The 60,948-nt window shown below is 45.0% G+C and overlaps 1 protein-coding gene across 1 annotated transcript; it reads right to left on the bottom strand.

Moving 5' to 3' along the window:
- Positions 1-227: 227 nt before the first annotated feature.
- Positions 228-42,545, bottom strand: LOC119394404 (cytochrome P450 4V2). The gene is made up of 11 exons (XM_037661704.2): positions 42,020-42,545; positions 40,196-40,308; positions 38,373-38,461; positions 36,788-36,978; positions 29,409-29,484; positions 11,684-11,810; positions 10,447-10,695; positions 5,599-5,772; positions 3,930-3,996; positions 3,462-3,641; positions 228-430 (listed from the first exon to the last, which is right to left on the bottom strand). The coding sequence occupies exons 1-11, from the start codon at positions 42,264-42,266 to the stop codon at positions 255-257; spliced, it is 1,689 nt and encodes a 562-aa protein (XP_037517632.1). The 5' UTR covers positions 42,267-42,545; the 3' UTR covers positions 228-254.
- Between the last annotated feature and the right edge of the window lie 18,403 nt (positions 42,546-60,948).

The raw sequence follows: 60,948 nt of genomic DNA, 5'->3' as shown, positions 1-60,948 counted from the left end.
GGCCGAACATCGGAGGCGAGCCATTATATCGATCATGCCGCAGTGTCCAGGTAGACAAGCAAGCAGGCCAGGCGGTATACGGAATGCGTTGAATAAACAGTTTGCTCCTGCTGCAAGTGCAAAATTTCTTCAGCGCCACTAAACCTCTATTCTTGGTGCTAGCGTACGACGTTGCACCAAGATGGAAAGCGTGTCAGGTTTGTACTCTGCGTAAACAACGCAATCCGTGCGTGTGATCCTTCAGATAGGAGCCTTTATTTAAAGCCAGCCTCACGCCGTGGTTGGAGACGTATCCTGATTGGTCTCTTGGTTCGGAGCAGGATGTCGGCGTCGAACAGTAGATCGTCACGATGGTTGCAGCTGAACACGCTGAAGTTCGTAAGCACCTTCGCCAACGGCACTTTCAACTCCAACATGGCGAACTTCTGGCCTGCGAATTCAGTTAATAAGAAATGAACTTGCACTGCACTTATTCTTCTAGTCTATGCAGCGATGTTATTGAATCACCTTCAACAACATAAATAACAATGAACAAGGATAACAGCTCCTGCAAAGGTTTCCTTCAAGATTAGACATTGAAAGACAGAATTTTAAAGAAACAACTCCTGTCTTCATTTAGCATTAACCAGAACACGTTGGTGACCACGAATATCTGTATTATATCACCGCGCCCTCCAGCTTGTTATACACACAGTCCTTGAGAGTGTTTTCACTTTTTAACTTGTGTGAGTAATTTCTGCATACGTACAGTTTCTGTGCTTCAGTCAATACTTTCCGGAAATATTTCTTCAATATTCTTTTCATGTTAGGTGTACAGGTCACAACAAATATATAAGCGCATTTGTTGGGTTGAACGTCCTAAAGCAGCACAGGAAATTTGAGGCGCCCTAGGATCCCTTTTGTTTAGCTCAGTTCATTGAACGTACACATAATGACCTGCACAATAGCGCTCTTCAATACTGTCCTCATCCGAATGCGGCCACCACGGCGGGTAACCAAGCTCGCGACCTCGTACTGAGCAGCAGAAGATAGCCGTTGAGCAACATATAATAACAATGTCTGGGGTTTAACGGTCCGAAACCCCGTTATGATAATGAGGCCTGCCATATTGGAGGGCTCCGCAAACTTTGACCATCTGGCGTTCTTTAACATCCAGTGACATCGTACAGTACACGGCCGTCTAGCATTTCGCCTCCATCAAAATGCGACCGCCGCGGCCGGGATCGAACCCGCGACATTCGGTTGAGCAGCTGAGCACCGCATCCATTATACGACCGCGGCGGACCGGTTGAGCAACAGCTGTTTAGACATTTCGAACAAGAAAACCAAGAAAAAGTCGCGACCATTTTACGGCCTTATTAATGCGTAATAAGGCGTGAAAAGAAGAGGGGATGATGATTCGACAAATTACAAGGCAGGAATGCATGTGTTGCCTCATACAGAACGCATGCAGCATTTGTGCTTCACTTATTGCTCGTCCTTGGGTCATACATATTCTGCATGATTTCAGCCATCGATGCTGCCCAGTCGTACACGCAGCTGTACCCAAAGGCTATAGTGTTGCGCTCTTGAGCACGAGGTAGCGGGTTCGGAACTGGACATAGAAGCGGCATTTCCATTGGGCGAAAATGTAGATATGCCCGTGCACACGGACATAAGTGTACATGATACACATCCAGGTTAGTCACAATTAATCAAGAGCTTCGAACTACATTGCATCTTATAAGACCGTCGTTTTGGTGCCTGAAATCTCAGTTCAATTTTATTTTTTTTTTTGTTCCACCGGGTTAGTGCATCACGTCGTGATCGCTTTCGAAAGGTGATATTCAAGTGATATTGCACGTTGTTTCGAATGAACTTAGAGATATACCTACTTTTGTCACGCATTCCTCGTTCTTTGGCGTTGGTTCTCGTGATTCACATTCAATTATACGTTCACTATGTGCCTTGAAATATTTTATAATTTGCTTAAGCTATATAAGCTCGCAAAACCACTTGTTTTGTTAGCCTACTGTGTGATATTTCAGCCAGACCTATTCGTGGTAATAGAGAGGGCGCGTAAGGCTACATATTGTTAATGTCTTTTTTGGGGACAGAGATTGAGAAAGCGAAGCAAAGGAGAGAGTAAAGGCAGGAATGTTAATCAAAAGGCAAAATCAGGTACAGTATCCTATACTGTGAACAGGCGAGGGCGAGGTTGAAGGATAAGAGAGTAGAAGGAGAGAGAAGGAGAGATGGAGGGAGAAAGAGAAAGATGAGGACAACAGACGTATCACTGCAGTCGGACACTATTTCGGTAGACTGTTACTGTGTAGTACACTGTTACTGTGAAGCATCAGCTGTCTTTCACAACAAACACCACTTCCGGCTAGGTCCGGCCACAAGGTCAGCAAACCTTGTGTAGGTTTGTTGTCCTTAAAAACAGTAACAGTGTAGTTGTCGCAGCTGCTGCGATGACTTCGGAGGGCGACATCATAAAACGATTTGCTGTGATATTACTCTTTAATCAAACCGGACCAATGCAATGGCAAGCGAATGACTGTATATTACAGCGAGGATAGTCAGAGACAGTCTGTTGAAGGGCCTGCACACGACCGCAGTCATCACACAAGGGGTCGAATCAATCAGCGACATTTTTGAAGGAAGCAACTGCATTTGGAATCGGCTACATTTTTTTCTGTAAGATGTACAAATCTGTGCACAGCATCGTAAAAACATCGACGTCGTGAATTGACGCCGGAGGTTGCCAGAAACACATATGCGAAACACCTGTGGCACCGCCACCAAGAAAAGCAAACAGGCTTCTGGAAACAGGAAACGCACGTGACTACTGTATGGCAGCTTTTCTGAAGGCCTTCTGCAAAACCTTGTAAGTGCGACTGTTCCCGGCATCTTTTCTTGGAAGTGCGCCATAAGTGCGTCTGGCAGTGGGTTCGACGCACGGATTTTGCTGCTCTTCACTTTCGCATTCCAATAGGAAGGTTGGATTGAAGGAGGAGGCTGTTTACACGTCCTCATACCTTGGAAAGATATAAGGATATGCATGTTGCAATTTATTTATATATATATATATATATATATATACTTTCTAGCCTGAATATGTGTTATATTGCTATAAAACACCCGAGTGTGCTTATGTGCAAATCGGGTGTGTGAAACTATGTAACTTCGTGCACGCTATATAAAAGCGTTCTGGTGCTTTAAAGAGAACATGTATAGCTCAGTATGTGTACGTTTCGGGGTAAGTTATGTGTCGATTTGGTTAAAGACATAATCAAAAATCAATAATCAAAGGCCGTACAAGAATAGTTGTAGTTATAGCGTGTCTTACAATATAGGCGTTTTGTTTTGAAGAGCGCAGGTTCTTTAGGTAATTTACCTTAGGATGCACACGTAGCGCAGCTGATGCTTTACCATTCTTCTAATATACTCCGATAAGCGGGCTCTAACTCTTGACTCACCTATGCAGTTTCGAGGGCCGGCCGAAAAAGGCACAAAGGCGAAGGGATGGTTGCGGCTGCAGTTTTCGGGTAGGAACCGGTCTGGGTCGAACACTTCCGGGTCAGTGTAGTGAGCAGGGTCGCGGTGGATGCCGTAAGCGAACACGTAACATGTGCACCCTTCAGGAATGGTATAGTTTCCTACGGACACAAAAAAAGTCATGATAAGGATGTGCAATAAAATTTTATAGACCGTAAAAATTGAGAGGGATAAACAGGGCCTAGTTGGTGTAGGACTGAATTCCGGGAAGACGCTGTGAAATCTCACAAAACACTTGTGCTCGTGTACTCCGATGTTTTACTGCGTAAATTCGTACATATAAAAAGAATTCGTCGAGGAAACACGAAATTAAGCTAGAATTGTTAACCATTACTTCATGCAAACATGAGAACTTAAGAGGGGAGGAGGAAAATGCAGTCTTGAGGTACCAATTTTTAACGCCTCAGTCAACGATCTTCCGACCCAGGGCACGATGGTGAAAATACGCATGGTTTCCTGTAAAGAAGAAAACGAAATTGTGGAAACACGCAGAAACACGCAACATGAAAATGGCAGAGAACCTTGCAAGAAAACACTGGGACAATCCTTTTGGCAGGTCTTTTCTGCCCTTGAGTTCCAGCAAGCATGCCAAAATTGAGCGCGTAAAGCTATATATATCAGGTTTTCAATGACATCTTTTTCTATAGGCAACTTATACGTTCGATTCTGAAGCACAGGAGATAAACGGTTTACAGCGAAGTCCGCTAGGCTATCAAGTTTCCGAAATTCAGAGAAATTCACAGGAAGCTGAAAGCAGGATCAGTTGTAGGTGAATGCAACTGGACCCAGCGTTTTCACTATGAACTTCTTACAGATAAAAGCACGGGAACGTGTATTTTGTTGGAGAAGCCATAGCACTGACAAAAGGGACACCTCTCGTCAAAGTGGTGGCTCCGTGGACGTTCGTCGCTCGATCATAGTTGATTTTACTTGTCTTACTAATAGACATTTATTCAAAATACAGGAAATGCCAAAACACAACGTTCTATATTGGAATATTAACTTTTCGAACGCACGTCTTCAATAAGAAGTACTGATATTAGCCTTAGTATCGGAACGGTGCAGATATTCCCAGTCTCCATGAGCAGTGATCGGGCGTCCTTCGGTCTAAACTAGGGAGAAAGTGCACCGCACACCGATGCCTGAAAACTGCGTTGGCTAAAAAGAGGCATATGATTTCGCTGGGACATTACAGACGCCTGGCAATCTTCACTTTGACTTCAGTCTCGAAACCTATCCAGTTCTATAGTACGATTCCGTTGTTTCAAGCGTGCGTAAGGTGTGGGTGCTGCGGGTGACCAACTCAACGGCGTCTGCGCATGATTATATGTAGTTTTCCCGATCATATCGGTGAACCTGAAACTGAGGCGTGGGTTCTGCCTATTGCTATCTATCAGTTCGGCACGACTTACACCCATAAGTCGGCTTTGTCTTCAACTTCCTTCACCCGCCTGATAATGTGCTCTCCTACAACAAGAATAGTATACCAAGTGCATTCTTTTGGATGATCACCCCTTTTTTTCTCTGTTTCTATATTTGGTGTGATGATTCCGGTATGATATATCACGGATAGTTGTAAGCTATATGTCCCTTAGTCTGAGCCAAAGCGCCAACAATTCTTCCTCTATCCCAGGGTCCACTGAGGACGAGGGCTTCTTTTATGGTGCCGCGGGCCAAAATGATCAAGTTCTCAGTAATGATTCAAGAGCTACGTGTTTTCCCTTCTGTGAAGCCATCTTCAACGTCCCGGAGAGTGCTTTTAGATTTAAAGACAGCTACAAGGTGTTCCTACTTTTTGACTTAAGACTTTTATGTACGAACATCACCCTTTCTTCCTGATCGATACAAACGAAATCACAAAAAGAAAGCGAACAGTACAAAAATGCATACTTTCGATCTCTTTTCTTCGAGCAGTTCCCCCGTCGCCCTTTCTGTTGAAGAAAATAAATAAATCCTTATGCCGGAAGTATAACAAGTAGTACGCGTTTTCATTTGCGCTTTGAGACCTTGCGCTTGCATGCTCTAGCTACGTCAGCAAGCGGCCATGATTCTACGTACCTTCAACACACGGTCGAGGTACGTTAGGCTGGCAACGTGACTCTTCGTGATGTTGCCCGCTGCCCGCTTCCCAAACACACTGTCCAGTTCCTCGTGCACCCTTCGCTGAACTTCAGGGTTGATGGCGAGCGCGAACAGAGTCCACGTAAGCGTTTGAGCCGAGGTGTCGTGACCCTGAAATGAAGGTTAATTATTGAGAGCGAAAGGCATTTATTTCTTGTGTAGGGTTTGCTTTGCCCCGCTCAAGAATTTTCGTCAATTTTTCGAAATATGAAAGTAAGCGAATGGTTACTGCTCGGGAACATTCTCCTGTCGTGACTTGTGGCGGGTGCGCGTTGGGAAAAGTGTATTCGTGCACGTAAGAAACTCATTTTACGAACAGGCTGGTGAATAACAAATATATAAGTCCCCTTCCCTTTTTTTTTTGGTCTTGGACGCAACGGCAAAATTATCAATAATAATAATAATAATAATAATAATAATAATAATAATAATAATAATAATAATAATAATAATAATAATAATAATAATAATAATAATAATAATAGACTTTGTACTGTACATGTAAAATTATTTTACTTACCTGAACTCGTTATTCGAATATTTATGACTCATGTGCTGCTGGATTCCGCTGTGTTTGCACATCTTGTGTTCTACTTCTTGACATATTTCGTGCACCTTTTATCTTTCTTTTTAGTATTGTATATTGCGTTTGCTAAGCGAGAAGGAGTATCCGGGGCCGCCACAAAGGCAGCAACCTCTCCTATTCATCATTTAAATTAAAAAATAATAATGCAGTATCTGAAATTATGATGTAATAGTTTTATATATCTAAATTTTATGGCAAGATATATGTCCCCGTAATTACATCAATATTTAATAAATGTTTGAATATTGTACTTTCTTTCATATGTGAAAAATTACTCGTGTTTTTATTTTAAGTCTGGGTGCAAAATGCGAATTGCGACCCGATTTCTCTTTTTTGTATACCGCGTCAGAGATTTTTAAGCTTACTCTTTACAACATATTGTTTTTAGTGGGAACAGCTCCTTGATTTCGAATCAATATGAATTTCTCTCTTGTCACTCAGCTACCGCAAATTTCGCTAGATTTCATAGAGGGCGGGTTGACACAGTGGCATAGGCAGAAATTTGTTTCGGGGGGTGGGGGGCACTTTCATGATCTGATCTGGGGACCGGGCAGGTAAGTATGAACGAGTGTCATTTTGTGCTCTGCATCCCCTGACAGAAAGAAATCTCAGGAGGGGTGGCTACACCATTCTCTGTGATTTCAGGGAGGTCATTGACTTAGACAGCCACTCATTGCTTATGGTTAAACTTATGCACACTGACGGAATCTTCAGTTATCATTCTCTTCCACGGCTATCTTCTTGATAGATCATGTTAAGTTGCCGTAAATGGCAAACGTCCTCTTTGTACAAGGCTATTAGTGGGGTCTCTCAAGGGATAGTATTTGCCTGCTCCTTTTAACAATTTTGTTAATGACGTTTCTTCCACCATTCAAGGTTATTTTATTCTGTACGCCGACGACATCAAAATATCTGAGGAAATGATCTGACTGCTGATGGCTGTCGCATCATGCGGTCAGATTTCTTATCTTTTTCTATATTAACCTCACCTTGAATACTGCTAAGGTCCTTCACTTGCAGAAACAACAAGGCTATCATTTTCTTACTGTGTTAAGTGTGTATTGTCGGCGAGATAAATGATTTTCAGTGTTCTGTCTGATACATCTGTACACTTTTCTGCTTGCACTAAGCGTGTTGCAATGCGGGGTCTTCGCTCTATCAGCTCTGCTTGACGACTATTGAGATAATTAAATTACCCGTTACCTCTCCGGAAATGGTAAACAGCAATTTCTGTTCCCCAGCTTTACTGGAATGTCATTTCTGAATTTAATAGTGACGCCATAGAATGGCTCCAGAACAAAAATCATAAGCACACATAGTCGTCGCTTTACGAAAACGACTCCGCATCCTGTTCTAGTACCATCAAATTATTGTCACTTCGATTCCTTTATTGTTCACGATATGGTGCTGAGCCTATGATATATATTTTCGAACTTCGCAGTATCATACTGGCCTTGAGCTGCTCAGATCCATTGGTTTTCGAATTCAGCGTAATATAACAAACAATTCCTTGTTTCTGCCTACCATAGCCAACACTCCCGCGTCCATAGAATACAAAGTCTTCTTGGTGCTTCTTACCTTATACTCGATATTTCCTACAGATCAGCCATCTTTTTTCCGAGCTTTGATCTGTTGTAACATAGTTTCCCAGATTGTTGAAGTCCATAATTCTACTTCTTTGTCTTTTCAGCTTACCTTGCGCTTCGCTGGCCGTAAACAGTTTTTATCATTATTGTACATTAATATTTCTTGCGTTGTCTTATGGTGTTATGCCATATGGTTATGAGTTTTTGCTTTATATTTGCCCATTTTGATATTATTTATTTTTAACTGCCAATATTATTTTCCTTAATTTTTCTGGACGCGATGCTTCCGCAAGCACTGGAACCTATAGGATTGTTCCTCGGCATATTACTTATGTAAACAATTGATTGATTGATTATTCTGTGATTTCTTTGTTTACTTTTAAGCAGCTGCGTCCAAGCAAGCTTTCGCGGATGGCTACTCCTCTTGCACTCTCCGGCCAAACCTGGCCCTTGAAGCCAGGTTTGACCTGCATATATATCATCGATATATCGACTCCATAACTCCATATATCATCGTTACTCTTATAATGTGATGTCATGAACGGGCATAAAACGCTGCGAACGAAACATGCACTAACGAAACCTACAGCGGCTTCATAGGGCGTTATTAATTATTGACAGAACCTCTCTCTAACAAAGAAAAAAACAAAAAAAAGCCACGATGCTCAGAAGGTGTTATTATTCAAGGCACTTAGTTAACAGGGGCTTAATAAATAATTTAGAATGTGTCATGTTTCGATAGCAATGGCACGGAACATATTTTGCGCATGAGCTAACCTGGTCGTGTACACTTTGACATACATTGTGGCTTTGTGTTTGTAAGGCATGTCCATGTAGAACCAACTCCGAGAAGGGCATCGGTTTCGGTGTCGAACTTGTGCGAAAAAGGTACAATTTCTCACGTACTTTTTTTAAAAAAAAAGGGCTTTACGATACGCCGAACGCACTTGTAAACATGTTCTGTCGTTATGTCCGACGTACCTAGTTCCCTTTAACGATACGGCTGGTCAGTAAGGAACAGTCGAGTTCCAGCAGGAACGTGGCTCACGGAGAAGAGCATAGACGCCTAAAGGAACACACATCCAGCGCTACTAGCAACAAGAGGCTTCATTTTCAGAACGAAGACAGAATGTATATGTAAGGCACATAACGATAGACAAAATATATATTCTGTGGCTGTACATGCGATAATCGACCCTTGGCTACTAACAACAACAGACTTTATTTCCTAAACCAGGTCAATCTTCATGACATAGCAATACAGCATACAGTATATTGTCTATCGCTATGCGCATGAAGTGCGTAATCTGTCTTGGTTTTGGCGCCGTATAACTATCTATGAAGAATAATGCGGCCCAAAAACACGTTCTTGCAGGTATAGCCTCCCGAATTGTGAACTTTAACACGCGAACATCCACCGCGCCACGTTACGACGGCGATAACCTGCAAGACCGGCAGTATTTCGGCAGACCCACACTGCAACCTCTAGTACACATAGCAACGTCACGAAACATTTGCCCTCGTATACTTTTGCTCGAAACATTTGCCTCGAAACATTTGCACCTGCGCGTATACTGTACTGTCGGTCTGGCATTTTATCGTCCTTGTAAGGCGCCGACACAACGTGCATTTGACGCTCGCGCAATGTAGTTGAAAAAGCGGTAGCCTTTACAGTTGTTGTTTCCTTCGCGCAACTTTTTGAAAACTTGAGTCGACATAAGCGCATCGAATGAAATGAATATGTGAGCGGGTGACGACTAAAGCACGACTAAACTCCCTAAAATATTTGTCTCCTTTCCTTTAATTAGCGACAACCATTGAAGCGCCGCCGAGGAATGCCGTTGGGCGACGCTCGTTTCCGGTAGCGAATAGAGTTACTGTATATGCTACCTGTAGGTAGCAGAGTTGCGCATAGGTCTGGCTAGCAACCACAGCTATGCGGCGAAGACGCGCTCCGTTTTTGCAGGCGACATGCCTACCGGGTCACCGATCGGCAAGTCTGGCGTGTCGAAGACCGGTGATTAACTTTACTGTGAATGACTAGTGTCAATCCAGTTCGCTGCAGCGGCTCGATCGAGAAATACAAGAATTGACCCGAGCGTCAGCTTCTCCCCAACGCATGGCTGCTAGCGGCGTTTGGAAGACGGATGCGCATCTCTGCAACCTAAATAAAGGTAGCATATACAGTAACTCTAGTAGCGACGTTCTTCCAAACGCTGTTCCAGCGTTTCGCCCCGCATTGTCGCAGACACGAGGCGAGAAAGCGGGGCAGGCGTGGCTCGCCCTCCGCTCACTCATGGTAGGGGGATACGCCTGCGTGGCTCTGTAAGCCTTGGAGTTTACGAAGAGCATGTCGGCAGACGCCGGCAGAGCATGAGAGGGGGTCGCGAGAGGCGGAAGGTGTCGCTGCTCAAATCAAAAGGAAAAAAATCTAGGGACTCTAGTCACGGCAGCTTCTGCGGTAGCGATGCTGCGTGCTGTATGTACGGGAAGAAATTTGGGCAGCCAATTCTCCGGTGACCCCCTTCACTTTTCTGCCGCATTGCAAACGCAATTGTTTCAGCACGTCGATCCATTTTCAACCTCTTTGTCATTAAGTGCGCATGCGCTCACCGCGAACATGAAGGTGTCAACCTCCTGCCTCATATCTTCAACGCTGAAGATGCCCTGGCGGTAATAGTGCGACAGCAGGTCCAGGAATGCCGGTCGCTCGGCACCACTTCCCGTGACTGCATCGTGGGTGCCAAGTGGTGCCAGCGAGGCCTCGCCGTCAGCGCCGCCGAAATCGAGAACGCCTTCCTTCGCATCGGCATTCACCGCTGAGCTCCTGGCTGCCTCGGCTTTTTGGCGTTCAACTATCACCTGTTTTGCGCAGAAAAAGAAAAACAAAAGGTAACGCTGCTGCCTGTCAGGACAATTTCTTTCCTGACAACGCTGGAGCTTCTCGCAATATCGTTGCTCAATCCCTTCGCGACGGTGGCTTTCATATAGTAGCGTGCCTGACAATCGTCACATATTTCTTCTTTCGGCGCAGCTTTTATTTCGAAATTTTTATTCTCGCTCCCCGACGAACTGAGACGCCGTGCCGACTCTCTTGATGGAGAACAATGAAAGCTTGTGTCCTTCCATGTTCACATGTTCTCTGTTTCGTTTTTCTGTCTTACTTTTCTTTTGTCATTGCGACATCGCATGAAAGCTCAGCCACGTCCCAATTACCTTAATTATGAGGTTTTTTTATGGTGATGTTGGCGGCTTTAAGTAAATCGAGCTGCCTTAAATCAAGGTGACATTCTTTATAAGTTGTGCGCCATTTTTTTTGTTGTTGTTGCCTTGTTTTCCTTATGATCTCCTGAAAAAGGTGACAAGCGCACTCGAAAGCCGGGTTACTTTCACTGTTCGATTTCACGATTTACTCAGCGATCAGAGCAATCGCATGAGATGCGGCGACAAAAACTCGCACGCGCAGATAGAAACGCGTTCACGTACAAGCCAGCGTCAAAAAAAAAAAGGAATACAAAAAAAGACCAACGCATGGCTCTTTTCGATATCGAACGCAATTACTACCTAGAGGGGCTTTGTTAGCCTGTACTCGCAACAGCATGGATAGGTGAGCTAGTTGGTACTGCATATTGGAATAGAACTTAGGTCGCAAAAAGAAAGACGCAGGACAAGAAAAAAAGCATACACACGCTCGCGGTGTGTGTATATACCCTTCCTTATGCTGCGTCTTTTTTTGCGCTCTGAGTTTTATTCCATACTGTACTTGCAATCAGAATACTTTCGTCATAAAGCACTAATACGCTTTGTATACGCCGGTGTGTTGCCTGTTCTACGCGCAGCCTGACGTCACCTTGGTTGTGAAGCAGTGCAGCCTCTTGACCACCTTGCCGAACATGACGCCCCTTGCTGTTGCCGCGTACACCACGTCGAGCCAAGTCCACGGCTGCAACACTCGCTTCATGAAAAGCTTGATGGCGCTGCAGCGGATGATGGCATGGATCAAAAGAAAATAAACCGAGAAAGAAACGTGGGCTCCACCCGTAGGCTGGCAAACTCACTCATGAGTCGACTCACTCAGATTCAGATCAGGCCGTGAGTCTGGGTGAGTCCGGGTGAGTAATATTTTGGTGAGTTTGAGTCAGAGTGAGTCCGGTTGAGGAAAATATTGGTCAACCTGAGTCCGTGTGAGCCCTAAGCACACGATACATTTTCCGAGTGAGTATGCGTGAGCTTTACCTTTTATTGCCAACCTATGACCACTTCTGCTACGCTTCAGCATTACTCTGAGCCTTATATCGGCGTACGTTTATTCTAAAATCTATTCACACATATCTCAATGCACTAGCGTTCAGCGCCATCACAATATTTATTGATCAGACGCGTGAGTAAGGGGGGGGGGGTGCCATGATTTCTCCCCGCAATCTCTTTCACGGGGACGGGAAGTTCTTAATAAGAATATTTCGTGAGAGTCGCGTATTTCATAAAAATGTCGTTACTGGATTGAAACTACTGATAACTTGTATTTGAAGGTACTAGATCAAAAGGCGTATCCTAGAGCACCCATTATGTGAAATATTGGCCTTAAAGAGCCTTCACACCATGACCGAAACAGCTAATCTTACTCTAACGGACTCATGAGTCGAGTCACTCACGCTCACTCAGACTCAGGTCATGTCGCGAGTCTGAGTCTGAATGAGTCCGGCTGAGTAATGTGTTCGTGAGTCTGAGTCCGAGTGAGCCCTCAGAGCAAAATATATTTCTTGAGTGAGTCCAATTTTTTTGCCGACCTATGGCCACGCCAAACGTTTTTTTTATATTGCAATAAAAAATAAATCAAGGAGTTGTTGTCACCATTTCTTGGCGACGGCTACCCCTTTCCACTTGGTTGTTAGGCTAGAAAAAACAATTTAACAAAGAAAAAGAATATATATATATATATATATATATATATATATATATATATATATATATATATTATTTTTCTTTATTAAATTGTTTATATATATATATACAGTCTTGCTTTTGTAAGTTCAAAAGTTCTCGTTTGAACAGTTGAACAGAGCGCGCATATAGTCGCAGTGTACACTTTCAATGTAGTGCGCTCAATATACATCACAAATGTTAGTGTCCTCAAAAAACGCTGCATAATCTTCATTGCTTTGCGATTTACCCGAGATGGCCATGCACCTATAGTATTTCAACTAATGAGAATGTTCGCTCTAAGTCCAGTGAGTGGAGTTCCTGTTCAAGTCACTGTCTAGTGATGTGCATCGGACGGTCGAGCAACCAATTATGCACATCCTCGTTGTCGTGGTCGCACGAACATGTTGGCGATGGCACACGCTGAATCGGGAAAAAAAAGTGCTTTGTGTAAGCAGTTCCGAGTCTTAGGCGATGAATGAGTGTGTCGATACGTCTTGGGAGCTGAGGGTCTAATTGGCACTCAAGGTTAGGGTCATCAACATATAAGATCGATTTCTTTGTGCTGTCTGAGAACCCCGTGGAGAAACATAATCACGGTTTATTCGTCGTAATATGTGGTGCACGTCCCATTATGATATAGGAAATAGACGAGTTTGTGTATAATGATGAGTGGTTTTTGCCAACTCATCAGCCATTTCATTTCCCTTGTCTCCGCAGTGACTCGGAACCCACTGAAATAGCACGTGATGTTCTGAATTTGTAGCTTCTGAAAGCTGTTTTGAGATAGCGTATACTCTATGTATATCCATTTTTCTTACAGTGGCATTTTCCATACACGTAAGAGCCGCTAGGGAATTCGCGATTACGACCCACTTTCTTGGCGTAAATGACAGCTTAATAAAGCTGATTGCTTACAAAAGGGCTAGAAGGTCCGATGTTATTGAAGAGGAAAAATGACCCAGCCGACACGGATATTCTTCATGTAACTCGGGAATGATAAATGCTGATGTCGCAGTCTCTTTGGTGACGGAGCCATCAGTGTACACATGAGTGTAGCTTTGGTATCTGTCAAACAGGGGATGTGACGTCAACTGCAGTGCGGCAACGGCTGTTAATTCATGTTTACTTTAGTGCGATGTCCTTCTATTGACGTTTCAGTAGTTGGTAGCTGCAGTAACCAGGGCGGGTAGTTTCAGTTCGGTGGCCAATGTGCCGACGCAGGAAGCTGTGAAATGTACTGTTGGTGCACATGGTGTATTTGCGTTCCGGGGCGGTTCTGAATTTGTGGTTTGAGTGGATGTGAAGGCTACGGCGTGACTAGGTGAAAGAGATGCCGACAGGTCTCCACATTTCGAATCACATTAAAGTTGGGTTCTCTTGCCTTCGCTACTGTCAGGGAACTTGACGCTGCCTGCGGAAACCCCAGACATACGCGTGAAGTCGGTGTAGAGATGTTTGAGATATGCAATGCAGAACTGGCGTGGAGTAGGCAATCTTCTGTCGGATAAGAGCTCAATGGACGTGGAGTAGTGACGCCGACGTTCCGCTCACTATGTTCCCGCTACGCGACGGAGAACATTTATGGTACTGTTGACTTGATTTTTTAAGCTCGGCTATATAACGATTCCATCTGAGTTGGTGGTCTAAAGTAACATGAAAGAAGTGATGCTTACGTGTGATTTCAATTTTCTGGCCGTCCACAAAAAGTTTTAAGTTATTCACTTTCTTTGTCGTGAACGGCAGAACTACAGATATGGCGTGAGAAATCTGCATTTCAGAGTTCATCTCATGTTCCACAAATGTGGAACTTGAGATGGAACATGAGATGGAACATGAGGTGGAACATGAGATGGAACAGACGACGACGATAGAACATCGTCGTCGTCTGAAGCCAGTCACCTGTTCTGGAAGAGTGTTGTTAGCTTCAATCCACCACTGCCATTAACCTGATGTCAATCATGTTTTCCACGATTTTAGATATGCAGCTAGTGAGGCTGACTGGACGAAATTAGTCAAGAGATAGCGGTGATTTACGGCGTTTGAGCAGCGGCACAATTTTCGCGAACTTCCAACACGAAGGAACGTACGCCTTCGTCCACATTTTGTTATATGTCCCAGAAGAAACGGCGTCCCGTTGGAACCGAGATTTTTCAGAACGCTGTGCGACACCTTGTCTTGGCCAGTTGCTGTTCTTACACGAGTTATGATAAAGTAGTACGTACCTCTAGCAGAGAATACGTGTTATCCTTTTGAGCAGGCGGGAATCCGCAAGCATCTTGGATTTGCTTCTCAGCGGAATTAGATAGTGTAGTCGTATTCTGAACAAGTTGCCCCGTTCCACTCAAAATTGAACAAAACTCATGAGCAACAGCACGTTCGGATAATCCAAGAGTTATGACCAATGCTCTGAAGGGACATCGATGGAATACTGGACGGCTTAAAGCAGTGATTATTTACCAGATTTTCGGAAGCGGGGTAAATGGGGTCGGTAAGGTGCAGAAATCACGGCATCTTTTCTGGCCCAACTTTTGCATGTGCCGGTTTTGCATTTGACGCGTGTGGCCTGGCTCTCCTTGTAATCTTCCAGCCTTCCAGTGCGGCAATAATGACGTTCTGCTCGTCGTCTAATCGCTCGAAGGCGTTCATAGTCTGCATCTACACTCGACTGACCCCTCTGGAGCGGCTGTAAACCTTGTCACACGGGAGTAAGTGCTTCGAATGCAGGACATGAATGTATCCAATTCATTAACTCCTTCTAAGTCACGTCCAGCCTATTCACGAAAGAGTTGTCAGTTTGTTAGATTTGAGGTGAATATTTTTGTTGGCGCTTGCATTCACGGTTGTTGCATGAAAACTCGATAATGGTCGCTCCCTCGTGTTTCAAGGTCTGTACACCAGCTCATATCTCGCGCAATGTCAGGAGAAGCTATAACGAGATCTAGACAGCTGACACAATCATAATCCTTTAAAAACGTGACTGATTCATCATTCAATATAACAGGACCACGTTTATCAATTGTTTTTTAAAGTGATCCCCCACGGGAATCTGTGAGTACTGCCTCATGTGGTCGATTCCACGAAAGATCGAAAAAGGTTGTATATTTGATGTTTCCGATTTTCCTGATAATTTTGTATGTTGTGCACATATGACTGCACAGCACGAAATCGCAGTTCGTTTTCAAATAAATTTTTTTTTCAACACAGGAAAATTCGACAAGTGTCGCCGGTTGACGACGACCATTTTACGAAGAGTGCGTTTTCGTAAATTCGCAATCATGCTGGCAGCCACTGAAGCTATATATTACAAATATCTTTCTTTTTGGCGGAAATAGAAGTGAAGAGGAAATAGCTCTTATCATTTCATGGAATTCTGAGTAAATTATGTATTTTTAAAAATTCACGAAAAACGCTGCGTTTTTGAAAATCAGTCAAATTTGGGACGCTATGGCTACTTCTGTGAACATCTTAGCTTGTTCATATTTGCAGTATGAATAGGCCTTTATGTGAATAATGAACGTCTGCATTTGTATTTCTCTAATAATTTTCAAAGTAGTAAATGTTCATGCTCGAAACACCAAAAAGAGAAAAGTGCTCCTCCATTCAAAAATCTATAATAAAAAAAACCCAATCTCAATTTTGTTCAAAGTCCCCCAAAATGTTCTCAAAGGACTGCAGAATGATATTATGAAAAAACATGTTGCATCATTTTATTACCACAAAAGCAGAAAATGTCAAACATTGTGTTTCCAGAGCGTGGTGGCTACTGCGCAAAGGACATCTCTAGTAACAAGAAAATACAGTAACACGTCGTTTTTCTTTTCTGAGCTTCGCTAAACAACAGTTATGATCTATGGTCGGAAATTGGGAACTGTTTTGTAAAGAAAAAGACCGTTCCAATTAAATGCATTCGCGTGGTTTGCGACTTCACGCCAGTGTTAGACATCCCTCAGTCCACAGTATGCACTTTAAGTTGTAGCCTCCTTTTCTTTCATCTATTTCAGTTGAGTATAATTCATATCTTGAGTGCTAAAGAACGCATTCCCTCCATGCGTCTCTTATGATGATGTGGTGCGCCAGAATTGGGAGGTTGGTATAAAAGCCAAGGTCTCTTCATGAATGGAAATGAATTTCTGGAGAGCGGTCGCCAAGAGGTGTGGTTTTTGTTGGCCCAAATGTGTACGTTGTCAAACCTTATGTGATCAATGCAGAGTTTAAAAAGAATCGATTACGTGAAGATTGGTGGCAGCAGTTCTGGCCACGGACAAAACACGGTTTGTTTGCATTGCATCTGCTTTGTTTTGCATATCCTTCTTTCTCTTGAAGGAGTGCTGGCAGATCTGGTTTCCCTCTTGAATTGAGCGCGCATCCTGCTTCATGACCCTCCGCAAAAGAGTCTCGATCCGATATCTTCCACGTAACGAAAATTCTGCTGCAGCGGAATTTTCTTTTTGTGCACCATGAGGCAGTCCGTACAAAATCTCGGCCATGGCTATAACGCCTACCCATAGCCACCTTCAGAGCGTAGGATAGTGATCGCATCAAAGTGAAGCACAATTTGGATGCTTAACTTCTATCTCAGGTGGTGTTTGGCTGACTGGCACAGCCGTACTCGTTGCTGTCCTCTGCTCAGGCGGGCGTCCATCGCGCCGCCCTTTGCACCTGTCCGCCTAACGCATGCTACTCCGTTTACACGAGTGCTTGTAGCGCGGGCCACACGATCCGCACGGTGCGGATCCAGAGACCGGGCGGGAGAGCGACGAGCGGTGAAAAATGTATCGTGTAACCAACGCAATCGACACCCCAGCTTTTTCTCGTGCATAGCGACAAAGCCTGGCAAACAATGTGTGGCTGCTGTGCATAGGTTGCACTGCGGTACTCGCCGTTCACCACTGCCGCCATTTGCGATTTCTCACATTCTTACAATGCATGATCGACTCAGCTACACATATTTCGCGTTTAGCATCGTTACTTTTATATAAGCGCATTTACTAAAGAAAAATTATCTAGAGGAATGAAAATGTCCGTGCTGCCCGTCGACGAGGAATGTAAGTGGTGCCGCAAATGCATTTAATTGGAACGATCTTTTTTTTTTCTTTACAAAACAGTTCCCACTTTCCAACAATAGATCATTACTGCTGTTTAGCGAAGATCAGAGAAGAAAAAAGACGTGTTACTGTATTTTCTTGTTACTAGAGATGTCCTTTACGCAGTGGCCACCACGCTCTAGAAACACAATGTTTGACATGTTCTGCTTTTGTTCTAATAAAAATGATGCAACATGTTTTTTCATAATATCATTCTGCAGTCCTTTGAGAACATTTTGGGGGACTTTGAAGAAAATTGAGATTGGGTTTTTTTTATTATGGATTTTTGAATGGAGGAGCACTTTTCTCTTTTTGGTGTTTCGAGCATGAAAATTTACTACTTTGAAAATTATTAGAGAAATACAAATGCAGAGGTTCATTACTCACATAAAGGCCTATTCATACTGCAAATATGAAGAAGCTAAGATGTTCACAGAAGTAGCCATAGCGTCCCAAATTTGACTGATTTTCAAAAACGCAGCGTTTTTCGTGAATTTTTAAAAATACATAATTTACTCAGAATTCCGTGAAATGATAAGAGCTATTTCCTCTTTACTTCTACTTCCGCCAAAAAGAAAGATATTTGTAATATATAGCTTGAGTAGCTGCCAGCATGGTTCCGAAGTTACGAAAACGCATTCTTCGTAAAATGGTCGTCGTCAACCGGCGACACTTGTCGAATTTTGCTGTGTTGAGAAAAATTTTTATTTGAAAACGAACTGCCATTTCATGCTGTGCAATCATATGTGCACAACATACAAAATTATCAGGAAAATCGGAAACATCAAATATACACCCTTTTTCGATCTTTCGTGGAATCGACCATGTGGTATTGTCGGCAATGAAACCTCCGCAGGTGAGTACTGGTCCCTGGCCTTTTCCATAAAACGAACTAGGGATGATTCGGTGATGCGTGTTGATGGTTGCAAATAAACACATATTACTGTCACGATGAGCTTTCTCAATTTTTTTGTAGGCTGCGAAAAATTTTTTGTAGGCTATAAATTTGCTGGTTCAACCCCGGTTGCAAGGGGCAAAGTACGCCGGAAACGAATGCAAAAAAAAAAAAAAGCGCTCGTGTAGGTAACTTTAGGGGTGAACTTGAGGTAGCACTTAATCTTTCAGGGGTGTTAGTGATCGAAGTGCTCCATATATTCGTCACCGTAGCAGCCACGCGTTTAAAACAATGCACATGTGATGTAATATTACTTTTCCAGGTGATCTTGTAGCAAGCTTTTTTGCACGAAAATATATTTAATACGCTGAAAAGGGGAGCCAGAAACTTCGGTAGTGCTTTCTTCGCTCCTTGTGCAGAAATATTTTAGAAAGCTTGCCACTTGCAGTTGGCACATGTTGCTGCTGCGTGCAAATTACTCACACTTAACAATTAACCTATGCAGCCTGTGGAGCCTATACGTCAAAACAAACGAATAATCAATTAGGGCCCCGGCATCTCTGCTTTTAGAAACACAATAATACTAAAGCCGCAGTAAAAAGGAACAGCGTCGAGATTGCTTGGGGCTTTCAACAAAAAGCTAAAAAAGAAAGAAAATGTGCTGGGTCAGATGATGTGCGCTTCTCATGAGACCGAGAGTGGAGCTTTAGTTTTATCTGGAGCACTTAAGGTTATTTGCACCTGTTCCTCGTGATTGCACCTCATTCTCGGCTGAGCGAACAAACAGCAACGCTATGCAGTAGGCTCGACAAGCTTAACATCCATCCCTCTACGGAAAACAGAATCCTTGCACCCTGTCTTCAACCAAACGGAGCCCATGTTGCTCTAACGGCACTGGTGTGTGTTGCCCCGCCGCGGTGGTCTAGTGGTTATGGCGCTTGATTGCTGACCCGAAGGTCGCGGGATCGAATCCCGGCCGCGGCGGCTGCATTTTCGATGGAGGCGAAAAAATGTTTGAGACCCGTGTACTTTAATTTAGGTGCACATTAAAACCCCAGGTAGTCGAAATTTCCGGAGCCCTGCACTACGGCGTTCCTCATAATCATGTCGTGGTTTTGGGACGTCAAACCGCAGATATTAATATTACTGGTGTGTGTTCATTTTTTTTATGCGCCGAGACTGCATTGTTAGCTTAACGCACAGTCAGGTACCTTCCTCCTATTTGTGCGGACATATATGCATTCTTTTCCTTTTTTTTTCCTTCTCATTTTTTTCCCTACCAGTTCCCTTCATATCTGTCCTGAAGAGTCAACAAGCCAGATACTCTAATGCACTTTTCTTCCTCTCCTTCCTTAATTTCTCCCCCGATTTACAAACTCGTCGGTTGACCGAACTCCAAGTTCAGAAAAGAATTATTAGAACAATACAACGGTAAACAAGCCTCTTTTTTGTATCAACTGAACTTCACGTAACCATGACTTTTTGCCTAAGAACATTTCTGGCATTTTACTCGATATTGGCAGCGCGTTTTGACTGAATTTGGTAAACTCGTTGTAATTTAAGACATCCAGATATAAGGTAATATATTTACTAGCATGCTTCTGTCTGTCTCCTCCAAGCGAGACGGCTCCAAGTGCCAGCCGTAGAGGAAAGATCAGACGCGTCTGGCACGCAGGCTCCTGTACGTGACTCGCAGCACGCGTCGGTTCCGTTCCCCATTGTTGTCTGGGCTTCCATTCCGAAGCATGGATGGTGCCCCGAACAAAGGATGAGTGTGGACAGCTGAACAGGCGTCATTACAGCTTACGTCACTTCTTACTCCCGCTTAACGAGTGACCTTAGGAACGTTGGCAGACATGGTGAATTGCTGAAAACAGTCTGAATACCGGCTACTTCCAGGCAAAGAGACAGGTCGAATACGTTTAGTTGTCAAATGGTGCCCCATCTTTTTTACTTCCTTCATGCCGACTACGTTATTCTTGTCGAGAGTGACGCGTTTTGATTCACTCCGTTTCCGAGGTTTACAACGCGCACAGTCGGTTAAATCAGGCTGCAAAATCTCTGTAGCGAGCACCCGCCTTGAATTACGGGAGAGGGCACCCCAGAGACGCAGTGTAAGTGCACGTCTAAATGTCATGACCGAGGGGGTAGATTCGGGCCCCCATACGCAACGCGCGTAGCCTGCTAGCAAGACGCTGTGACAGCGGTATGACTGGTGTGCGTACATCATGCCGTGAGTTGAAGCTTGACCAGACAAGCAGCTATGACGCACGCCCACGCCATGTTAACGTCCCCTTCTGTTCTCCATTTCCTACGTCAACACTGAGGACGCGAGATGCATCGCACGACAGCTCATAAATATTTACGTGTAGCATGTGGACCCTGGTGCTGAGTAAATAATTCCTCGAAGACGGGATATAAACCAGGAGACATTTCAAAATACTGCAGCGCAATAAACAGACAAGGACGAAACGAGACAACGAGGACGAGCGCTGGACTTCCAGCAACGCTTATTTAGAATTTGCACATATATGTGGACGCTGTCCGGTACAGCAAGGCAACCTCAGCAAAGGCGCCGCAAATGGCTCTATATCGGAAAGCGTTCTAGAGGCAATTCACTAACGCAGGTCTCGCGGAGATTGTAAATTCGCTCGGCTTCAGCTATTTCTTGCGTCACGCGTATTCTATTTTTCTTGACTACGGAAGTGTGTTCCAGGTCGGGCGAGCAATCCTGGCTCTTTAAACAATGGCTAGCTAGAAATCCTCCAAAGTATTTTCCTACACGCGCATTTTTCACATCGTTAGCATGCTCGCTTAACCTATCATTTACGCATTTCCCGGATTGGCCAATGTACACTTTCCTCACCATAAAGGAATTTCGTATACTACCCCTTCTGCATGTTAAGCGAAAGGCCGCACGTGTCCTTGTCTGTTTATTGCGCTGCAGTATTTTGAAATTATGTACCAACACGCCCAACTCCCCTCCATGAGCAGACATTCTGGCTACAAGAGTATCCTTTCGGTGGCAGACGCGCTGCAGTCGCTACGCATTATATACAATACGAAGGTGTTGAAACGTTTAGCTTCATTAAAAACACACCCTTGTGTAAAAGGTCGCACGAAATGGCTTCATGGTGACCGACGCACCCGGTAGTGCGAAGACTGGCGACAGCCTAACGCTGCTAGCTGTATCTGTCACAATGGAAGGTATGTGCGCCAGCGAGCGGAATGTGAAGACACGGAGTACATATGGGACGGCGAGAACCAAGGTCAGATGTAGTCCTGCCACGTGCTCACACAAGTAAGATCGTGACACTGTTGCGTAATCAGGGTTGCGTTTACGCTGCCCGACTTCACGCGGACGCGCTTAGTGTATGAGCTTATAGTGACACACGTTGGGGATAACAGTACTTCCTCATTCGCCGTGAAGGTAGAAGCACAAAGAGAGGTGACATGCCTTGCTTAATGTGTTAAAATTGAAAGTACAACCGAACACAAATGCAATCATATATATTGACGATGGTATTCATCAAGCAGTCATGCATCAATTCAAGGTTGTACTGTAAGTTCACTGTCAATTTAATTGCCTCGCATTGATTTGAATGCTGAGAAATTACATAATGCAGCCTTCAAGGACCACATTCAACATGTTTTCTGTTTGTAAGAAGGTTTATTTCTCATTGGTTGTCCGCCTTCGGTAACGATACGACCAACGCCAGGGTTGGCTAGAACTTTCTCTAGCGAATGATTCTTACGTTAGAGGATTTTGGTTCTACCGGCAAAGGATATTTTTTTTTCGCCAATGGATACAGGTGACAAGTTTTTGAGAAATTCGTCGCGTAGCTTCATCTGAGTATTCGCAATGTGTTTAAAAACGATTATTATGGTATAATTGCGAGCATCATACTGGGTCACAAGTCCCTCATATCAGGCCCGTAGCCGGGGGGGGGGGGGGGCGCACCCCCCCCCCCCCCGAAAATTTGGTGAAGTAGGTGTTTTTACCAAAAATAAATAATAAAAGTAGGTGTGTTTCTCAAAAAGTCAAGGTTTACAGCAAGTGCCCCCCCCCCCCCCACACCCCCGAAAAAAATTCCTGGCTACGGGCCTGCCTCATATTTATGCATAAACATTAGACACTTTATTATGAGCGAGATGCGCGGGAAAAGCGTGTATTAGTTGCCCGTCCGCGATAACAAAGAACGGTCAGTGGACGCCTTAACGTAGAAACCACATACATAGAATGAAAAACAATATAAAAGATAAAGCGTAGCAGAATAACCCTCCCCACATGTAGAAATCGGAGAGATATCGGTGACGTACTAGCTACCGCTTCGCGCAAATGTAAAAGCCAGACAATCTAATTTACTTTGACAAGATTGGAGGCTTCAGTTTCCTTTGTATCGGAATTATGTGTGCTCTTATCAGAATAATAATTAAATAATACACAACTACTTACTAAAACAGCACGAAATGGTTTGTTATGTTGGGTAAAATTCCAGTTGTCACTGAAGAGTGTCCAGAAAACTTGGAAGAGAAGTGTCGTTACGTCTAATTAGCATAACAATCAGCTGCTCTGGTTGCTAATGATAATAATCATAATAATAATAATGGTATCTGCGATTTTCGGTGCAAAAATCAAGATACGATTACGAGGCACACCGTAGTGGAGGTGTCCCGAAATTTCGATAACCGATAGGGTTATTTAGCGTGCACCAAAATCAATGAACCCGGACCTCTAGCATTTCGCCTCCATCGAAATGCCACCACCGCGGTCGGGATTGAACCCACCTCTTTCGGGTCAGTTCTGATTGCTTATTGCTCGTTTCAAGCAAAATGCAACTCAACACTGTGCGCAAGGGGCGACTGCTGTTAGGTTGACTCATGCCTTATCTTCCTGTTCTATTTTGTGCTGGTGTACGAGGCCAAATTTCCTTGGCTAGTCTCAGTGTTTCAAAGCTGCTCACTGTATAACTAAGAAGGAAAAGGTACTTAATAAAGATCTATCTTTCTCTTGCCTCGTGTTCAAGAACCTTTTCTTTTTTTATTTTTAACTTGATCCTGAAAAACAGGAGGTCACTAGTAAACAGAACTAGACTTCGTTGGCGTCATGCGCTTGACGTCTTAGCGATGTTGCGAAATGTATAAGCGCGTGTCACATCGCCCCACTCTTACCGGTTGTGGAAGGTGATTTTCCAATGGTGGTGATATAAATACGTTTATTAGCGGGCACTCGGCGACGATACACGACTGCGACAGTCAAGGCGGGGCCGACTCTGAGCGCGAGGAGCGTGCTGTCCGAGAAGAGCGGAAGAGGACGACCCACTAGTAAGCGCTCGAGAGGGCGACCCATTACAGGCTTCCAACGCTTCGCTACAGTGAAATTAAAAACCTCTCGTGCGCTTAAGTTTAAGTGCACAGGAAACGATACCAGGTGGTTAAGACCATTCTCCGTCGATTATAAGGTGTACTCGCCAGTCCTGCTTTTCGAGGTAAAACGTCTATATATATATCAATCATGGTTTTGCAACTTTTCCTAACAGTAGACTTGTTGGTGCTCCTGAAAAAATTGTGGTCAAGTTTTAGACAAACTGTAAAAAAAAAAAGGTACTGCAAAAATTCTTTAATATAATTTCCGGCAGATAATTTTCTGGACTGAGCTTGTAAAAATCATGCAGTCAACATAAAAATTAAACTATCCGGTCTTTCTGTAAAGTATTGTCCTGTCAGACAGTGGTTCATGCACGGTGCTGTTCGGCCCATTATACAAAGCGGTTTATATTACTGCGCTCCCGGTAAAAAATTGCCGGTGAAAAGACGCTCCTTTTGCACCGGCAATTTCATACACGGTAACAAAGACAGATTTCACATGCACGGGAATATGTCGGCTGAAACGGGTATATGTGGTTAGAACAGCAGTGCATTGTTTACAAGATATTCCCAGACTGACAGAGCATTGTGGGGTCTTACGTTGTCGCGCAAGAAGATGCACCGCCTGAATGACAAAAAAAAAATTAGGGTTGTGTCGCTGAATCTTTTGACACTAGCGTTTCAGTACGTAAAAGTCGAATTTTCGGATTTTGTTTGTCCTACAGGCAGATATTGAGTGACCAAGAAAAAAAAGATATGGAGGGAGGGGTGAACCCGAGGAGTACAATTTCTTCTTTATCACAACAACAGGAAGCCAATACAGAAGAAAGCCACGAAAAACGTAGCAGAAATTATTTGTTGTTTTATTTGAAACTGGGAAGTCATAAATTGAAAGATAATTCAGATGAAGAATGAAAAAAAATAAACATAAATGAAAAATAAAAGAAAATTACAAAGTGGTCAAAACTAATAGGGAGCCTCCAACAACGGCGAGGCCCATAATCAGTTGGTGATGTGGGCACGCAAAATTCCAAAATTTAATTACTTATTGCATTTATTTCAAGAACTCGTGCTGCCTGTATGAAACGCAGGAAATTCAGCTTAACTGCACATTTCAGGGCTTTGTTGCTTTAAACAAACGTTACAAACGCTCATCTGAGCACAGCACAGAAGGTAGGTTACGCGCGACATCGCGACTAAAATTATTTGATAACATACGTTGCCAAGACTCACGTATACCATATTTTATTTTGTCCTCCCTACCTACGTTCGTACTACGTCTTCGACGTCGGGGCCGCTCGCGAAGAGTGTTAATACAATCGCGCGCAAGTCCCGCGATCACGAACCATAGAGTAATATAAAAAAGGTTAAGAGAGGACACTCCCGTAGGCCCCTGCGGCTGATTTGGGTTCGCAGCGCACCAAACGGATGTGGGGAATCCTAACAGCCGCCTCAGAGATCGGAAATCGCAAAAAAAAATTAAAAATGCGAATCTCAGAGGCCATTATTTAGCTATAGGTAAAATTACACGGCCCCCGAGACCACTTTTGTTCGTGTGATTGTCTCGGGGGTTATATATATATATATTTTTTTTCTTTTAACGCGTTACTTGCATGCATAAGTAGCTTCGTGTAAGCCACACCGCCAGAGCGGCGAGCACACAATGCCATTGTTTATGCAGACATGACAATCGTTGGGAGAGACGAAACATTTATTTCAAGTCACATTCTCACTAAGCACATACAAAAGATGGGTGCACTGCACAATGCAAGACAGCTGCCACATGTTGAGAAATTGCACAGTAGGAATAAATAGGCGATATTTAGAAAATTCCTACAATACAATAAATGTGCAGAAGACAGCATTAGCATCACAGAGGAAAAGGGGACTTCAGAGAGAAAAGGGGCCACTCGATTTAAGTGAATGAAGAATATGTATGACCATCCAAACACTAACTAGCTGAACGGCAAAATAGTGCGAAAGATACGGACATACTTTGATAGTTAGCTAATGACAACCACAACTTCAAAATTACGTCTTGGAAAGGTGCGAAGGGCTACCTGTCGTCTCGCGGAATCCTGAACCACTTAGTCGTTGCACCACGCAGCGCAGCAGTAGCTGCCGTAGTACTTGACTCCGGACGGCATGACCTGGAAAAAGAGAAAAAAGTTTACCGTATTTTCTCTGGCCTTCGCGCAAATTGTCTCCGACGCACTTCTCAGCGCCCTTTCGCGAAAAACAGTCTCAAGCAGTTGCCGCAGTGAACACAAAGCAACCTTCGGTGCATGAACTACTGAGGCAGTATTTAACGAGAATATTACGTCGTAGCCACGGCCAACGAACACAGTTCTCATTTCTCAAGTTCTCTCTTATTCGGCTCTTAACATAGGCGTCAAGCAAACTGTGAATACCACAAATAACGATTCTAAGCACAACTGCACTCTTTCACACGTTTGCACACCCATGCAGTGAATTAGAACTGCGTGTAACGGCATTGAATGCACAAAGAAAACCTTACGACGCAAGCGGCGACTCATTTTTGGCGCCAAGAAACGATTTCTTCGCTAACGTGCTGCACAGCATTTCAAGTTGCTATTTCTTAATGCAAAGCAGTTCACGAGCATCATACGCGAAGCGTGAAGCAGAAAGAAGCTTTCGGCGCTAAAACACAAAGTGCGTCAAATGTCAACTTAAAGCTGTAGCGACAAATACATTGCAAAGTAATGAAGGGAAAAAAGAACCTAATGAAGGCGTTCTTACCAAGCAGCCGCCAAACAGAGTGAGTTCCCGGCAGACGATCCCAGCGAATTTCACATGCGTCGCCGCTCATGCCGCGTCGTCTTGCCATGCCGGCAATCCCTGACCATATATGGTCATGACAGCTACCAATCGATGATTTCGAACTGTCCAATCGCAGATGATAAAGACGGATTTAGAGCCGCACTACGAGCCAGCGGAAGCCACTGCCGCAGCCACATAGTCTGACAAAGACAAGTAGATGTATCGTGAACCAGAAAAGGTACTGCAGTGGATAACTAGTACGCGCGTTCTCTTGGAAACAGGGAGTGACGTGCTGCCGTCTAACGGCTGGCGTGAAGCTGCGTAGCTCCGCCGCTTATAGGCTCGTGTGTCCACTCTTGTCATTTTCTGTTACTCTATGCACGAACAGCCATGACCCGTTTTTGCTTTGTTTTTGTTTTTCCTCTGTAGAGGCACGCTTCGCGCGGAACTTTCCTTGTCGCGCGGTGATTGTTTGTTGTCTTCGATGCGTTTTCTTTTATTTCCGGGGAACCTTCGAGTCGTCTCGTTCGTTGACGCGCCCTCCCTCTGTGTCTGTGCTGCCTCTAGTGACTGCAGTACCGCCCGACGGTGCAAGACGCAAACTGCTGGCATAGAGATTTCTGAGACACCCAAGATGTGGCGCTTCATACAAGAGTTGGCTAAAGGCTGGCTTCCAGTGTCTCGACCATAGATCTACAGGGATGGTTTAAGTTCGCCAGGAAACGCGACGTTGCAACGTTTTGGAAAAGAAGGGGTGGGGGGTGGGGATATTGTTCAAGGTTAAAGAACCCTAGTCTTCGTCCTAAGGGAGGTGGAACTCTTGAAAAGCGAATGGTTACCTTGAGCTTGCATGATTTGTCCGAATCGCGATTTCGATATTTCAGCGCAGGGGCGTAGCTAGGGCTGCACTGTTCCTGAAATTATTTGTTTGCTGAAAGTATTAGTAGCTCATAGAGCCCGAAATTTTTCACTTTTGCGTGTGTATATATACACGCCCACATACAAACGCACGCACGAATAATACATAAAGTATGGTTTAACCCCCCCCCCCTCCCTGAAAAATATTTCTGGCTACGCCCCTGTTTCAGCAGTCTCCGCGTGATTAGTCAGGCCATGACCAACTACCACTCTGACTCAGACTCTGATCAGTACATTTCGATCCATGACGCGAAGGAAAATGAACGTTTGTGTGTGTGTTCCTTCCTGTCCCGTCCAGGTCATATCACTTCTACGCTTAACACTGAATATGCCAGACCAACAAGGCCAGAAATATACTCTCGAAAACGAAGAAAACGAACTCTTCGGTTCCTTGAACGTTACGTGACTGCTCTCTAGTTTAGGGTAGGTAGGGCGCTCCAGTTACGAGAGTACGCTACGGTGACTGCTTGGCCCTTGAACGGTGGAAGCTTGGGCATCTTGGTAGCACATAATGAATTTAAGAACAACGCAACAGGCAAGCACTGGCGAAGAACACACACACAGCGCTATGTGCGTGTTCTTCGCCAGTGCTTGTTTCTTGAGCTGTTCTTACATTCAATATGCTTGGCCCACTCTCATGCCTCTACGCAACATGTTATTGGCGGTAACAACGCCGTTCGCGTGGGAGGCGAGTTGACGGGACATTGTATGATTGAGGGAAACTGTTTCAGGAGCAGTGCAGCTGACAGATATTCTTTACTGAACCGCAGTGCCGTCATCTGGTTGACGACTTTCCGTTCTTCTATGTCGTCGACATTGACTCAGGCAACGGCCCACTATAATCTCCGGCCGGATCGCTGAATTATTAGTGGAATGTTAAGCCAAATCTATCTTTAACAACTTACATACGGACCCAAGCTCGAGCTGTGATCGGCTGAGATCCACGAAAGCGAAAAAAAGAAACGAATAATGAAATAAGTGTGTCCGCTTCCTGCGTTTTAATATTCTTACTGGTTAATATGCAACGCTGCAGTCTAGACTTTTAATTCATTTCGCGAGTGCTTTTTACAAGCATCATATATCCCCAACTTGCTTCATTTGCGGTCACACAATAACTAGTCGTCTGCTGACGACAACTAATTAAGCCCGAAAACGCACAGAAATACGCTCTAGAACTGTGCCGGAGGCAAGAGAGATAGCAAATTAATTAAATTCCGGGATTTAACGTGCCAAGACAACATCCTGATTACGAGGTACGCCGGTGTGTTTGTGGGTATGTGAAACGGGGGGGGGGGGGGGGGAATAGGGCACCCCAATTTAATTTATGCAACATGGGTTTTATATAACATGCACCAAAATCAAAGGGTATTCGGATTTCCATCCCTTTGCATTGCGACCTCTGCGGCTATGATTGAACCAGTGATCCCACATTTGCTGCACAACACCAACACCACAATGACATACAGCGTCGTCCATCGCAAATAAGGTACACTAGGGCGTTTATTGTGTTTATGGGCTGTATTATATACGTACGGCATCACCTTGCTCACTCCAACACGCCCACCTTCGCACACCAGAGGAAAGCAATAAACTTACGTAATACTCACGTTTCTAAGTCCCGTTCGTACTCGGACACCGCGCTCGTACTTTCCTTGGAGTGGACCTTGAGGCCCATGGCTGTTTCTGTGGCAATACAGCGAAAACGTAACGACGGAAGAATTCAGGGAAGCTGGTTCTCGCCGTTAAAATTCGTGAGTCTGAAGCACTCTTGCGCAGCTAAATATAATGTGTTTCAGTTTTTTTAATGCGAAGCATTTCTTAGCGAACTTCTGCGACTTTGAGCGTATCTATCTATCTATCTATCTATCTATCTATCTATCTATCTATCTATCTATCTATCTATCTATCTATCTATCTATCTATCTATCTATCTATCTATCTATCTATCTATCTATCTATCTATCTATCTATCTATCTATCTATCTATCTATCTAGCCGCCTACGACTTTGTGCTCTCCTGGCCGTTCCGTTAATGGGATGTATACGAAAATTGGTATGGCATAACATGACTGTATGGGAACATAAATGACTGGTAATTACATGAAAATCATGACAAGTATGTCATGTACACTATGATTTACATGACGTGGTCTCGGGGAGCTCGCGGCTGTTTAATTAAATAGATGTATACCAAAACTGGTATGACATAAGATTTCTGTATGGCGAACATACAGGAGGGGTTGTAACATAAAAATCATGGCATGCATGTCATGTTCAGCATGACAAACCTGTCATGCTCATAGTGCGCTCGTGACCGTTTCGCTAGCTTAATATACACGAAAACTGCTATTGCGTGACGTGACTCTATGACGAACATAAATGACAGGTGGTAACATGAAAATCATGACATGCATATCATGTAGGCCATGATTTAAATGCCACAATCATGGTGCGCTCGTGGCCAGTTCGCTAGCTTGACATACACCATAACTGGTATTGTGTGACGTGACTGTATGACGAGCATAAATGACCGGTGGCAACATTAAAATCATAATATGCATGTCATGTTGGGCATGATTTACATGCCACTGTCTTCGTGCGCTTCTGGCTGTTTTGTTAAATGGATATATACCAACATTGGCATGGCATGACATCAATGCGTGACGAATATAAATGACAGGTTATGCATTATATGTAGCAGAATATACGTTTCATTAGCATGGTATATACGCCATTGTAAATTCCCGCATGCGTCAGAGTCACAGCGAAAGCTGGAAGAGCGGCGTTTCTAGAGCCCGTTAAGCTCTCTTGGGGCTACAATACAAGTACACTAGAAAGGTACCCACTACGCCATAAATCACAATTTTTGTGAAGTTGGGAAGCACCTACTAAGCCATTATTCATCATTCTGCGGAGAAGCGAGGCACCAGCTACACGTCTGTAAGGCATTATGTGCACTTTGTTGACGCGACGACTGATGACGATGAAGTATTATGGCTCAGCCCTTTGTAATGGGTGGGAATCTTTAAACGGCCCACCAGTTATGTAATTTGCATTGGGTGACGCCCGGTCGCTATTATCCTCTCCCGTCATGCTGTATAACATACGTTGACGTGGGAGAGAGACGGGGGAGGGGGGGAGAACTTTACTGAGACCCCGAGGAAATGGATCATGCGCTTATGGGCTTCCTTGACAACCAATACAAGTGCACTTGCGAGGAACCCACTACGCTATAAATCATTGTAATTTTTGCGAAGTAGGGCAGCAGGCACTGTGCCATTTTTCGTCATTCTACAGAGAGCGTTGGTATCTGCTAAACCCATGTAAGCATTATGCGCACTTTGTTGATGCTGTGCCTGATGACGATGAAGAATTATGGCAGAGTCCTTTGTAATGGGTTGGAAGCATTCAACAACCTACTCGTTGCGCAATTCGCATTGTGTGACGCCTGGTTACAGAATTCGCGTTGTGTGACACTTGGTGCTTATTTTACTCTTCTACCACGCTATATTGCATATGCTAATGTGGTTCCTTCCTGACATGAAGCCTGTATAGGACCTTTTTGCAAAGCAGTTTCAAGCACCGGCATGGCTCAGAGGTTGAATACTGGGCTCCCACGCAGAGGACCCAGGTTCGAACCTCGTTCCATCCTGGAATTTTTTGTTATTTCGAGCGATACTGGTTACGGACACCGGCGGCGGCGGCGGCGGACAACTACGGCACCAAAAACGGCCGGTGAAATGATCTCATAACAGCTTTCGCTGTAAAATGCGATATACAGTGGACTGATGCCATGACATTAATGCCTTAATTCGCTCAAAGACAAACAAGGCTATGTACGCAGCTCTTTGCTGGCTGCTTCGCATTACATCGGTTCCCACAGTGCGTGGGATCTTACTATTATTACTATCTACACGAAAGCGATATGCGTGTGATCGGTATTGTGTGGTGACAAGTTATCCGCTTAGTTCGACAGTACAGAATGCAGAAAAAACTGGAGGACGCTTGAGTTTCGCCTCAAGAGTAGACTGCGATAGCGCAGTCAGGCCCCGTTCGCATCGTCTCCTCAATCGGCAGCCTCTCTTCGCTTCACGGTGGGCACCTCAATCATGCCGCAAGGAAAGGAGCATCTGTGCGAATAACATTGGCCGTTTAAAACTGTCCTAGAATTCCTACGGCAAGTACAGTTGCGCAGTGCCCACTACGCCATAATTATTCTTTTTGCGAATTAGCGAAGGGCCCACTACGCGTTCGTAAGGCAACACGCGAACCTACGCAGCTGCTCACTTTGTTTATGCTTTTGTTGATGATGATGATTGAATATGTCTGAGCGCTTTCTAATGGGTTGTCCTTTCAACCCCTCACTCGCTGTGCAATTCACAAGTCTTGGCGCCTGGCGCGATTCTACGCTTCTGCCACGCAACATTACATGCGTTGAAGAGACTCCTCGCATGACATGACATTCGTATAGGGTTTTCTTTGGGGAAGCACTTCCAAGCGATGTCATGGCTCTTTGGTAGAGCAGCTGCTTTCCAGGAAGACCTACGTTCGCTTCCCACTCAAACCGACGTTTTTTATTATTTATTTATTTGAATTTACCTCGAATTTTCGCTCAAGGAAAACGCCGATTTTTCGCTGACAACCAACGACGCCGACACCGGGATTTCTGAGAAACGGGCTCTTTAACGCTATTGCGTTAAAATTGGTTGTCAGTATAATAATTTGTTCATTGAGCATTCCTTTATGACACCATGACCAGCACGACAACATACGACCACACCAGCACGACGATACACAGAATACCGGGCCTATGCAGCAAGTGTTCTACCCAGACACTTCAATACAGCCACGATTTCCAAAACGAAGCCATCGCAAGCGGATGGCATTCTTTAATGCCCCACACAGGTTTTTCTAAAAGGGCTGAAGATTCGCACGTTGGATGTTAACAATGGAAAGCAGCTCGTTATATGTGCTTCTTCATATATTTTCAAATTACACCAAAAATTTTCTGACATTCCTAAAAGTGTAAATGCGACAGCAAGCTGCAAGTAAGTGTACGAAGAGAAAAGGCGTCGTTAAAAACTTTGTTATGGTACTGACCACCTCGTGTGTATATAAATATCGAACAGAAAGATTTGACAGCGATGGCCGCGAAATTTTATTCATTGCGCTTTTCGCAATGTCTCCTGGAGATGCGGTCACCTCCACTTGCAATGAAAAGTCGAATGGTAACAAGGAATGAGACGCGCAGACGACGACGACGACGACGAAAACAACAGCAACAACAATGACAACAACCACGACTACTACTACTACTCCTACTACTTACTACTACTACTACTACTCCTACTACTTACTACTACTACTACTACTACTATACTACTACTACTATTACTACTACTACTACTACTACTACTACTACTTCTACTATTAGTACTACTACTACTACTACTACTACTACTACTACTACTACTACACTCTAAGAAAAAAGAGAGTCAAAAGAGGGTCATGGCACCGTGACTTTCTTCGGGTGTCCATCTGACCCCTTTTGGAAGGTAGAGGCAGACAAAAAGAGTTCGCATTTGGGAAGGAGTCACTGGACCCTCATGAAGCGCGTTTCGATTGGCTTCGGACGGAAGAGCCGCCGTATACGCCATACATATCGCACGCTCGCCCTTTGGCGCCGTTCTGGCGCCTTGCTCGGCGACGCAGACGGGGTTGGCGCCGGGGTGGCGCGCCGCTCTCCTCTCTCAGTCGTCTCAGTCAGTCTCAGTCTCCTGGTCTATTGGAATGCGTTGCGTGGTTGCGTCAGTTGCGTTGGTTGCGCGTCTTCGGTGGTGTTGGCAGAATATTCACGGAGCTGCGGACACCGACAACGGGCGCCCGTAAACGGTAGGTGTACTGCTTTCGTAGGTACTAATTATACAGCTTTAGCTGGGCGTCTGCAGCAGCTCTGCGGAATCTGCCAGCCATTTCCAACAGTAGTCTGTATACGCGGGGCTGTTGCGGATGCCCAACTAAAGCTGTCAGTTAAGGAGTTGCCACCGTTATGCGCGTTGCTGTACAAGCTCCCATAACGTGAGCGATGCAAACAATAATCGAGGGTCATTTCTTGCTGATCGCACGTCGTGTCTGCACTACTGAAGGTGCAAGATGTCGTTTTGAGATGCACTTTAGTCTACTTCATAATAACATTTCCATCGACCTTGAGTGTGCAGCGTGCTTCCACGCCTGGGAACGTGAAAAAAAAGAAGGTGTACAGAGCGCTCAGACGCACTATATGTAATGGGTTTTGTTGGCTTAAAGACGGTAGTTTGAGGTGCAGATATAGTACGGTGGCTTCCAGAATGTACGCGGTAGTCATTCAAGTTGGACACACCTCGCCGGTAAAGTGAAAAAGCTCTAGACTTTCGACGGCGCGCGTTGTTGCGGCCGCCGGCGTGCACTCTTTTCCCTTGTTTCTGTTCGCTGTTTTCGTGGTTCGCATACACTGCGATGACGTTGGGCGCTATAACAGAATCGAGTGAGTGTACGTGATTGTGGGAGTTATGTGCGCTAATTCTAGCATATGACATGTCTGATCTCGACGTAGACGGCGTACGCACGCGCTGGTGTCGTTCGGGCCCTAGTACTCGCATCTGTTTATCTGAGTATTTAAGGATGGGTCACGTTTGTAAAACATGCGGTCAATAACCGCTCACGGCATGCCCCTGGCTGCCGGAGGATGTGCTTTGTTGTTTTGCTGTTAGCCTTTATTATGTCTGTGTGAACCACTTATTGTGTAGGTTTTGCAAACCTTTACTGCAGTTTCATTTTCTCATCATAATATCACGTCCTGCTTTTCAGATACCGTTTTTCATGGTGCTCACGCTGGACAGGAGCGACAACCTAGCAAGCCACAAGTCTGATGCCTCACGCCGTCACCATTTTTTTATTTATTCTTAATCACAAGGAATAAATATGGAAACGTGATGGCGATTTCTGCTGTTCATTTAGCACCATATGACACTGTGCACATCACAGTCACACATTTTAGTTGGCTATACTCATAGAAGCATGTAAATGAGGAATACCCAAACTTCTTAATTGGAAATCACAGACCATCTTTTCGCGCTTTCTATATATATTTGCTGGAAAATATGTGTTGTTTTGACGAGTTTTATTAAAATAATGCTAAAACTGAACTAATCTTTTTTCACAGTCGCTGCGCAGAACGGCAAGTATTATTGGACTTGCTTAAAATGAATACTCCACTATTTTCAACAGTAGTCGCGCAAAAGTAGAGCAAGGGTCAAATGAGTAGCTTAAAATACTTGTGGAGTCGCTTGACGCTTCGGTGTGGGTCCCTTGACCCCCCTAGGAGCGTTACCGGCAAAAGTCGTCTGACTCCTTATAAGAGGTAACGTGATCCTCCAGATGAGAGTCTTTCCACTCTTCCTTGAGGGTCAGGGGACTCTCCTAGAGCGAGCCGACCCTGACCCACCAAGAGAGTCACCGTGACTATTTAAAGAGAATCGTATACGTGGCAAGTCAGAACTCTCCGAAAAGAGTCACGCATACTCTTTTCTTTTTCTTAGAGTGTAGTACTGCTATACTACTGCTGCTGCAACGAGAACAACGGGCTGCATTGTGTCACTTGCGGCAAAACAGATGTGCAAAGTTCGAAAAACTAACACGTTCATGAAGGCATGATGAGGTGCGGCGCCCCTGCTCCCGTTGCTAGCAGACTATACATTTATATGGATAATATATGAATACAAGCTTTTTACAAATACGAATGAAAGATATATGAATATGTTAGACACCGTTTTTTTCTTTTTGTTTTGTTTTTAAGGGAGAATGCAATAATTAATAATAACTGTTGGAGTTTAACGTCCCGTAACCACAATATGATAATAGGGGACGCCGTAGTGGAGGGCTCGGGAAATTCCTATCACCTGGGGCACGGAGAAAGAACCTGGGGTTCTTTAGCGTGCGCCTAAATCTATGTACACGGGCCTCAATCATTTTCGCCTCCATCGAAAATGCGGCGGCCGCGGCCGGGATTCAATACGGCTACCTTCGGGTCAGCAGTCGAGCACCATAACAACTAGACCACCGCAGAGGGTCGAATGCAATAACTGAACGCATCAAGTATAATAATTTAGTGCATATAAGTTTCATACAATACTTACTAGAGGGAACTCTGGCGCTAGCGTCTATGGGAGCTGCAACGCATGGCGCTTCAGCCAGCATGGGAATTATGGGGTGGTACACGGATTTGCCTAGTCTTCGTTCTTTCGGCTCCGTTTGGCTCCGCGTCGCCTACACCCGCTTTGTCGCAAAACGAAGTTCAGCAAAAGTCAGCAGTTTCACTTCGCCACTTTAACTTCTTTAGGCTCACCAATTCAAATGTGGTCATGAAGTTCACAACGATCCATCCTTTTATCCTAAAGAAAACCAAAACGTAGCAATAAACAAAGCCACAAGTGCGTTCGAAGCCCACAAGTACAAAGACTAGGCAAATCCGTGTACTACCCATCATTCCCATGGTGGTTGAACGATCGCAGCGCCAGAGTCCCCTCTAGTTAATTTTAGGAAACAATATGATTTAGTGTGCACGAGCACATCAATGTACGCGCTATACCTTACGAAAGGAACTGCGGTTAGTCAATGCGAGCCGCACCCTCTTTCATTTTATACCCAAAACTAATGCTTGTAAAGTAATTAAACTCCACAGCTATACATGCGAGACTCTTGCCTAACCTGGTGGACGTGATGCCTATCGTCTGGTGGACGTGATGATAAAGCTTACATTGATGTATTCGTGCATAGGCCATCGTGCAGAGATTTCCATCGTTTAGTGTAATTTTGGCTACTTTCCTTGAAACAAGAGTGCGGTGGTTAAGTTAGCCGTCTGAGTGGATGTGATTCCGTCAGGGGAGCAATATTTTTGCCACGGTGCGCATTGTTTGCGTACTAAGTCTACCCACTTAAGAGGCCTCACCGCAGATCGTTGCCAGGGCGCACTTTGAGAGCGTGGGGAACAGGTTGACGTACGTCTCGTTCGCCAGTTGGCTCAGTTCCTGCACAAGCCGGTCACCCTGCTCGTTAATGATGGGCAGGAAATTGTCCAGCACCCGAAAATGAAACGCCGGCGTGAGGAGCTTCCGGTGTTGCCGCCAGCGTTCTCCATAACTGCGTGGAGACGTGGCACGGCGCAATTACTTTCACATACAATGGACAGATTAGGAGACGCAAGATTCATTGCGCCTGCGCTTGCGTACGCAAAACGCTTGAGTCTCTATAAAACACAAAGAGGATTTGGGTAGGTGCTTGCGTACCTTTAGGCTGATGGGTTAGGAAGCCACTTGAGTCCCCCACCCCTATATGAAGCACTAAACACGCAACACGTTGCTTCCTACCACCGCATATTTTTCATCTGCAACTATCAGTATATTATACAGTCTGCAGTTCTAAGATAGATTTTTGACTGCAGCACCCCGTCCAATTTTCTGCGAGCACAAAGAAGAACCTACTAATTCTATTGATACACATGCCATGTGCAAGTTCACCGAAAAAAAAAGGGGGGGGGGAGGGTAGGGGTCTATCTCCGTGCAAACCTATATGAAAAAAAAAAAGAGTATTTTAACGAGGTCAGGGTACAATAATAAGAACTTGTTGTTGGGCGAGTTGGTGAGTACTTAACATATTGAATGCGCCTGTCTTGTCTCTTCTCTCATGTGTTCGTCTTTCATAGAGCAAAAATCAAGGTGAAAGGCTACAATATTTGCGAAGGTTGGCTTCAACGAACGGAGCATCGTTTGCTACCAAGTTACTGCAGCATCCTATAAGATCATTCCTTATTAATACTCCGGTTGCAATGTTTTTTTTTCACTAAATAGAAAGCTTTCTCTTGGCACCAAAAACACCTTCGTACACCCGAGAACTCTCGCCAGGCAACCAAGAAAATAAATCAGAAGCAACTACGATAGATATTGTTATCTTAATGTAGCCAATAGCAATTTGATGCAGCTTCATCAAATTGCTATTGGTGCATGCGCAATAACCTCAGTGTATGATTATGCGCGTGTCTCGTATGGGGCTTCGCATTGTAACTGTACCGCATCGCGGCTATATGCGGTCACCGCAGAAAAAGATTAGCACAACCGGCCGTGGGCCGGAACGGTCGCCTGTACTAATCTTCGTCTGCGTTCACTCTACCAGTTGGTCGAATGTATGTTTTAGTTAGAGCTGTGCTGTTTAAAAGGTTAACGGTGCACGTCGAGCACGTGTTTAAATATGCGTGACATGTAAAGTGCCGCCTTCAGTACTTTGCCGGAGGCCTCGGTGGTCCATTTCCATTCCAATATACCTAATCCTGTAAACAACCAGTTCAGTTATTGGAATGCTGTTTGCTAGAACGCTTAAGTGCAAAGGTCAACGACTATTCTCGAGAGGAAGCGGTAATATTGCAAGTTGGGGTGGATATTGAGCGCAAGACGCTACTGGGCGAACAGCAACATTACACTGAACGAATTGCTTTGCAGTAAAATTAATTACGTCTTTCACTCTTCGACTTGGTCACTTACCTGGTGAGCAGGCCTCCTGACCCTAGCCACGGGTGCATGTTGTCGTAGATAACAGACTTCTTCAGGTTCGACGCACTTGAAAGCAGGGGCTGCAGTCACATTTGCATACGCACAGCATTTCGAAAAATGAAGATTGTAGGGCAACGCGTGCGGCAAAAATTTCAAAATTATGGGGACCCCTATAATTCCAATTATAACGCGTACCTCATTGTTTATTTCGTTGACCAGTTATCTCATCAAACGAAGTATCACTTTTATTGATTTGTCGCGGGGCACAGTACGCGCCCTATATGTGTCCGATTTCTTTTTTTTTATACTTGTCGCGTATTCCATTTAGCACGAAAGTTCTTGTGTATTATTACAGTGCGCGCGCGACTCGAATTCTGGCTTGCGTTCTCGAATATAAGCTAGAACGAGTGACTAATGTATGGATAATATTAATAATAATATCTGGGGTTTAACGTCCCAAAACCCCGATATGATTATGAGAGACGCCGTAGCGGAGGGCTCCGGAAATTTAGACCACCTGGTGTTCTTTAACGTGCACCTAAATCTAAGTACACGGGCCTCAAACATTTTCGCCTTCATCGATAATGCAGCCGCGTCGGCCGGGATTCGATCCACCTTTGACTAATGTATAGAGTATTGGAATACATGCGTATACTATGGCGCACTACTATGACCTGGAAGTTCAGATTTTGACGATTGACTGTGCCTGCCGCTATTGTCGTACTTTCAGCGTTGCTTGCTTTTAGGGGTACTTATATACAGAGGCGCTATAAACAGTTAAATAGTTGACAGGCGCTGCTAGCAGTGCGTGAACGTTCCAGTTGACTGCGAGAACACTAATTACACACGATTGTTTACTAATCACAACGCAGCATTCGCACATAACTGGTATTTTGATAATATTTGCGAAGCGAGTAAAGGTGGGAAAAACCACTCTTAGTGATTACGCGCTAATCTCGTGCAATATCCTTGGTTTTTACAATCAACGTCTCCTTTGTTGTTTTCACAGCTCTGCTGTAGAAGCGAAATGAAATCTTAGCTTAAAAACTCGATTGAACAAGCTGAATAACTCCAATTGATTCTAATGCAGTTGCGCTGAGCAAAATGCACGAAGGACCAACGAAAAAGGAGGACAGGACTAGTGGCGAGTATTGCAATTGATATCGACTTCCTTTTTTAACTCAATATACGCCATAAACTTACTTCAAATTTGGGCGATCTCAGTAGACTTGTGCATTGTTACGTCTCACAATCAAGTAACATTCCTTAGGACGCAAGAAACAGTACAACTCCGACGTGTTCCAGGGCTTGCCTAGACATTTTAAGTATATTCCCTCAAAAGATTTGTGGTTCAATACCAATCAGACAATTTGGGAAACGAAAGCGATGCTTCCCCACAGAAGCAGTCGTCGTCTTCAGTTGGCGGCTCCTAAGGGTGCTGGATGTTGCACCGAATTCAAGGATGTTGGTCAAGTTGCTTCAGTATTACTTCGCGAAGTTTTTCGTGTATATAATAATGCTTATGATCGATGGTACTAAAGAGCTAAGCACGCTAAGAATCAGTACTTATTCGCTGTCACTATATCTCAGATGTGACATATCTGCCGTTTATTAGAAGGAAATGTATCTCCGTCCAATAAACTCGGCTTATCTATAGTAGATAATTGATATTACGCGAAAAAAGGCTCTAGCTCTGCATTATTCTTAATAGCAGAACCCGAAATTGTACGAGTTTTTACACAAACGTGCCCTTCCTTAGTGTATTTAGCGTTTATTGCTATTTATTTTATTTGTAACAACGTCCAACGACTTACCTCTGCTGTCTCCGCCGTGCAAAGGAACACTATTGGATTCAGCCCAGCGTAGATCTTAAAAACACCCTCTGGCCGGTGGATTTCACTCAAACCCCGAATCCATTGGAAAAACTCTGCGAAAATATGCACAAACTCCTACCTGAGTCCTAGGATCACTAGCGATCAACGCCTGTATAAAAGTCCGAACTCTGGCTACGGGGCCTCCACATTGGGTGTTTTGATGTGCGTGTGTCATTTCACTGATTTTGCCCTCTAAGCAAGCACATACTGATTACAGGATCATTGGTATTTCTCGCTCTTGATCTTCTTCCTGATTTTCTTTTCTTTTAAATATATTCCACAACTCTTTACTCTATTAATTCAATCTTTGCACATTTAACGAATTGAATCATATCAAATATGGCTAAATCCGTTCTATGAGTGGACCAATACAAGTGAGAGCCCTCCTTACTTAATAAACTCTCGAAGGTAGACTTTAATCCTTTGTGCAATTCATACTCGGAAACCCTGTTGAGTAGCCAGGCTAACGGTATGGGATTTAACCTCCCCCCTCCCCCCCGCCCCGAATTTTTAGTGTATATATATATATATATATATATATCTTGGAAGTTCATTTTCTTTGCTGTCAGTTGTCAAAGTTGGTATGATTCTAGTGAAGCTGTGCGTCAGCTTTTAGTCCTGTCTCCTATTTTAATTGTGAAGATAAAACCAAAGCCATCCATTGAGTTAATAATTGATTGATTGATTGATTGCCCTCATTTACTTTTTCTTGTTACACATCTGTACTGCGAATCCTGGCGTAGCGTTTTTAGCAACCATACGCCAAACATCGCTGCAGTGCTAAATGGGCTATTAGGCCAGAGAAAATATGGAACAGCATAGGCCTTACAGCACAGACATAGTTTTACACTACCGCTGCTACGACTACTACTATTAGAAGAAATACATAAGTTCATAAAATTAAGAAATAAGGCACTCACCCACATAGTTTTACACTACCGCTGCTACGACTACTACTATTAGACGAAATACATAAGTTCATAAAATTAAGAAATAAGGCACTCACCCACATAGTTTTACACTCCAGAAGCACACGCTGTTGGGCTAGTCGGTTCATGTTCTTTCAGAAGCCACGGAAGTGGCTATTTCGCGCAAAGAAAACACAAGGGGAGGGATAAGGGGAGCGCAAACTTTCGACTGTTTATTCCAAATTTACTGCAGTAGTATATATATACGCAAACACATGCGCAGAAAGCGAGGCAAACAACGAACAGATAACGTTTTGTGCAATGCAATACAGAGGTATAGACATGCGCAAAAGGGCAGGCTCACAACAATCGGATACCATCTTAATCACAACCTGCGATGCAAGAACGTGCTCTCTGCCTGCGAAAGGAACAATGAAGTGTCACTAATGCATAATAAACCTCGTGCTTTTATGTGAAAAGCTTCCAACAGCTCCCGAGCAGTGGTGTCCCTGCTTCTCCCAAGAATCTGAATCTTGTGCAGATACGGCTCACACTTGTGGGAACTGCAGTGGGCCGGCAAATGTGCCCCATCTTTACCTTTTAGTGACAGCTCGTGTTTTGCGCTCCCCTTATCCCTCCCCTTGTGTTTTCTTTGCGCGAAATAGCCACTTCCGTGGCTTCTGAAAGAATAGTTTTACACTACCGCTGCTACGACTACTACTATTACACGAAATACATAAGTTCATAAAATTAAGAAATAAGGCACTCACCCACATAGTTTTACACTACCGCTGCTACGACTACTACTATTACACGAAATACATAAGTTCATAAAATTAAGAAATAAGGCACTCACCCACTGTGCTTCCGGCTCGCTTCGGATTTGTGGACAGGGAATGCAAGAAATATCGCGGTGTGAAGAGCAGAGACCAACGGCCTCCTGGTCCAGGAATGTCTTTGAGGGCCCTGAATAGTTCATACTGGTACCAGCACCACATAATTAACTTTACGGCACCGTAAGCAACGAACAGGGCTGCGAGGGCCCTACAGGACATCCAGAGCCACAGCGAATAGGTTCTAATCGACGCCGCCGCATTCAACATGGCTCCGAAAGTACAGTTGCCCAGACTCTTTCCAAGGCTCGCAGGTCAGATGCGGCGCAGCGGGGCCGGACTACCTTCATTGCCACCACAGCGCCATGCCAAGAAGTCGAATAGGAAAATGAGCATGTGACTAGAATGGAAACCTGTAGACGGCCTGTCGGCTCGCTCATACCAGGACGATGCAGGGCAGAGCGGTGACGAATAGTTCTTGCTTTATGTCTCGCTTCGTTTGTCTTTCGCGGCACACAGTTTTCAGCAGCTATAAATCCCTCAGCAGCCTACGAGAAAATCGGATAATGGAGCAAGACGGCGTGACGGTCAACACGCGTGCACAGCTGCTCCTCCAAGGCGTCGATACGCGTTGACGGCACGCCGGCCGAGCGCACACCTTCTCCGAGCTCGCGCTGTTTACTTTTCTTCGAGTCATCTACCGAGCTTTAACTCTTTCAGAGCGAAATCCTCGCCTATGTTAGACTGTCCTTTAGGTGTCAGGAACTCTTTGAAGCAAACAAGAAAAAAAGACAGTATATAACTTAAAAATCCCATTGCACATTGCCGGCAATGGTGTCTGCGAAACGATTCATTCTTTCTTATTTTGCGCTTCGCAAGAAGATGAAGGTACGTGAGCGGCCATATCCACGTCGAAAGAACCGAGTCGAGTCTCTCTCTCGCCCTATGTGTACCGAACCTCCCTAGGCGCGCAGACTGCAAACACGGCTGGCTGGCGGTGTTTGTTCTTTCAGGAGACAGAGGAATGTTTGCTTGCTGCCGGAGGATATTTTCCGTCGACCAGGCTGTTTCCGTACCACGAAATCTTCCGCTCCTGCACACAATGCTATGGGTAACGTACAGGCAATCATACTCTTTTTTTCTTGATCACTCACCGTGGGCTGCGCCTCATTTTTCCTGTGCTTTCAAGAACTTACGAGCCATTCGTGCCCATTAGAAAAACAGAATCGGTGTGCTGCCAGAAGAGTCAGTTGAATGCTATTTTTTTAAGGCTTACCCGTAGTGTTCCATCGTAATTGCCTAACTTGGCAATATAAAAGGGTGTTTTTGCGTTTTCATCGATATATGCATGGTCACTATAAAAACTAAATGAAAACAAAGTAATAAAATGTGCTCACAAGTTGAGAGAGAGAGATAATAAAATGAGAGAAAGGCAGGGAGATCAACCAGAATTGTAGCATCCGGTTTGTTACCCTACACTAAGGGGAGGGGAAAGAGAAATAAATATGGAAAGGAAAGCAGAGAGAAGAGCAGGCGCGTGAACAAAAAAGAAACAAATAAACAAAACTAAGGCACAGAGCCGGAGGACAATATCCTATTCAATAGGCCACTACCACGTAAAAAGTTCAGTAAGGCTTGAATTGATTTTCGGTGTGAAGAAAGTTCGGGCCGACATTCTAGCATTGACTGTCCCGACAAGGGCCTGTCGTCATGGCGGGCCAACACAGCAGCTAGCGGCAGTCTGTGCCAGTTGTAGCGGGGGCAGCGACAAAGAACGTGGTCTATCGTTTCTTCGCTGCCGCACTGGCTGCAAGCAGCACTATCTTCCATGCCGATTCGGAATGTGAAAGATTTGGTGAAAGCAACACCAAGCCGCAGTCGGCAAAGTACCGTTGTCTCGAGCCGAGAGAGTCCGGACGGAGGCCGAAGTCGACGACACGGGTCCAGTCTATGCAGTCGTGTGCGCTGTAAACTTGGTGTGTTCCACAAGGATTTTATGTCTTCACTGGCAATCTCTCGAATTTTCATTGCAGCATCCGTTCTTGATAACGGGGTGGATTCCTCTACACCATCTTCGTGTGCAGTTAGAGCAGCTGCATCGGCATGTTCGTTGCCCAATATGCCGCAGTGACTTGGCAGCCACTGATACTTGATGTCATGTCCTTGCACGAAGAGGTGATGGAACGTCTGTCTAATTTCCAACACTAGTTGTTCGTGAGGAGCCCGGAGTAAGGCGATTATCTAGCACTGTAAAGCTGCCTTGGAGTCCATGAACACGCTCCGTTTCTTGGGTGATTCATTGCGAATTACTCGAAGTGCGCTACGCAGAGCAGCAATATCCGCAGCTGTCGATGTCGTCTCGTGGGATAGCCTAATCTTCACGGTGGTTGTTCTTGCAGGAAAGGTCACCGACCCTGCAGACTCATCCACAGTGGTTGAGGCGTCGGTTATAGATGGCTATGCTCGCTGTACGTCTCGTACAACGAAAGAAGAGAAAGCTGCTTGAGCGCTGGAGACGAGAACTGTGCTCTTGACCGTATACCTGTAACCTTGAGTCGAACCTTAGGATGAGTCATACACCATGGGGGAGTTGGAACTTTTGCCGGAGCTGTATATCCTGTTGGTAGGTGTGCATGGTACGACAGGACTGTCTGACAAAATGAGGCACGAGGTCGCTGTTCTGGCAGTGAGGCTAAATGATGGGCAGGGGTACGAGCAAGATGCCTCACGTGTGCTCTGAGGGCTTCCATTACAATATGCGTCTTGGCCGGGTAGTCGTCTGCAATCGTAATAGTCTGTTGATGAACATCGCGGTAGCCCCAGACAATCTCTAAGAGCCATAGCCAGAATGCTTTCGAGTGTGCGAATATTGCTTCTACAGGCATTGGTCAGCACAGGCAAGCTGTATCACAAATAGCCGAGAAAAAGAGTTTTGTACAGTTGCATCTTTGCATGTACTGAGGTCCCCCAGGTTTTTCCTCCAAGATACTAGAATAGAATGGTAATGTCCGTCAGGCGCCTGTTTAGGTAAGCCACATGAAGACCCCAGCAGAAGTCCCTTTCGATCATCACGCCTAGAAATCTGTGCGTCCTGACATAAGGTATGACTTGGCCGTCGATTGATATAGCGTATGGTCGCATTGGCTTTCGGCTAAAAGCAATCAATGCACATTTCGCTGGTGAGATCTTGAGACCTTGTTCATTGAGGTACACCGATACCAACGTCGCAGCTTTCTGAAGCCTTGCGCGTACCTCAGGCCTGGTCCCGCGAGATGCCCAGACGCAGATGTTGTCATCATAAATTGATACCTTTACCACACTTGGTAGTCGTTCTACAAGACCAATGAGTACGAGGTTGAAGAGAGCTGGACCAAGACGCCACCTTGCGGAACTCCACGGTACGTGTGATGTTGGGAGTTTGGACCATCTTCAATGTTCACAAATAAAATCCTTCCTTGTAAGTAACTGCGTGTCCGACGATATAGTCGACCACCTAGGCCCACTGACCCATGGCTTCTAGGATGACGTCATGAAGAACTTTGTCGTACGCTCCTTTTACATCAAGGAACATGGCAACAGATAGTAGTTTACATGTCTTTTGATGTTGGACATACGTGACAAGATCGATAACATTGTCGATGGAACATCGGTGACGTCGAAAACCAGCCATGGCGTTCGGATATATCTCGTAGTATTAAGGTACCTTGCAAGTCTGGCGAGGATCATTCAGCGCGAGTAAACAACGGGGACACAGGAAGGGAACACACACAGCGCTGACGTACAACAAAATTTATTGAAGCAACATTTCACATATATACAGGGAATTAGCCAACCACTGCGCATGTCATAGCTGATAACTTTCTGATCAACTTGGAAAACAGAACGAAGAAATTGCAATTCTTTATCTGATAAAAATATCGACGCCGAACTAACACATTTGTCACCCAACCTTTGAATCATCTCTGCTTCAATTATTTCTCGGACATAATTATTTCTATGTGTACAAACCACGTCATCTTTCTGAAAGACTGGTTTGTACGTACAGTCATTACAGTGCAGAGCGAGAAGGCCTCCCTGTCCTTTCGTGACATTGCTGGCATGCTCACGGAACCTTTCATTGATACATCGGCCCGTTTGGCCGATGTAATGTTTACCACAACTTAGCGGTATAGAATAAACTACGCCTACTGCGCAGTCTTGAAAAGGGGCTCGGTGTTTCTTTGCGCAAGAAACTTCTTCGTCGATAACTCTGTATGGTTGAGTTAACCTACACAAAGAGGCCAACTTAAGCGGGGCCGAGAATGCAGTTGCAACATGTGACTTCTGAGCGATTCGTTTGAGGTTGTGTGCCACGTTATGTATGTAAGGGATGACCACTTCCTTCTTCGTGTTACTTGTTCGCGCCTGAGGAGGTCGCACCAGTTTTTTTAGTAGTCCTTCAGCTACTGAAACTTGCAGATGCATCGGATAGCCCGCTAGAGATAAGCGCTCAGATTGGAGCTGCACTGCTTTTATCATTAGATGGGCACATGACTTTGACACAGCATTTCCGAAACAAAAACAAGCCACACTTCTTTTCACCAATTTGGAGTAAGCTGTCTGAAAAGGTAGTAGCGGTTTACCGACCCTAGGATCGTACCGCCAACATACGTGCTCAGCACCAAAATTCAGCAACAAATCAAGAAAGCGCATTTTTCCATCAACCGTAAGTTCATGGGTAATGTTTAAAGGATTGAAGCAATCCCTAGTCATATGAAGAATGTCAGCAACATCTGATTCAAGTGAAGCGCAGTTAGACTGAAATAAAATCAAGTAGTCGTCTACAAACCTAAAAACCTTTTTAACAGAACTCTGTTCAATCCTTCTGCACAGGTCGTTGTCAACATTTGCTAAAAATAAATCTCTTAGCACTGGTGCTATGGCCGACCCAATACACACGCCTTGCTTTTGCAAGTACGCTTGTCCATCCCAAATTACATAAGTAGACTTTAAATACAAAGATAAAAGCTATAAAAATCCGCTAACATGGATGCCAGTGTCATTTTGGAAAGGAATGCTTCCATATTTGTCAAAAGCTGCCTCAACGCTACACATTAAACCGGCCTGTGGAAGTGAATAGTATAAGTCTTTCACGTCAATTGAAAAAGTACTGATGTTTCCTAAAGCCTGGTCTTCAAACAACCCAACAACCTCAACAGAGTTCTTGAGGGCAAAAGGGTCATTACAAGGCAGCTTATGTAAGCTTTCTTTTAAGAACAATGAGACTGCCTTTTGCCAAGACTCACCTTCCGAAATGATGACCCTCAATGGCCAGTTAATTTTGTGCATTTTAGCACTGAAGAACACACTCAGGTGGTCCCTTTTGCTACTACTGATAGCTTTTGCCAAACTAGTAAGGTTCATAGAATTGCACAACTTTTTCGCTTGCATTCGCAACTTTTTCAGTGACACATCATCATGGCCATCAAAAACAGCCAAAAGGGCCTTATTGGCCTTTTCTTTGAAGGACCTATGCGTTAGCACACAAAAACCTACTCTTTTGTCTGCGGCGAGTACGCACAGGGGTTTATCGACCAATAATGAGGCAACATTTCTTACATTTAGAACTGATTTCATGCCGCTACAATGATTCAGGACAGCCACGCCTTCGGCAATACAACGTTCTTTTTCACTATCGGGAGCCTGCTGAGCAATGTCACGTACCATAGCAAGAAGTTCCGGCGGGAATTTCTTTGGTTGCACCGCAAGCTTGGGTCCCAGCGAGAGAGCTTGCTCTACTTTGGACGGTAATTCCACGTCAGGCATTGTGTGCACTTTGTCAGGAATTGCTCCCTGGTGCTGCTTGCCTTCCTGCAAATTCCTTAGCTGAATGAGCTGGTGCACCCAGATGAATTCACCAGTCAACGAGTCCGTCAACCGCCATGAGACAGCTCGCAGATTACCTTCGTCTTGCCGACCAGACGACTGAATTCATCTTCCAGCCCAGCCACGAGTACCCAGCCGCGAAGAGTACTCGAACCGCAGCTACGAAGAAGCACCCCTCCCCCTCTCTCTCTTGCTAATTGACTTATTAAATGAGCTGTAGAGAAATTATTAAAAGCCACAATGAACCTCGTAGGTAAATCGATGCGCAGTGCGAAGAACTTGCTATCGCGGCGCTCTTCAAATGTTTTCACGGGATATTTGGGTCAAGCAGAAGGAAAACTGTCTCGGAAAGGAGCGCCGAAGCAAAAAAATTCAAGAACGGTGTGAGGTCGTGAAGAGGAAGACAGGGCTGTGAGTCCATCGTTCATTTGTTTCATACATTATCTTGTCCCAGGATGCTGGTATGAAAAATTGCACACTCGAATTTTTGTGTTTGTGTGTTGAATACGTAACATCTGTTATCTTTAGTGCCACATTTATTCTAATAAATGCAAACGAAATTCGACTGGACATTGCTTTGAGGTTATCGCCTCCTTATACCCTCACCCCCATAGTTACCCAGAAAGTTGTGCTAAGACATTGTTAAAAAAAATAACAGACGCACCTATCAAAACGTGAATTGTCGGAGTTGTAGGTAGACAAGACTAAACCTGAGCATATCAGCAATTCAAGTTCTGTGACAAATCACAATGTTCATCTACCCTCTGACGTCCTCTGGAATCACCTTAATATTTTAACAAAACACACACACACACACACACACACACACACACACACACACACACACACACACACACACACACACACACACACACACACACACGCACGCACACACACACACACACAAACGCACTACTCCACAACTTCCGTACGATAATACATTTTAAATGCGAAGCATTTCTTAGCGAACTTCTGCGACTTTGAGCGTATCTATCTATCTATCTATCTATCTATCTATCTATCTATCTATCTATCTATCTATCTATCTATCTATCTATCTATCTATCTATCTATCTATCTATCTATCTATCTATCTATCTATCTATCTATCTATCTATCTATCTATCTAGCCGCCTACGACTTTGGGCTCTCCTGGTCGCTTGGTTAATTGAATGTACACCAAAATTGGTATGGTGTAACAAGACTGTATGACGAACATAAATGACAAGTCATAACATGAAAATCATGACACGCATGTCATGTACAGCATGATTTACATGCCACGCTCATGGTGCACTGGCGGCCGTTTCGCTAGCTTGATCTACCCCGAAATTGGTATTGCGTGACGTGACTGTGTGACGAACATAAAAACACGAGTTAACATGAAAATCATGACAGGGATGTCATGTACAGCATGACTTACGTGCCACGCTCATGGGGCGCTGGCGGCCGTTTCGCTAGCTTGATCTATCCTGAAATTAATTGGTATTGCGCGACATGACTGTGTGACGAACATGAAAACACGAGTTAACACGAAAATCATGACACACATGTCATGTACAGCATGACTTACGTGCCACGCTCATGGTGCGCTGGCGGCCGTTTCGCTAGCTTGATCTACCCCGAAGCTGGTATTGCGCGACGTTACTGTGTGACGAACATAAATAATAGGAGTTAACATGAAAACCATGACACGCATTTTCCTCAATGACATACAAGACGATGTATGCAGCTCTTTGCTGGCTGCTTCGCATTACATCGATTCCCACAATGCGTGGGATCTGCCGGCTTTTTCGTTTGTTTCATTATTCATGTTCTCATACCTGCACCAAGCGATACAGCTACTTGTGTTATCAGTTTTAGAAACTGTTGTTCAAACTTTAACTACGCGAGGGTAATCAACCGGACATTTTCTTAGAATTTCTGCAGCCACTTCTAAGCGTCACTGATGCAGTCAGTATTCAAATATTCAATCTTTTACATTCAAGTGGAATATATAAAGGGGAATTATGACCAATTGAACACCGCATATTTCTTGACTTTCAGAAACGCAGGTCGGTATAAGAAAAGCACGAAGGAAACTACGTTTTAATGAACCATCTTAAAGGGGCGTTTTTTTTTTTTTTTTCGGGACAGAGGTGACTGAAGTGGCAGAAAATGCCCACCAGTATACACCTCAAGATTTGAGTGTACCGTCGTCGGATCTGTGTAGCGATAGTAGCACTGGTGTATTCAGTAGGGGTTGGTAGTTAACCTTTTCTCGAGGTTTTTCAGTGTTGCATGCGTGTATATACACGCACACAAACGCACGCATGAACACACAAAGGGTGGTTAAACCCCCTCCCCGAAAACATTTCTGGCTACACCCCTGTAGAGTAGTCCTCTAGAGGATGCTTTTGCCACATTTATCGCAACTATCTCACCTTCAAGTACTTTTACAATTTTCAAGAACATTTAAAAACATGGTTTTCTTACTTCATGTTGCAAAGTATACAGAATGCCCTGGATTAGTACATTTTTTATGCTGGCGCTAACAAGGTTGATTGGGATGATTTCGCTGAGATTTCGTAAGAAAAACAATAATGACGCAAACAGGTAAAATGCAGAACGCTGTCACCATAAACAGACCTGCTTTTTAAAAAAAATAAGCAGTTTCACCGGAATGGCGCAGCAATTAATGCGAGAACAACACAATGGAATAACATACGTAGTAAGACTAGCAGCTTTAGGAAAGATGCGCTTCTGCTTTGTGCTCCCGAAATGCGGGATCCTGTCGACAGGCCTCCGATGTTGAGCTGCAGCATATCTCACGCGCAGCTGCACGTTGTTTCCGCTTTCGGATGCGCATGCGGGAGCACCTATTTTTTCAGCCCGGCGTTGCGACGACACGCGATGCTCGCCTTCACGGCCCTACTGCTTGCTGCTCACGTGAACAGCGCAAAGACCACGTGGACGAAATAGGCGCACAGCTCGCGGGCTCACGTGCTTTTTTTTTTCACTCACGCGACGCCGCAATGGCGAGGTGGAAGAACACGCGCTGCATGACCTTGCCTGAGCTTGAATGTTAGATTCACGCAACGTACTGTTTTCTGAGATTGAACATGGATGAGCAGAGCTATCGCTCTAAAAATGTGACACACAGCGGTAAATTAAACATCCCGGTAATTACCTTTAGAACTGCACATGGAAACCAATTAACAAAAGATAGACTCACACTTCGCGCATTTCTGCTTACTACATGGAATCCGTATATCATTGCATCACTGATATAGAAGACAACGAACGAGTTGAAATCACGTGAGTTTATGCGGCTTCATGTCTGATTATGAGTGTTTTGCTGAATCAGTACAATGAACTGTCAAGTAACGGGTCATAAATAAAAAAATCGCTCCATCACATCCGCAAACGTCTCATGCTATGCCTCGATGGCTCTGTCGATGTAATGTAGCACATCGACACAGCCGACATATCGGCCCGGGCTCGCCAATAGCGAGCGAAGGCAACAAAGAGAAAAAACTATGTATATATACATACTGAACTGTCCGTGACAACGCCTTCCCACTACTCGGAAGACGCCGTGAAGAACACATTTTGGTGACACGAGCGGTCAAAAGGGCCGCTGTCCATGTCGCACACAACCGCCGGGTCCAATCGCACTGGCATGCCCATCACTCTTCGCGGTCTTTCTTGCGCGCTGTCGTCCGCAGAACGTCGCCACTGCCAGAAGGCATCAATGAAACGAGGCTCATCTTCGACGACATTTTCTGTGACAACACCGGAATAACCGTGGAACTCTGCATCACCGCCAGCGTTGATTGCGGCGCCGTCCGCTTCGATGAGCTGCACGTCCAAAGGATCGGTGTTGATGGAGTAGAACGGGAAGATCGACAGGCCGTCACTTAGCGATCTGCCCCTGCTTTCAGGCAGCGGTCGCAGAGGAGCTGCCCGAGAACCAGCAGCGACGGTGGCGGCGACAGAGGTCGGTGTCGCGCAGGTCGTTGACGCGTCTTCAGGTACCGAAGATTTCTGTACCTTGCGGTTGCAGTCTAGAGATCCGCGCAGGACGTCTAGGCCCGCGGGGGTGGTGATGTCGACTGCTTCGACGAGGCCGGCGTTCCTAGTCGGCGAAGCCGTCGTACTAGGAGTCCCTGGCGGCTGACGGAAACCGTACGCGTCCTCCACCCGGCGAAACAGCTTCTGCCATAGCTTTCGGAAGAAGCCCGACGGGGCTACCTTGGTTTCCATAGCGAAACACTGGCAGACAGCGGTGTACCGCGTCTTTCGTGGCCAGGAGACGCGTTCGGGTGCCTGCCTACACCTCGAGTTCCGCGACCTTGTAATGGGGTATTAATGGACGATGTCTTCCTTCCAACAGGATGCGTCTGGTTTGATTAGTTCCAGCACACGATATAAAATAAGCGGAATGTCGGAACTAGATGGTTGCCCATTCTTCATTGGAGATAAGTAATGCTGCCACAACATGATCGACGCAAGACACCATTACCTTCAACCAGTGCTGACAACGCGCAATCCGCTGAAGATTAAAGAAGAAAGCCGCGTTCGAGAATACGCGTGCAACATGAGGTGCGAACTAACGCTCCAAAATATGTCATCTTGACCCCTCCTTTAAAGTGGGGCACAGTTTACTGCCTTTAAAACGACTGATATGGTGGTTAAGACGCAGCGAAAGAATGGCAAGTGTCGTTCTGATCTACTTCTACGTTGCAGACTTGAGCCTTGCGGACTCAACAGCTTTGTGGAGCAGCACAATTGTGCGCTTTGCGATAACGGTTATCATATCTCTGCAGCATGAGCTGGCTATCTGAAATAAGACAGTAGGAGAAATATCAGCAACACTGCGTCTAAACAACTGATACGGGACTATGTCGCTTTGTGTGTTCAGTCTAAAAGAATGTTCCCTGGAGTTGCGATATTCTTTTGCTTGCTTAACTCCTAAGATATGGTTCTAAAGGTGATGTAACTGCCTTGCGACTGTCGTATTCACTTGATTGCGATCCTGTTATCGAGTTTAACGTCTGAAAAGTAAGCCTACGACATGCACCGTAGTACAGAGGTCCGGGCTGATTTCAGCAACATGGGGTTTGATGATGTGGAAGTAATAAGTAACACATGAGTCTTTCCTGTATTATGCTCCCATTGGAACACGCCAGCTACGGCTGTATATCCTACCCCCGATCTCGTTCTCTGAGACAGAAGGCCGCAACCGTTGAGCTGTTGTGGAGGTTTATTCGCACAGCTGGTTCAGGCCCTACACTGAGAACTGGTTGAAATAGTTGAAGACAGTGTAAATCAGGTTCAGTGCTGTGTGGCCATCTTTCTTTACTACTACGTAATTATAAGGGAGCGCCAGCTTGGAGAAAATTTTGGTCACGTGGTTGGTGTCACGTGCTTATGACTATTTATACAACTAGAAGAATAAGGACATTCCAAGAGTCTTAATATATCAAGCCCAAGATCATTGGATCCCCTTATTTCACACTCTTGATGTCATGATGCGGAATATTAGGGTTTATTTCTCAGTTGCCCGCTCCTAAGCTCATGTGGCTAGGTGGTACCTGCGGTTAAAGTATACCACCTTTTTCTCCGTATTACTTAGACGATATAGTCTTATACTAAATGCAAATCAACTAGCCCAAAAGTCTGTGTTCCTTTACTTTCTACGTTCACAATCTTAGCCGTGAGCGGCGCTGGCTTTGCTTTATGGGAGTCACACACGCATGCCACACACACCGAGATAGCCCTGCTGATGAAAAGATCATGTCCCATATTGAGTGAAACGAGCACTGTATTACTGATTAGCAATAATTTACATTTTTTGGATTATTCCCGACCACTCGTGAAAGATTACATCTGTCAAACCATTGGACAAAAATTCCCTCACGATTACGGTACTCCGTAGCGCGAAATTTGAGCGCATATCTCTACGTGTTTTCCTTTCGCGATATATAGGCTGGCGCGGACAATCTGTCTCATGCAGCACATTGCAACGCAGCCGCCGCCGTCAGACATCCCAGACGACACGCGCTATACTGCGGCGCCATCTCGTACTCTCGTGCGGCATTCTGCATTTTTCCCCGCCCTTTCGCCATCCTCTCTGCCTTCTTTTCATCTTTCTAGTGTCTGTTCTCTCCCCGCAGCTGTGGTCGAGTGATCAGAGCATCTGCCTCCAATACAGGGAGGTACTGGGTTAGAATCCGAGTGCCGCCGGGCAACCATCGGTTGTTCTAATGGAGAGAGAAGCTTTATCCCGGCCTGGCGCTCGGTAGTGAACGCAACGTTCGTTTACTCGACCGCATTATGCATGACCTTCAGCCGCTTTTGAAAAAGAAATGAAAAAAAGCTTTCTGCATCAATTATCTTAATATAATTCTCAAAGTCTCAAAGCTTACGCGGAACATGAGTTCAGCACCATGCACATAAGCACTACGAAGTGCGCAGACACAGTATTTTATTTACACCTATGACATCACAAAACGTACATGGAATTGGTGATAATAAAGACATGTGAACTTCCGTTGCATCGCTGTTCGTTGCACCTATGATGGCAAGCAACAGCCGGTGGACAGCAGAGTAGGATATCTATATAAATGTTATCCGGCTCTCGAAACCTCAGGCGATCAGGAAATCAAGGGTACCTCCAATTTTTGCAGCAGGCATCAAATCCGTGTTAGTACAAAGGCGTGTTTGACGTCCGGTTTGTCTTCAAATGGAACGTGAATAATGTCGCTGTAATGCGAACCAGTGCAACCCTCCCAAATATAGCGCTAGCAGCCAATCATGCGACACAGCACATCCGTGCTCTGTCGTATAATTGTCGGGGTTTTGGGACGCAAAACCTCGACAATTATTATAATTATCAAAATAGCAAGCAAGCCTAAAGAATAGCCATTGTTTCGAAGCTTTTCGATGGCCGGTGCGTGCGTCGTTGGGGGGAGGGGGTATGTGAGCGATAGAAGACAGGGAAAAGAGGAAAGGAGTAGCCACCTTCTCGAGAAATGAGTACTCGCACACACACACACACACACACACACACACACACACACACACACACACACACACACACACACACACACACACACACACACACACACACACACACACACACACACACACCACACACACACACACACACACACACACACACACACACACACACACACACACACACACACACACACACACACACACACACACACACACACACACACACACACACACACACACACACACACACACACACACACACACAAGCACACACACAAGCACACGCACGCGCGCTCATTTTTAGCGTAATTTAGTATGAAATTCTACGCACCAGCCGCCACATGATTTCAAAAGAGGCGCGTTCATGCGCTCGCGCTACCTACTGGCACAATGACAAATGTCTGTTTTATCAAGTTTTCGCTAGATGGCGCCAGCATGCGCGCGCTTGATCTAAGCGAGTGGCACGCGTTCGAGACCAGTACTGCGGCCGTGGTGCAAACTCCGTCAATTTATTGGAGTGGGCAAATATGCGAAATTTCGAATAATATTTTAAAAATTTCAAAATTCGATGAAAAAAATGTATCATTCCGAATTACCGAATATACGCTGACTTCGCCTATCAGGAATAACAATGACCAATGAAGCCTCGAGGGTGAACGATGGAATGACAAGTGTGCGAGTCTGTTGGTGGCTTTACAAAGGCGCCAGTCCCTAAGCGAACGCAAGGGGCAGATGCTTTCCGATAATGTCCAATTGCTTAATGATTTCCAGCAATTAAGCAAGAGTGGCTCTCTTTTGCTGTTGCTGGCGGCTCTACGGTGCTGAGGTACTCCATTTCTCTCCTTCTCTCCACTGCACGCTCGTCTCGTGACGTGCTTCACAGTTGGAATTTTTAAAGGGGTCCATTTCTACATTAGCCTCATTTTTAATTGCGTAAGCATTTACATGCCAACTGAACGAGAAAACTGTCCGTCTGTCCCTCTGCATGCAACACGACCGTCGCTATAAAAAAATAAATGTAAAACACAAAATAAACATTCTTGGCGGTGCTGTAGTGTTGGAACGCAGGCCCCCATGCTATGAAGGCTAGTTCCTTTATCACTTGGCTATACACCCATGCTTGGATAACGCAAATATATATATCGGAAGCGCACGAATGCAGTGTACCCCCGATACAAAGAGAAATGTAAAGAGGAGAGCATTTGCTGTCAAGGCTTCGTTGAAATATTTTGTGACGGTGGTACGAAAGCCCTCTGACAACGTGTAATGTCGACATCGAGCATTGCACATGACATATGCATGTGCGGTTGGTCAGTAGGCGGTACGATGCCGGCGACTCGTTCGTGTATAACCTGACGGATCTCGGGTGTCGAAGCGACTCGGACGCTTGGGCGGCTGGCAGAAGAGACAATTGGCGTGTTACCTTTTCTCGAACAAATTGCTTGATTTGGTCGAGGAACGATGAGTCGGAAGAAGCAGCACAGGAGCTGTTGGGTAGAGCCGAAAGCGCGCCATCTGGTATCAGAGCTCGGCGCGCAGAGAGCCGCTGTTTGCGCTATTCTCCGTAGCCCTGGCAAATAGCGATGACTAGAGGCCGGATTTTTAGGCATTAAAGAAGCGCGTTTTAGGTGCCAAAAATAGGCAGGCAATACGACGTTTTAGGCCGCCAATAGTGTAAATATAGGCACAATAAATTCTTACATAAATGCAAATAATTTCAAAGGAAGACCTGCGCGTCGTATATTCGCGACAGGAAAAGAAGATATCTTATTGTTTAAGGTCCTTTGTCAAAATGTCCTTTGTCACGCACGCTTTGCAGAACACGGTCTCTCCCCTTGTTCTGTAGCATGGTGAGTCAAGTGTCCACTGAAGAATCAACACACACCTCTGTGCCTTTTTTTTCGGCATATGTGTGAACGATAGAGCAGGAGCAGACATCCAGATCGCTAAAAGAGCAGAAGGAGGGGATTATTTCCATTGGCCAGGTAGAATAGCCTAGAACCAGTTTCTCCCCTGGCGGTGAACACTTTAACCCTTTCCCCACTGAATTTCTTGGCCAAAAGCGATACAAAAATATGGACTTTTTTTCTTCGCCGATTTGATTCTAAGTGTCTTGAAACAAGTAAAAAACTATTTAAAGGTGCTTTATTCGCAAGGTACAAGCAAAAAAATATTTTTTTTTAATATGCAGAGGATTGGCTTCATTGCACTACACCACGGAAATTGCCCTCACCTCTCCCGTCTTCGGTGCATAAAATGTCTCTGAAATAAAAAAAAAATGCGCAGTAACAAGAGAGCCCTTGAAAGAAAGCCTTGGGCGCGTCGGTGGCGGTTTGTTTACGTCTATCGGCGTCTACTGCCGATACGTTGGGACGCGGTCTTCGTCCGAATCCGATCATTTAGAAAACAAATGTGCTGCTCAGTGCAGTCGCTGCTTCTCTCGCAGGAAAACTGAAATTATTCATGCCACAAAACCTCGGTGAAAAGGCGCTTACTTCCTTCTTTTTTAAAAAAAAGAAAAAGCTGCTGCCGGCACGCGCGGCCCAGAGGAGGACGCCGTTTTCTATACCAATAAATTCTAAGCGCACATACAGTTGAGGACAAAGAACACGTATGACCCACAGGCGCTGTGTGTCATACGTGTTCTTTGTCCTCGTCTGTTTGTGCGCTTAGAATTTATTGGTCATGTCATACCAACACGCCCAAACCGCCACAATTGTGAGCCGTTTTCTAATTCCGGTTATCAGAATCCAGTTCTTTTTCGACCGCGCGTTTTTAAAATTTTTTAACTGCGCCATCTGTTGAAGCCGAACAGAACTCAGCAAAATGAATCAGGATAGCTTAATTTCGCTGCCCGCAAACGCTTCTTTCAGTGTGGACGAGCCCAGCTCGTCTTTGGTTGGAGCGGTACAAACTTTCTGAACAATCTCGGCTCGTCTTCGGTAGGGAAAAGGTTAAAAAGTAAATTACAAACTAAACAACAGCTGCGTACACCTCACATTTTTCTTTCTTATTTTGTTCTTCACTCTCCCGTGATGGCTGTCCGCAATTTCGCATTCCCAAGCCTTCGCGCCATGTCAGCGCGGCGGCGTATGATCGCCGCTGCGTCCCATTTCACTGCTGCTAGCGGTTGTTTCCGGGAGTTGGTGGAACTAGAGGACTAGGTTGAACCCCATGAAGTTCCAAACCGTCAATGTTGCACGGTAACATGAATAACGAACTCAATGTGCACCGGGAAGCGAAACTTGAGTTAAATAGTGTTCATATAGGCGCCAGTTTTTGAAAATAGGCATTTATACACTCTCAAAAAAAAAAAAGGAGCGAGAATGGAGCAACGGGCTCCGTTCCTCCTTCGGAGCCTCGACTTTCTCCTTTGCGGACGATTTACTTGATTTACTTGTCGCGCCCTCTTGCGGCAAGCGCAAAGGGAGAAACTTTTCTCCTGAACCACGTGACTTGTGCGCGCGCGCATGCGCACGCCGAGTTAAATCGTGATTCCGTGCTGCGGAGAGCGGCTGCCCTGGCTGCCCTTTCGCGCTCACTCGGCAGCCTCAGACCAGACTATCCAGTGCTACCGATCTCGGCCAGTCGCGTGCAATTACTTGTGCCTAGGATTGATGCGAACAACACACGAGTGACGTTCATTGTTTTTGTTCTATGTGTTGAGTAACGTGTGTGGCGTTTTTTTTTTCCTTTGTTTATAGGCTCGGCGTGTGCGCGATGCGCCGCATACTTCCGTGTGTCTCGTGTTGTTTGTATACGTTTGCACACGATCTGCTTGTCATAAATACAGTAAGTCCCGCTTCACAAAACAGTCTTGTTTTAATGAACACCTTAGACTTTACACCAATAATTCAATTTTTTTCGGCGTTAACATACTTGGCTAGAGCACGCGTTTTTAGTTTTACACAGCACTTATAGCACTTATCAATACAACAAGCAATATAAAGAAGCATGAAGGTTAATTTTTACATTTTAGCAAACGTGATACCACTGGACAGTGCATGCGTGAAAGTACGATAACATATAATTGCTGGAGTTTGACGTGTCGAAACCACCGTATGATTATGAGGCACGCCGTAGTGTGGGACTACGGATTAATTTCGATCAACTGGGGTTCTTTAACGTGCACCCAAACATAAGCACATGGGTGTCCTTTGCCTTTCGCCCCCATTGAAATGTGGCCGCCGTGGCCGCATTTTAACGTTAACCTGCATCATAATTGCACATATCTGAAAAATAAGTCAATGACTTCCGTCAATTAAGCCAAAATTCTCAATCACATGCGTTTTGGAATACGCATGCCACCACTGAGAATTAGGACGGACTTATGCACGCGTGCAGTATGTATATATCGATCTCAGGATTTTGCTTTGGCGTGTGAAACTCAACACAAAATGCGCTTCTAATGACAGCTGTGCACAGTAGGTAATCACTAACACTCTCACTCACCTTTGTGAAAAGAGTATTCCGAATCCAACGCAAGACTAACCACCGCCACAACGACAACTACACAGTTATAATAATATCTGGGGTTTAACGTCCCAAAACCATGATATGATTATGAGAGACGCCGTAGTGGAGGGCTCCGGAAATTTTGACCACCTGGGGTTCTTTAACGTGCACCTAAATCTAAGCACACGGGCCTCAAACATTTTCGCCTCCACCGAAAATGCAGCCGCCGCGGCCGGGATTCGATCCCGCGACCTTCGGGTCAGCAGTCGAGTGCCATAACCACTAGACCACCGTGGCGGGGCGACAACTACACAGTTGTCGCACAATGACCGAAATTTCACACGCCAGGCGAATACCGTGACGTAACAGTAGCAGAGCAGCATGTAGGTACAGCGTACTGAAATATTACAGTACACGTAGTATTGGTAGCGTTCTTTTCCATAAATCGCGCGGTGTAGCGCCAGTTTCTCTACTCAAGTAATCGAGCTGCCGCGACGCCAAGAGCCACTGACATCGCTCTCGAAAGACCACCGTCCGGAGGCCATCTTGTCTTGTTTCTTCGCACGACCCGCGTTGTAACGTACGTATACACAAATGAGACGGCCGTACCGCATCAGAAGCATTGTCACTGAAGGGCTAGCAGTTGAACGAAGCCATGGCCCATCGTCATACTTATGGTCAACGCATAAATAGAATGTGAACAGATGTCAACGCCAAACCACTCAACGAAGTCGACGCGACGAAGGCGACGGAATCTGAACGGCATGTTGCCGATGTTGCGCCCTCCCACAGTAACTATTGAAAATAAAGAAATCAGAGAGAGAAATTTCATCTGTGGCCGCTGTCGGAAGATGGCGCTACTTCAAAATGTCGTCGGAATGGTATGAACGGTTCTCGATATGGTCGTTTTCGCACTAAATTAATCAGCTCTTTGTAATTATATTGTTCATTATCATGCGGCTTTAGATTAACTAGTGCGCTTGGCTAAGCCATAGCTACTATTTAATAATGTCGGCGTATATTGTGACGCAGCCATGAAATCGTAAAGAGTTGAAGAAAAATGACGCATCTTTGTGCCACCATGGTCCACTGTAATTCAGTGACTATATAAGGGCCAGCGCTTCATAGAGGGGTATGTGTAAACGTCTGTACGTATGCGTCTGTGGTGAATTGTTCGTGTTGTCGGTTTTATACATGCGAATGAATTGTGTATGTATTGAATTCAGTGTGCGTACTGTGTGTCTGTCTAGTGAACGTGTGCGTAATAATAAAAGCTATATCAACTTTCCGGTGTCCTTGAGTAATCCATGAATGGGCTTACCTCCTCGAAATGCCGTGTGCAGTATCAACGTACGCCGCCTCATGACATGACAAGAACTTTATTGGAGACCTGAGGAACTCGAATCTGGGGAGCCGGAGGCCCCCAGATCAAGTTGGTGGCTCCGCCCACGTTGGGACTGGAAGTCCAAGTTCCGTCGCGATGTCGGTGCACCAAATGCGGCCATAACTCATGCTCTTTCGACCACATGCTCTGGCTGTGCCCAACCCTTACTGCCTCTCCACCCTTCTCGAAGGATCAATGGGAGGAATCCCTGAAGAGTAGTGATCTCCACACCCTACGCCTCCC

The sequence above is a fragment of the Rhipicephalus sanguineus genome, chromosome 1, assembly GCF_013339695.2.
Source record: "Rhipicephalus sanguineus isolate Rsan-2018 chromosome 1, BIME_Rsan_1.4, whole genome shotgun sequence".
NCBI classification, from domain to species: Eukaryota; Metazoa; Arthropoda; class Arachnida; order Ixodida; family Ixodidae; genus Rhipicephalus; species Rhipicephalus sanguineus.
Note: the sequence above shows the minus strand (reverse complement) of the source record. Positions and strands in the feature narration are given on the sequence as shown.

Excerpts from the sequence above, each read along its gene's own strand:
- LOC119394404 (XM_037661704.2), bottom strand. The coding sequence starts at position 42,266 with ATGTTGAATGCGGCGGCGTCGATTAGAACCTATTCGCTGTGGCTCTGG. Across the intron at positions 40,309-42,019 it reads GCGAGCCGGAAGCACAGTGG|AGTTTTTCCAATGGATTCGG; the intron begins GTGAGTGCCTTA and ends ATATTTTCGCAG. Across the intron at positions 3,997-5,598 it reads ACCTCGACCGTGTGTTGAAG|GAAACCATGCGTATTTTCAC; the intron begins GTACGTAGAATC and ends TCTTCTTTACAG.